This window comes from Leopardus geoffroyi, chromosome D3 (assembly GCF_018350155.1).
Source record: "Leopardus geoffroyi isolate Oge1 chromosome D3, O.geoffroyi_Oge1_pat1.0, whole genome shotgun sequence".
In the NCBI taxonomy this organism is placed as follows: domain Eukaryota; kingdom Metazoa; phylum Chordata; class Mammalia; order Carnivora; family Felidae; genus Leopardus; species Leopardus geoffroyi.
This window is the reverse complement of record NC_059339.1, coordinates 89,323,449-89,395,537: the sequence shown is the minus strand read 5'-3', so window position 1 is coordinate 89,395,537 and position 72,089 is coordinate 89,323,449. Positions and strand designations below refer to the sequence as shown.

Here is a 72,089-nt window from a genome sequence, read left to right as displayed (position 1 = left end):
GGTAGACCCAGATTGCTGAATGGCCCCAGCAAAGCTCAGGGGTCGAAGGCTGCAGGACCCCCACCTAAGAATCGTGGAGGAGATAACTTGCCTCAGAGTGTCTGTCAGCTCATTCACTAGTATGGTAACCCCTCACATTTTTATTTCGTTTTTTTTTTTTTTTTTTATTGTGATAAGAATACAACATGAGACCTACTCTTCATAAAGTTCAAAGTGTATGAGCAAGCATTGTTAAGCATCAGGCATCGCGTCCTACAGCCCACCTCTGGAACGTATTCACCTTCGTCTTGTCTCATGAGGCTTTACGCCTCTCGGTTAGCAACCTCCGGTTTCCGTCCCCCAGTCCCTGGTGACCACCAGTGCACTCTGTAATGCTCAGTGTCTGACTGTCTTCTGGCCTCACGTGAGTGGACATGTGCAGTACTTGTCCTTCTGTGCTTATGTCCCTGAGCAAAATGTCCTCTAAGGTCACCCATGCCATGGATGTAGCAGGATCCCCTTCTTCGTTAAGGCTGAATGATATTTCTGTATGTATTTACCTTATACTTTAAGGAAGTTGAACAGTATTTTAACAGTATTTAAGAAAAAGTTAAACAGTATTTTGTAAAAATTTTATTTTAGAGACACAGAGAGTGTGTGCACATGAGCAGGGTAGGAGCAGAGAGAGAGGGAAAGAGAGAGAGAGAGATTGAGAGAGAGAATCCCAAGTGGGTTCACACTGTCAGCACAGAGCCCAGTGCAGGGCTCGGACTCATGAACTGTGAGATCATGACCTGAGCCAAAGTCAAGAGTTGGACACTTAACCGAATGAGCCACCCAGGTGCCCCTAGACCGCATTTTAACACCAGTCCCGTCAGTTAGCCAAGTTTCACAAAATAATGATGCCAGAGGCTGATGGGCCCGGGTTCCAGGCCCCCTGGGCTCTCCCAGGGCCCAACCCTGTGGCTGTGGCTTGTCTCGGTGTCTGCCGGTGCCCACGGGGAGGGAGGCCCCGTAGCTCCTGTTCCAGAAGGCTCTGCTGGTGGTAGGGGGTGGTGATCACAATTTTAGTCCTTTTATCACAATTATACTCATCTCCACCCCCCAAAGGACAAGATTTAAACACAATACTTCTCAGAGAATCTGCTCTGTGAGGTCAGGATGTGGAAGGCCATCCGTGGGAGTGCTGCGTGGCGGGCAGAGAAAGCCCCTTGGGCGTGCCCCTCGTGTCCCTGAACGCCATCATCTTCCTCCCCACAAAATGGTTCTATGGGCCTGAAATGCAGCAAATTTGTCTCTTGGACTGATGTCAGATAAGTTAATCAGAATCGACCCCTTTCCCCTGACCTGCGGTAGGACATATCATCTACTCCATCACCTATCTTACTGAACCTACGCCTACTTACTATTCATTCCGGAGACCCCACCTCATCCGCTTCTCTCTTTGTTTGTTCTCCTGCGTGTTTGCAAAGCTGGAGATGAACTTCACTGAGATGGTCTGATCAGGTGTCCTTCTGTCCAGTCTCCAGTGTCTTCAGCCACGGAACAAATGGCATCGAGGGACCAAGAATCGGAGGAGTAAGAAATCCTCCCCCTGATTGTGTTCGGTGAGGTATGCCGTGTTCGCTGCAGCCTCCTCCTCTAAAAACCCTGTGCGCTGAGGGGCTTTCATGCTGGTGTGACAAATTGAGGCCCATGGAGCTTGAGGGGTGTTATTCTTCAGAAAGTTGTGGAGGGTAGGGGCACCTGGGTGGCTCAGTCGGTTGAGCGTCCGACTTCGGCTCAGGTCATGATCTCCTTGTTTGTGAGTTCGAGCCCCGCGTCCGGCTCTGTGCTGACAGCTCGGAGTCTGGAGCCTGCTTCGGATTCTGTGTCTCCCTCTCTCTCTGACCCTCTCCCGCTTGCACTGTGTCTCACTATCTCTCTCAAAAATAAACATTTGTAAAAAAAAGTTGTGGAGGGAAATTCTGGTGTGCAGGTGTCGACTGTTGTATCCGCGGTTTCAAAGAAATCACCATAAATCTTTACCCCTACCTGCTAAATACAGTAGAAACTTCGAATGTCTGCAAGTAAGCATTGAGTTTCTCTTCTTTTATCCTGGTTTAAAATTATAGGATTCTTTTCTATTGTTTCTTTGTTCTAACAGTGCCTATAATGTGTTCTGTCTCTCCACCCCAGCATTAAACATTGACTTTTAGGTGAACAGTGATGTGGGGGGTGGGGTGGGAGAGGGGCCCCTGGGAGGCTTCCTTTGTTATCATTCAGCTGCCGCTCTGTTCTTGGGATGGGAATGGGGGCGACTTCATGCAAACCCACCTCCCCTGTTATGAAACCGACCCAGTGTGTGTCTCTTGGGTGTCACCTGGCATATGAGGGACAGCTCATGAACAAGATGCAGGTCTTGGAAGGCATGTTTTCTAGAGCCCTGGAAGCCAGCCACCTGTCCGATGTAAACCTTCTCCACTGGCCGGTCCTCAGGACAGGGGCTGACCACGACAGACCCTGAGACACAGGGCTGGTCAGAATCACAGTGTGTTCTGGAAAAAATGGACCCCGAGAGTAGGCATTCAAACCCTCCTCCTAGAAAAGACGGAAAGGGCTAAAGGAAAAGCAAAACAGGCAAAGAACACATTGAGGCTTGAACCATGACCCTTCGTGCCCTGTCGCTAAGACGCACCAAGCCTAACACACAGATGCCCTTCAGAGAAGGCGGGGTGGGCCAGGCGACTGTAATGCTGATCCTGGCACATCCCCAGCAACGCAGCCACTCGCAAGGGCAGGCTGGGGCCTGTTCCCGCTCTACAGGAGCTCTTGCTTTATTGTCTGCTTTGTTTTCTCTTTTTTTTTTTTTTTTTGCCACTGTATGGGCCGTGGGGTGGCGGGTGGGAGGAGCGAGACCAGACCTGGTAGAACGTCATGCGGGCAGAGGGTTTTCTCTGATCAATTCCCTACTGATTTGGGCTCACCCCAACATGGAGGCATTCTTTCCTGACGAGGAGAACTGCCTGAATTCACACGGAAGGTTTGCACATGAGGACAGATCAGAGAGGCAGACAGCACTGCATCTGGGCTCCCTTGGCCTGGGGTGTGGAGCTGTGTGTACAAGCAGGCGTCCCAGATGGGCCCCTGTAAATGGGCATTCTTTAAGTATTTGCTCAGTAAGGGACAGCTATCCACTTTCCTGTGAGCACATTTGTGTTTCTCTTTTCATAGTTAAAAGAAGAGATTCCTTTATGTAGCAGAATATAAAGTTTTAATCTCATTAAAATTACCCTTAATTTATATATTTCCTGTCACTTATCACTGCATCATGCTGGTTTTTCACATGTATTAAAACTAGAGGCACCTTAGGTAGATGCAGTGACCAAGCGAATCAGGCCTTGTGTCTGGAGAAAAACTGACCAATGCAACTGTCATGGGTTTTTTTCTTCACCTTTTTTAAGGCAAAGGGATATAGTTGATATACAAAAAAAGTGTGCATATTTAGCATATGCTGTTTGATGCGTTTGTACATGTGCACGAACCATGAGACCATTGCCACAATCAAGGTAACAGACATGTCCTTCACCTCCAAAAGTTTCCTTACGTCCCTTTCTTTTTTGTGTGAAGACTCTGTTTTCTTATTAAGTTTTTTATTTTAATTCCAGTATAGTTAACAGAGTGTTACATTAGTTTCAGGTGTATACTATAGGGATTCAACAATTCCATATGTCACCCGGTGCTCATCACCACAAGTGCCCCCTTAATCCCCTTAACCTACCTCCCCCCTGCCCCCACCCACCTCCCCTCTGGTGACCATCAGTTTGTTCTCTATAGTTAGGAGTCTGTTTCTTGGTTTGTCTCTCTTTTTTTCCTCTTGGCTCGTTCGTTTCGTTTCTTAAATTCCAAGTATGAATGATATCATATGGTATTTGTCTTTCTCTGACTCACTTATTTTGCTTAGCATAGTACACTCTAGCTCCACCCAGGTTGTTGCAAATGGCAAGATTTCATTCTTTTTTTATGGCTGAGTGGTATTCCATTGTATATGTACACCACACCTTCTTTATCCATTCATCTATCCACGGACACCTGAGCTGTTGCCATAATTTGGCGATTGTAAATAATGCTGCAGTGTGCTAAGAACTCTTGATATGAGATTTACTCTGTTAAATTATTTTTAAATTTTTATTTTTTTAAAGTTTACTTATTTATTTTGAGAGAGACAGGGACAGTGTAAGCAAGGGAGGGGCAGAGAGAAGGAGAGAGAGAAAATTCCAAGCAAGCTCCGCACTGTCCGCACAGAGCCCGATGTGGGGCTCGAACTCACGAAATCACAAGATCATGACCTGAGCTGAAATTGAGTCAGATGCTCAGCCAGCTGAGCCCCCAGGTGCCCCTACTCTATTAAAAGTTTAAGTTCACAGTGCAGTATTGTTAACAGTAGGTGCTGTCTTGTGCACTATATCTCAAGAGGTTATTCATCTTCTGTAACTGAAGCTTTATAGTCTCCCTTCTAGCTTGTGTCTGATCTCAACTCCAGCAAAGTCAACTTTCTGTTTCCCTGCTTTCACCCCATGCTTTGTGTGAGCTGCCCCTGCCAGCTGCTTCTCTCTCCCTTCTTCCATGGCAGGAAGTCCTCTCCTCATCTGAAACATCATCTGACCGCAGCAGAGTCAGACTGCATTTCATCCTAAATACGGTGGCTGTTCCTCTCATCAGAGCTCTCTTTCCTCCTGCCTGTTCTTTCATCTTTCAGTCTAGAATGGGGTCAAGGGCAAAGCTTATGTCTTGTTCATCTTCACACTCCTCAGAGAGCATAACACTGAGCCTTACAGCTGGGAGCTGTTCCGTAAATCTGGGCTGTTATTACTGGGAGTACCAATGACATGGCTTACGATGTTTTTGTAGTGACTTACAATGTGAATGAGCAGAGCAAACACTTATGACCTCACTTATGGCTCTTTGCTACCAAAACTCAAAATTTTCATATTTTCTATAGATGGCAACATACTTAACGGAGTGGTTTTAATTAGTTGCAATCAATGCAATAGATGATGGTTCACTTGAATATATTAGCATGTCTCTACTGAAACTCTACACTTTTCTCCGATTGCATTTTTACTATAGAAGCATTTACCCCCATGGACTTTTGTAACCCGCAAGCTACAATCATCATCATATCATCACCCACCATTTCAAGGATCAGACACCATACTACAGTCATTTATAAGCATCTAGTTATTTTGTATTTTACTGTATCTTCCCATACTTTGCAAGGGAATGATGCACAAAAAACAGAACAAAACAAAACACCAGACTCTGGATTGAAATGCAAAATTAAGTGCAGTCTTATCTGTGGGTTTGAAAGGAGGAGAGAATGAAGACAACCTTAAGCAACTTATAATCCGTGGCCAATGATGAACATGTAAAGCAATGTGGACACTGTGGTCCTACACATAATTCCATGCAGTGAAAGCAGCTGGTTTTATAGAATATGTTCTGAGATATGTTGGCTTTATTTTAATTACGTGGGAGAAGCTTGAAGGAGAATAATGTTATAATTATGTATAAAGTTTGACCCCAGAATTTCCTTTCAAAAGAAGTGTGCACATTACAATTTCAGCAAACAATTGGCAAACCTTTAGTTGCTGTTTTTTCGGGATCAGAGGTAGGGCCGACCTTCAGGGACTGAGGCTGGAATGTTTCCAGGGCTCCAAGTCCCATCTCTCTTGACATTAGTACAGCGGCCTGAGCTGTGAGCGACTTAAAGGCTATGGAGCCTCCACAGTACATGTTCTCTTCAACCTGGGCAGAGCACGTGGGAGATGTGTCCCAGGGGACAAATGTGCATGTGGAGACTCAGGGCTGCAGCACGCAGGTTCCTAAATGGCTGTGGCCCCAGCTCTTTCACTTAACTAACCACAGTTTGTCTTTCTGTGGAACTCAGTAGACGGGTTTATTCACCTCCTCTGATAGCGGTAGCCAGCAACGGTAAGTGTGTACGAAAGTGGCAGGGACTTCCAAGTGCCCTCAGTGTGGCAGAAGCTGGGAAATGGTGGACCCTCAGGGAATTCTGCCCTGGTCTGAAAAACATTATGCAGAGTAAATAGCTGATCTCTTAATCAGTCAGGACGGGCCCCAGGCAAGGGCAGCACTCCCGATGGCTGCAGCCTTTTCTGGTACTGCTGTAGCTCACAATTCCCAACCCCGTGGGTCTCAGCACTTGGCAGAGTTTCCGCTGAGAAGAAGGGCCCCTTGCAATTCGTGGTCTCCGTGTCTGGCTTCCAGCAACGTGACCTGGGAGGGAACGTATCCGTCACCAACTCCCTACTTGCTAGAGGGCTGTCTGCAAGGCCCTTGAGTGACCTCAACGCTACCCCAGTTTCCAAAGGCTTTGGGGACTGGCGTTCCAAGTTGCACATGACATTGACTGTCCTCCGTACCTGGACTTGCAGGAGGAAAGAGGCAGGACACTCTGATAACAGGAGAAAAGTCCATGTTCCCCGGTTCTATAGAGTTCCTGGAATTAGAGGGCTACCTTAAGGCTTATTTAAAGAGCGAAGGAAAAACAGCAATTCACATTTGTGGTGTGACTTTGCACATGGTAAGTCACCTTGTCAAGGAGCCATTGCGGTCTTTGGGGTCAGTTTGTGTCAGTTTGTGTATTGTTGTTCCCGCTCGCAGATGGTAAAGTTGTAGCCCCAGGAGATTATGACTTGCCAAAGGCGAGTGTCCCCCCAAGCCTGGTTGGTAACAGGGAAATCAGAAAAGAAAACAGATCTCTGAGCTCTAAGGGTTAACTGTGCCCAACCCGGCTGGGCCCTGACTGGGCAGCAGGCTCCGCTGGAGGGGTGGGATGCCCAGGTCACAAGCAGAGCAAGAGAGGGATAGGCAAGGCGAGCTGGGGGAGTGGGGTAGCAGCAGACAGAGTCCTGGGGGGAGTTTGCCAGTGGCCTGGAAGCCCAAGGCCCACCAGAGCCGGGGGGAGTGTCCTCTGCCCCCAGGGATGATGCTGCTATGCTGTGTCCTACCTCTCAACCTGCTGCCTGACTCACACTGCTTCTCGTGACATACTTCTAAATCCATGAAATGATCATGTGTCATCGTCATGAACAATGAGTATTCTTCCCCTTGGGGGTTACTTATTTAGATTTTTAAATTCGAAATGTACAGATTCTATAACTTTGAATGACCTGAAGATAGATCTGAAGTTCTCTTAAGTGGCTTTTCATATGTAAAAAATGAATTTCAGAACTCCGATGATAATCTTGCTGCTCTAATCGAAAATGGCATTTGAATTTGGCAGGAGAAGAATACTGTTACCGCCTTATTTCTAAGGAAGATCCTCCGGAGATATGCTCACTTAAAAAATTCTCTATCAAAAAAAAATATTTCTCTATTTTCTTCAGATAGATAATTCTAAAGGAAGTCACACATACATTTGCAAATGTGACAAAACTTTTTTCCCTCAGGCAGGCACTCTAGCGAAGAAAAATCACTAGCCATATTCTTGGTGTGCCTGAGAGCAGGGTTTCACAGGGGTAAGGGGATGCGCCTTTCAGCAGGTGCTGAATTCAAGGAGGGGGCGGCTCAGAAGAGCAGGGTAGTGGAGGTCAAGTAGACTGCAGTGCTATTCAGTTTAACTGCTTTCTTTCATAGCCAGGAGAGTAAAACTCCATGCACGACTTTCCCCAGGCTACACGGCTGGCTTAGTCAGAACTGGGTTGGAATCCGGTGTCTTCCAGCCCAGTGCTTTTCCCCATATGATCCAATGCCCCCATAGATCCTGCCCTTTGGTCAGTATCTTAGAAGAAGACATTTCTAAAGCTCTGGTCACTACTCACGAATAGACACTGTGTATTTATTTATTTATTTGATGGCTCATAAGGGATGATGGAGTGAAACAGAACAATTGATTACATCACTATGTCCGTGTTTAGGATATTGGTACTGAATTTTTTTTTTTAAGTGTAGATGAAACTATATTTTGTTTTCATGCAAAACACTGTGAACTACTAAGACATTGGTCTACCTGTCGATTCAGCAAGTACTTACTGGATGCCTACCATGTGACCACACGTGTATGTCTGGTGACACACAGGTGACTCGGGCATCGTCTGAGTCCCTGTAGACCTTCTCACCTACCCGGCACAAGCGTGGCCATGCTAATGTTGTCTGTGATGTTTGCCTGGTTGTCTTTACAGGTAGACTTGTAGGGATTTTGGTTCATCCCTCTCTCTCTCTCTCTTTTTAAAGTTTATTCATTTATTTTGAAAGAGAGAAGAATGCACAAGTGGGGGAGGGGCGGAGAGAGAGAGAGGGAGAGAGAGAATCCCAAGCAGAGAATCTGACATGGGGCTCGAACTCAAGGACTGTGAGCTCATGACCTGAGGCGAAGTCGGACGCTTAACCGACGGAGCCACCCAGGCGCCCCGGGATTTTGGTTCACCTCTTAAATTGTGCACTACTTGCTGCCAGGCACGGCTGGGCTATCAGCAAATATTGTGGGCCTCACTACTAATTCGTCGTTTTATTTTATTTTTTTTCAACGTTTATTTATTTTTGGGACAGAGAGAGACAGAGCATGAACGGGGGAGGGGCAGAGAGAGAGGGAGACACAGAATCGGAAACAGGCTCCAGGCTCTGAGCCATCAGCCCAGAGCCCGACGCGGGGCTCGAACTCACGGACCGCGAGATCGTGACCTGTCTGAAGTCGGACGCCAAACCGACTGCGCCACCCAGGCGCCCCTTAATTCGTCGTTTTAAAAGGGAGCAGATGCACAGCAACAGCAGTGCTGAAACAGTGGTGCTAATTTCTTTAACATGCTTTGCGGCCATGCTTGTTCGTAGTCCTGGATGTTCACTTGGAGTCTGAGCTACAGCAGCTCCTTTTTGCACAAATGAGGGGATGGTTTTCCTCGGACTCTACACCCTCTCTGGTTCACCTGCCCACCGGCTGCTGCCCTCCTGGTGCGACAGGCCCGGGTGGCATTTCCCGCGATGGGAACCCCTGTGGCCCATTCTCTAGATGTGCATTGCCTCGGCAGTGCCGGGGGTGGAAGCAGTTAGTTCCAGCAGGGCATCCTCGACCTGCCTGCGTGTGATCAGCGCCTGACAGGGTCAGGGTCATAAAGTGGAAGGATCCGACTTCGTGCCGAGTCAGTGCACCAGCGTGTCAAGCATCTTGCTTGAGGGACGGGAGTCTGATGATTTTATTTCAGGGGCGAGTGGCATTTGAGCTGGTGAGCACCGCAGAGCCTTCTGGGGTGACACAGACCTTTCGGCAGTTCCCCTGGAGGCCCCCTGCCCCACTTTTAATTGTAAGCTATCTTTGTGTTCAGACTCGGTTCAATGTCAGTACACTGTCGGATGACATCTGGGCTCCTGGATGACAGTCCCGGTTCTGGGAACGAGCTATCTGAGCTCTTGGTGATGGGGGGACCCTGACCCCGACCACACCCCGGGCACAGGGAAAACCAAGCCCCTCTGGGCACTTTGGAGGGTGTGAGGGCCTGCCTGGCCGCCCCAGATGGCCTCAACTTGTGCGTGGTAATTCTCATTCACTCTCGGTGTGTAATGTCAGCAGGTGCCACGTCTGAGCCAATTTGCACCCAGTGAGGAGCAACCACAAAGCCCACACGTTTATTTCGACTCTGAACCCAGGTCACTCAGCACAAAATGAAGATTTTACTTGTGTGTACTGGGGAGGGAGTAGAGAAGAACATTCTTTTTCCCTCTTTGCAAAGTATTTAATATAAGCTTACGTCCACTCTCTTCTTATGCAAAGTAATTAAATTTCTCTACTTCTGCATCTATAGCTACACCAGGAAATGACAATAAAAGCATTATGAAGGTGAGAGCCCAAAATGATCTTTTAAATATGAATAAAAATAGGTGACAGAGATATAACATTAAGGTTCATAATTTCCAGGAAGGTTTTGTAAGAGATGTGAATGGTAACCAAGGATCTGGATTTCTCCAGATCGTCTGAATTTCATATAACATGTAGTACAACCATAGCGATGGATGACTCTGTGTATCTCATTGTTTTAGTCCGGAGACCTTTACGTGAAGGCAAATCACATGGCAGAAATGTGACTCCCCCATGGGGAAGACCATGTTAACACCTCGCCATGACTCTGGCTGGTCCTTCTCTGAGGTCACACACATAGGGGCCAGGAGGAGCCGTGGACTGGGGTTCAGCCTTCCAGAGCCATGCTGGGGAATGGTGATCCCACTGCCACATGGTCAGGGGAGTGGGCTGAATGGGCAGGCATGGTGCTTGTCACGAGAGTGTATGGACAGTCGGCCTCAAGGGCCACCCCGGCTTCTCAGTGGGTCTTTCTGCAAGGCCCCGTCCCCTTCCTCCTGCTACCACATGGCCCATGTGGGTGTGGAGTCCCCTGACCCTGCTGCCTGTCAGTGTGCCCTTCCTTTAGGCTCTGTTTCCATTTCTTAACCATTCTCTAGACTTTAATACATGTCCAATTGCCAATTCAATTCCTTTATTTCTTCATTAAGCATGAGGGGGTCCAATTGCCCTTTAAACTGACATGATATCTACTACTGACTTTTAAATACTCCTCTAACAAGACACCTTACTTACATACTATTTAATATTTATATAGGACGTTTTAAGAGAAAAGACACCTTGCCCAAGAGGAAACAGTTTTGCACACTGTTCATGCTCATTTCCTTCAGGAAAAGCGGGTTAGAGCTAGTTCTTTCATGTTTATTTATCTATTTTTAAGTGTTTGTTTATTTTTAAGAGACAGAGAGAGTGCAAGCCGGAGTGGGGCAGAGAAATAGGGAGAGAGAGAATCTCAAGCAGGATCTTTGCTGTCAGTGCAGAGCCTGACACGGGGCTCGAACTCATGAACTGTGAGATCATGACCTGAGCTGAAGTTGGATCCTTAATCGACTGAGCCACCCAGACGCCCCTCATTTTTATCAATAGTAGGGAAACGGAGGCAAGGGGAGTCGGTGACTCTGCTTTCTGTCTTGGAACCTGTTTGTTGAGTCACTGTCGACCCTCAGCTCAGCCTGGGCCTCTGTCTCATGCTCATGCCTCTGTCCCACCTTCAGAGTCTATGTGGCTGGACACCGTGTTCAGGCTACATGTAACTCGTCCTAGGAGCCAAATGCATCTTTGCCTTTCAGGGCAATGTCTTTATTCAGAAAAAAAAAAAAAAACAAAAAAAAAAACCTTCAGGAGAGTTTTTCTCCCAGTTAAATTCATAACAACAGATGAACTTTCCTGTGTTTGTATTCTTAAGAAACGTTCTGATCTAACATTTGATGTTGTCTTTTATTTGCTCACACAATCACATGGCCTGGAAAATACCGTGGAAAACCACAAGAAATGTGAGTCTCTGCAGTGTCCCCATTTCCGCTGGTGGCAGAGCGGGAGAGAGTTGGAACTACATGGGGGCCTCCTCAGATGTTCTGAGAACTAGAGCAGAAGTTTGAGAGAGGAAACTGGAAACAGTTCACGGCAGCAACCCTCCACTGTCCAGCTATTTGATTTGGGTCTGGGGTATGGAGGGTCTGCTCAGTGCATTGATTTGGTGGAACCACTCCAGTAACTCTACCTCTGGAAGGGTCTATGAGTCGGCATATGGTGGGAGCTTGGGGCAGTTCCATCCCTGTAGGGCTCAGTCCCTCTCAGCGGGTGACCCTGTCAACGGTGGACGTCCACCAGCCACCATCAGGCCTCAGTCAGTTTGGCCGGAGGCCTTTCACCAGTTCCTGGCTGCTGGCTGGCCATCACAGATTTCTCCCCATTGACGATGACCTTAAAGAATCCTTGAGCCCTGCTAATGGCAGGCTTTTGAGCAGCTAGTGTGACACCTTTCTTTTGTTTTCTGGGGACAGGTATGTTTTCCCTTGTATACCTCCCATGAACTTATATAGGTCAAAACTGTTTGCCAGGAAACAGGATAATTACCAGAAAGAGAGGCCCCGGAGAGGAAGTGGCATGTGTGATACACACACTTGTAATATATCACAGTGCTTTCACTTTCTGTTAATTGATTAATCAATCAGTCGATAGATCACATAGTACTGGAAAGGACTGCTTATGTACATTGTAAAATAATTTTAGAATATTATTTCAGAAACAGGTAGCATTAGAGATAATCATCACCACTGCAAAGTCCTATTAAAAACGGTGTATTTTGCCTGGGGAAGAACGGTCCTCAGAGTTTAAATGCTGTTAATTTCGTGTACTCCATTTAACACTGGTCTCAGATGATCTGAGACAAAAGGTTTCTGTGGTAAATTATATCTGGGAAGCATGCCAACTAGATTAGCTCCCAAAGACTCTGGTATATCTTAGTAATTAACAGGCTCTGAGAAAACTTACAGAGAGAAACCCATTTAACGCTATATAATTATATTCTAGTATTTTTCCTATTTTTGATCACAAGTACTTTTATTTATTAATACAACAGACCCCTATTTGAAGGCCTGTCAATTCTTCTGGACCTAGGGGTACAGCCGTGATAAGGTCTTTGCTTTCATACGCTTATGTTGTGGAACCTTTATTTTTAACCAAAATTTTCCTCCAAGTGATAGCAGTTCATAGGACGCATGCTCTATGCCACATATTTTGGGAAACACAACTTTATGTTGATGAGCTCCCAAGAAAAGTGTGCGTTTTCCAATTAGAATGCTCCCAGCCATAGTCTGAGATGCACAAAATTAGAATAGGAATCTTCTAGATAGTGAATGATGTGAGAATGGCTGGAAAAGTATAAAACATGATACCTGCCTCTCACTTTGTCAGCTCCTTTTTTTTTAATTTAATATAATTTAATGTCAAGTTGGCTAACATACAGTGTATACAGTGTACTCTTGGTTTCAGGAGTAGATTCCTGTGATTCGTCGCTTACATACAACACCCAGTGCTCCTCCCGACAAGTGCCTTCCTCAATGCCCATCACTCATTTTCCCCACTGCTGCCCCCACATCAAGCCTGTTTGTTCTCTGTATTTAAGAGTCTCTTATGGGTTTGCCTCCCTCTCCATTTGAAACTATTTTTTCTCCTTCCCTTTCCCCATGGTCTTCTGTTAAGTTTCTCAAGTTCTACACATGAGTGAAAACATATGCTGTCTTTCTCTGACTGACTTATTTCGCTTAGCATAATACCCTCCAGTTCCATCCACGTTGTTGCAAATGGCAGAATTTCATTCTTTCTCATTGCCAAGTAGTATTCCATTTTATATATAAACCACATCTTCTGATGAATGGATAAATAAGATGTGGTTTATCAGCTCCTTCTCTTTAAAATATAAAATTTATTGTCAAATTGGTTTCCATACAACACCCAGGGCTCATCCCAACAGGTGCCCTCCTCAATGCCCATCACCCAATTTCCCCTCCCTCCCACCCCCCATCAACTCTCAGTTTATTCTCAATTTTTAAGAGTCTTTTATTGTTTGGCTCCCTCCCTCTCTAACTGTTTTTTCTTTCCTTCCCCTCCCCCATGGTCTTCTGTTAACTTTCTCAGGATCCATTTAAGAGTGAAAGCATATGGTATCTGTCTTTCTCTGCCTGACTTATTTCACTTAGCATAACACTCTCCAGTTCCATCCACATTGCTATAAAAGGCCATATTTCATTCTTTCTCATTGCCACATAGTATTCCATGATGTCTATAAACCGCAATTTCTTTATCCATTCGTCAGTTGATGGACATTTAGGCTCTTTCCATAGTTTGACTATTGTTGAAAGTGCTGCTATAAACATTGGGGTACGAGTGCCCCTATGCATCAGCCCTCCTGTATCCCTTGGGTCAATTCCTAGCAGTGCTATTGCTGGGTCATAGGGTAGATCTATTTTTAATTTTTTGAGGAACCACCACACTGTTTTCCAGAGCAGCTTCACCAATTTGCATTCCCACCAACAGTGCAAGAGGGTTCCTGTTTCTCCACATCCTCTCCAACATCTATAGTCTCCTGATTTATTCATGTTAGCCACTCTGACTGGTGTGAGGTGATATCTCAGTGTGGTTTTGATTTGTATCTCCCTGATGAGGAGCAACGTTGAGCATCTTTTCATGTGCCTATTGGCCATCTGGATGTCTTCTTTAGAGAAGTGTCTATTCATGTTTTCTGCCCATTTCTTCACTGGCTTATTTGTTTTTCAGGTGTGGAGTTTGGTGAGTTCTTTATAGATTTTGGATACTAGCCCTTTGTCCGATATGTCATTTGCAAATATCTTTTCCCATTCCCTCAGCTGCCTTTTAGTTTTGTTGGTTGTTTCCTTTATAGTGCAGATATCAGCTCCTTTTTGTGCCACAGGGACATCAGCTTGTGAGGGCCTCACACTTGGCCCCAGGGCAACTTCAGGTCATGGTCCCTGTTGGTCTTCTAGGATCCTTAGGCAGATTTCCATTAGTCCAACTCCCACATTGGACCTCCACCGACAGCTAGGTGGTGAGTAGGCCTCAGTGTTCTGAAATGGTCCCTTTTGTCCCCTTACTTCTGTGGGTCTGGTTTGGCTTCACTGAAGTTTGCTGTCCACTGAGCTCCTGGTTATTAGAGAATTTCCTTTCTGTTCATAGGATGCAAGCTCTGTATTTATTTCCTGTTACCACTTCACTAGACACAAATGCACATATTCATTCGAGTACGTGACCACGTCCAAACCAGGTTTTAGAAATAAGTTTCCTATCACCGTTCAGTGGAATATCTTGGTTTATTATTTTTCTGTTTTCAAATGAGTTTTGCTTCTAGCTCATTCCTTTATCCCAATCATGTTGGTTTGCACAAAAAGCCACATTATGGCTGGGAGTTGTTGAGACAGGCTTGGACCACCCCATAACACCCCCACCCCCCCGCCTTCTGAGAAAGGCAAATGAGTGCTCATTGCTGTAGACAAACTTCACATGTTCTAGCTCCTGCAAACCCCTCAAGTTAACCCAATACAAATATCACTTCCACAGTTTCAGTCAAACCTCAAACACTGTGCCAGAAATTAATATGCTAGAGCTCCAGATGACCAGCGTTATGAAAAGCATTTATGCATTCTATGGACTGTGACTACATGTTTAATATCCAATTAAAGAGGGGCGCCTGGGTGGCGCAGTCGGTTAAGCGTCCGACTTCAGCCAGGTCACGATCTCGCGGTCCGTGAGTTCGAGCCCCGCGTCGGGCTCTGGGCTGATGGCTCGGAGCCTGGAGCCTGTTTCCGATTCTGTGTCTCCCTCTCTCTCTGCCCCTCCCCCGTTCATACTCTGTCTCTCTCTGTCCCAAAAATAAATAAATGTTGAAAAAAAAATTTAAAAAAAAATATCCAATTAAAGAATAGGGACTTTTGCTGGTGATGATAAGAGACAAAGAAAAGTAGTAATTACGCAGAGAGATACGGGTGACGCGTGATTACAAAGTACAAAATTAGACACTGACTGGAATTTTCATACCTCCACTAAATTGTTCCCAGAGTCAGACTTTGATTTTGGGATTCTATAATTACATAATCACAATTTACACTTGTCCATAAAAAGTGTACCTATAATATATGCAATGTTTCCAAGGCATATATATTTTTTTCAGGAACCACTTGGACATTCTGGTGGAAGAGTTGATTTAGTGTGTAATTAGGAATGAAGTTTCCAAATTAGACTGAGACCAGATTCTGCATCTGGGAAATAGAAATTAGGAATGGTGCCAGATCTTCCCCAGTGTCTTTGATTACCCTTCAAAATCCTGAAAGTTTCAGAATTAGCATCAGTAGACCTAAGAACAATGTCTGTTAAAGCGACAGATTGAATAATTGGCTGCCTTTTCCTCCAGGACACAGATTGTTCACACAACAGTGATCAATTTCCAGTTTCCCCCAGCACCCTTCAGGGCCCTGACTACCGCATACGGTGGGGTACCCTGGGGTAGGTGGAGATCGGGATGCGTTTCATAGTCTTAGGGATGATTTCTAACCTCATGATGCACTATAGCATGGAAGGAAGAGCTACTATGTCTGTATTCCGCTCAGCAGGTCGAATGTTTTTGACATTTATAGAGATGGGTATACTTTTCCATATCACAGCTTGCTTTATTTATTTATTTATTTTTAATGTTTATTTGAGAGAGAGAGAGAGAGAGAGAGAGAGAGAGAGACAGTGCATGAGTTGGGGAGGGGCAGAGAGAGAGAGGGAAACACAGAATCTGAAGCAGGCTCCAGGCTCTGAGCTGTCAGCACAAAGCCTAACATGGGGCTCAAACTCATGGACCGTTACATCATGACCTGAGCTGAAGTCCAACACTTAACTGACTGAGCCACCCAGGCGCCCCATATCTTTTAAAGACTCCTTTTAATTGTATCCACCCCCGCCCTGCACTATGCCAGCATACATTCCATAAAGGGGGTCCTTTTCGTGGTTTCCTTCAAGGTCCCATCTGAAGCTTTCACTCTCTTCCTTTGTGCTCTTGGCATTTTGTGAAACACACATTCAGTGAATTCTGTAGAGGTGTCTAGATTGTCATGGGCATCCCTGATACCTTAGCATCAAGCGTAGCACTCAAACATGCATATGTGTTCTCAGAATCTAGTATTCACAGGGCAGGTGAGGTGAATAAGAAAGTTCCGCCTATACAGCAGACAGCAGAAGGATAAAGGATTCCAACTCCCATGTGGTGAAGCTGTCTGAAGCCCAGTGGAGAGGCAGAACACAGAAGTTCTTATCTCCGAGTTTAAAAAGAACCAAAGTTGGAGAAGATGATAACTATCCTAAAGTTTCTATCCTATAGCTGTAGGGGTGGAGTCCCGAGGGAGCAGGTTAGGGGTTTGCTAATTTTGATGCCTTCTATATGTGTCCGGGTAGAGATCAGTTAGGTTCCTTAACACTTAAAAAAAAGTGCTTTGCATTTATTTTGGAGGTGTCAAGGAAGCAGGTGTGGGGGGTGGGGAGCTGAGGAGCATCTTGAAATGAAAGTGGTCCCTACTCTGTAGCCTGAAAAGCTAAATTTTGACAATCAGAAAGTCAGGGAGCAAAACCCCTGGGCCTGTAAGAGAAATAGAAAAAATACAAGAGAGAACTTACTTTATGCTAGACGTTATGGTAGATGCTTTGCAAACATTTTGCTATTTAATCCTTAAAACTGTATCCTTGGCCCAATTTATAGATGAGGAAATGGAAGACGTTTGGGATGAAGCACCTTTGCTCCATGCCACACAGGTCATGCTGAGAAGAGCTGGGGATTTGCTCCGGCTCCTCCGGCTGCACCAGGGTAATTTTCTGTACCAAAGCAGCTAAGCATAAGGATTCAATCTTTGAATATACTGTGAAATGATCGTCACAATAATTCTAGTTGCTGTCTGTCACCACACAGGGTTACCAAAAGTTTTTTCTTACAGTGAGAACTTTCAAGAACCGCTCTTCCAGCAACTTTCAAATATGCAATAGAACACTGTTGGCTGTAGTCACGTACGCTAAGTTATATCCCAGCACTTACTTATTTTATAACTGAAGGTTTGTTCTTTTTGACCATCTTCACCCATTTCACCTCCCCACTTCTATCTATCCTTGCCTCTGAGACCACCCATCTGTTTTCTGCTTATGAACTTTTTGAGGATAGAGATGGAATCTTTTGCTTCTTCGGGTCACCTCTCGTTTGCTCCGTAGTGCTTTGCACATAGAAAGTACAGTCAGTAGTTCCTGCTTTTATTTGGAAACCACACCCATAAGTCCAAAGATTGTACTTCCGCTTGGTCTTATAATAGCAAGACTGACTTTTTAGTGAAGAACGCTTTCTTTGATTCCAGCCCTTAGCACGTGGAGATTAATTCGCTGAGCCTTTCTCCTTGATCTAGGACGTGCCGACTGAGTCTCATGTTCCCGTGGTTCTCATCAAGGAACCCTGAATAGTTTTCAGGTCGGACAGAAAAACAAAACCAGCACGCCCACATTTGACTGTTGATTTTCACTTAATGTAAAGAGTTTTGGTCTCTTGAAACAACACACAATTGCTTGCCACTTATTTGAGGCACACTGTCTGTGACCTCGTCCTTTATGGAAACACCATGACATGGGTTTACAATCAGAGTTGGGCATATGGTGGATGTATTTCAGGAACCCTAAGAAGGGCACAATATTTCCCTACTCATTGTAGTCAATGAGTACCTATCTTTGACATGTTGCAAGTTTATTTATGGAGTCCAAATTATGAGAGTTAATCCTGTTTTGTCAAAGCCTTGTATGACATCCCTCTGATTAGGACTGTGCATGGTGATTTATTTTCAGCAACGGAACATGGCATGATGTGCCATCATTATTCAACATCTCATTTGAGCCCTGGCAGATCACTTGGAGCTATTCTGCATAGGCGAGTACTTAGCATAGTTAATGTGCTTCGCCAACAGTTGACATTCTGGTCAAAGATTTTGAACACAAAAACGTTTCTAACTTTTTCTTTCCCTTTTCCTTTGGTATTTGTTTGGTCTCCTGGGGTCAGTTTTATTCAGTGACAGAAAGAATATATATTTTCCTTTAGTGTTAGAAGTTCTACTTAATATATATTTTCCTTTAGTGTTAGAAGTTTTACTCAAGTGTGTCTTTAAAAATGGGGAAGATAAAGGGAAAGCATTTCATCTCCCTGGTGTTGCTTTCCTTTTGTTTCAGGCTGGTTTCCATGCACTGTTGGCAGGTGGCACGATGCACTATCAGCTCCAGGGAATGAGGGCTCACCACGTGAAACTGCCGTGTGCACACGTGTGACCTTGGGTCAGTCACTCAGCCTCTGTGGGTGTCCCAATTTGTGAAGTCAGGACAATGATACAATACCATTATTCTAATATTATCCAATAGATGGTTATATATGTAATGTTACCCACCAGAGATAGCTCACCATTAAAAAACATTTTTTTTGAAGTTTTTAAATTTATTTTGAGAGACAGAGAGAGCAAGTGGGAGTGGGGCAGAGAGAGGGAGAGAGAGAATCTCAAGTAAGCTCCACACTGATGGCTTTAGCTCACCAACAGTGAGATCATGATGGGAGCCAAAACCAGAGTCAGACGCTTCACCGACTGAGCCATCCAGGCGTCCTGACATTGGGCATCATTTTGAAATCTGAAAAGAACAATGCAAACATAAAAGTATCTGTTCCCATTTGCTTTACTTTCCATGTTCTGTGCCTTTTGAATGCTTTTGGGACTGAGTTTTAGCTTACTTCCTTTGGTCTTTGGGAAATCCCCGTGCTGGCCTCTTAAGACCATCTTGATGCGTCCGTAGCTTTGATCTACTGCAAATTCCTGCCTCTAAACCTTTGCTCTTGGGATCTCTGAATTCACATTTGCCCCTTTTCCTTCTCTAGCATCTCTTCGTCTTCCTGTTGCTTTTTCCCCACCGCAGACCATTGTCTGTTTCTTCTGTATCCCAACATTTTCTTCTTTCATCCACCTGTTTTTCCTTCTCTCAGCCTCTGTTTTGCAAGTACCAAAAATAGCTAAAATTCTAAGAGTAATTCATCCTCCTCCGTGGATGCATTTCATGCGTTTCCTGCTGCAGCTTTAGTGGCCCCAGTGGCCAAGCTCATCTGCTCACACAGCTTGACTTGTCCCTACTGGACTTCTAGCTACTGCCCAGGGTTGTCTCCGGAGCTCCCGACCGGACTACCCACCAACTTCCTGCACATCTCTGGGGACCACTTGCTGGCACCTCCAGCTACACACGCCCAAGCTGAGCTGTGTTTCTTCTTTTCCAAACCCTGCTCCCAAAGACCAAAACCTGAGGGGACCCCTCTCCTTCCCCATCTCCTAGAGGTATTTCATCAGCCACTCCTGGAGTATTTGTTCTTAGGTCTGTTGGTGGCCCTCCAGACACCCTGCCAGGACTCTGTTCAGACCTTCCCCATCTGATTCAGCGTGAACGTGTTTGTTGTGCATGCACTAGATGGCAAACACCTTGAGATGGAATATGTTACAAGTCTGCATTCTCAGTGACTTGCCTGTAGTTCCCAGCACGTGTTTTCAGAGCAAGAGGTTGGATATCCCGAGGCTGAGGCTTCCTCATTATTGAAATATACCTTTGGGAGAGGGTCTCTAGAGGTCTGCCCCATGGTGTTCACCTCAGAAGAACCAGTGAGGGTGTGAGCTCCTGGATCACATGGGTGTGGTGGCTGTCAAGGGACCCCTTTGACTAACTTTGTGTCTTATGAAATTTGGTTTGAGTATTCCTTGTGAGGAGACCACCTAGTTGTTGTTGTTTTCAATGCGTATTTATTTTTGAGAGACACAGACACAGACAGAGTGCGAGCAGGGGAGGGCAGAGAGAGAGAGAGAGAGGGAGACACAGAATCTGAAGCAGGTTCCAGGCTCTGAGCTGTCAGCACAAAGCCTGATGAGGGGCTTGAACCCACAAACCGTGAGATCATGACCTGAGCTGAAGTTGGACGCTTAACTGACTGAGCCCCCCCAGGAGCCCCAGGAGACTACCTAGTTGTTACCTAGCAGGGAGTACCTTGCAGAGGTCTTGTAGACTACAGAATGGTGCTTAATTCACCTAATTAGCTAAATGTGACACCACACACACACACACACACACACACACACACATGCTTTGCAGAAAGGAAAGGTTTAAGTTCCGGAACAGGTGGAGGGGTCATCGTCATGAGTGTCAACGAGTGTTCTCCACACTTCTCCTGGGCTTCGTAGAGTAAGAGTAGCTGCCGAGGGTTGGATTTGTCCTGTGGGGGGCACACCCTGGGGATGGGGAAGCCCTCTGGTGGCCAGGATGTGTGGTTGCATCCTGCCTCTCAGCCACTAGATGCTACTTTCCTGATCTGTTGAAGCTATGCTCTTATGGCTATCTCTGCAGGGTAAGTGTGCCTGTGTGTGTGTGTGTGTGTGTGTGTGTATAGCAAGCTGAACAGTATGCTTATGAACAGTTTCATAGCCCTTTGTGACCTGCAGGGCATTTATAGTTAGAATGTTACACATTGGTCCTATGGGCTGGGAGAGTTACCACCCCTTTATACAAAAGAGTGTGGAGTGAGTGAGATTATGATTTGCCCAAGGCCACATAGCTTCTAAGTGGGAAAGCTGGGGCTAGAAGTCATGTCTCCTGTTCTTAACTCTATTATTTTATTTTATTTTTGAGAGAGAGGGAGAGAGAGAGAGAGTGAGCAAGCTGGGGAAAAGGGCAGAGGGAGAAAGAGAGAGAGAAAGAATATTAAGTAGATTCCATGCTTAGCATGGAGCCCAACTCAGGGCTTGATCCCACGACCCTGGGATCATGACCTGAATCAAAATCAAGAGTCAGAGGCTCAACCACCTGAGCCACCTAGGTGCCCCTGGCTCTGAATCTAGTGTTGCCTGTCATGAAAGACCTATCAGTTGCACCCAAAGATTTTCTCAAGAATTACCTACCATTCCATGTCACGTAACCAGTGAGAGTCTGGGCTTCAAATGCTTTCCTCTAGTAGAAAAATGATCGTGTTCCAAAGTGGTCACACTGGGTGTTAAGTGGTTAGCTCTCCATTCAGCTACCCAAATGTGCCTCAGTGTTGGACAAGAGGGCTCTGTTAAAAAAAATTAGAAAAGTGAGCAAGTCAAGGACAGTGTGGGACAGTTCATTCTACCTCTGCCGGTGGTGCCACGGTGACATTTCCAGGGAGTCGGGGGTGGAAGTCTGACGTCTCATCCCTTCACGCCCCACCCCGTGCATTCTCCTCTTCCCTACCCTCTTTTTTCACCACTAACCCTTGTCATTTGCCAACCAGTGAATGAGTCAGGGGCATTGTCAAGTGAGCCTGCAGACAGAGGACTGTCCTTTATCCAGTGGAGAGTTACAAAGGGAGTAGAAGCCATGTTCCCTGGGGTGAGCAAGGTTTATGGTCCAGCTTTTCCTAATGTAAAGGGCAGCTTTTAGACTCAGGAGTGGATTTTGACATCAAATAGCACCAAGACTGCCTTTTTTCCTGGGATAATGTGTTTAGCTTCTGTCAGTAAATAGCAGGGATGTTCAAACAATATACTGGCAGCTGCTGAGCTGACCTACTGCATGTAAAGAATCAACTGAATAGAATTCACCAACATCAACCACGTACATAACACGATGGCATTGATGGATCTGATTTAGATGTACTCTCAACTCTATTTCCAACAAAATTGCAGTCCAGTTATGACATGATCTTTCTGTGTCCTTTTCCAGGCAATTAATGAATCCCCAAAAACTTCCTTAAAGTGTGTGATTGCTATCTGTCTGCTTTCAGCATAACCACAGTTTAGCCACTATCATGCATTCTGGTTTATCTTTGGTGTTATTAGCAGTTACAGCATGCCCTCTAAGTAAGGCTGCCTTATTCTAATGCTTGGGTGGGTAGCTTCTCTGCATTGCTATCTTTGATAGGAGACCATAGGAAGTTTCATCTATTTATGGGCATTTGCATAGCTGACATGAAGAAGATAGGCTGCAGTGAAAGATCAGATCTGATGGAGGTAGCGATTCTTAAAGGAAATAAGAGGAACATTCTTCCAAGGCTATCTGTAATCACCACTGCACCTGAAAAACCAGACTACATTTTCTGAACAGCATTAAATTCTGACAGCCGTAAAAGTCACACACATTTATTCTTGCTTCACATCAAGATTTAGTGGACAGGTTTACTTCAAGCATCATGTTGAGCTGATAAGGTAAGAGAGGGGGGAAAAGAAAAACATGCTCACTACTTTTACAGCTCTAAAGTTAATGGCTTAAAAAATGTGTGCACTTACTTTTTTTTTTTTTTTTTTTTTGCATGGCTCATGGAAAAAACAGTGCCTCAAGTTATACTAATGTTGTCATGGTGATTCTATGAAGGCTCTTTTCATCTTGTGGCTGTAGATTTACCCACAGGCACTGCTGAGGCATCCTGAGACCATTGTTCCAGCAGCTACAGGCCTTGGGGGACATGCACTTAAGGTATTTGTACACTGGCAGCATTGTCAGTCACCCCACAGTGGGCTCTCCCACCAGGGAATTTCACTCCAGAGTGGATACACTCAGGGCCTTAGCAAAAGGGAGTAGGAACGGAATAGAATACAAGGGTAGGCAGATGTAGATAGAGAAGAAAGAGAAAAGGATCAAATCCAAAGAGAAATTCTGAAGAAGCTGAAGGAGAACCTAAAAAGTCTACTAAAGGTGTTATTTCCTTGAAGAGCGAGGGTCTCCACCCATTCTACAATGAGTGATTTTGAGTGAAGGGCACGTGACAACACGTTTCCCTGGCCAGAACACTGGTTCTCTGTGACTTTGTGGCCTCCTTTGGTGTCATCGTCTATTAGAAAAAGCATGTGGCTACTGTATGGGCAGGAAAGCCAAGTGCTGCATCCCTGCCTGGTGGGCCACTGAAGGGTTGAAGTGGATCCCTGCATGTGGCATATAGAAGTACCATAGGAGGCTCCGGGGTCTTCTAGTGCCGGGGCTGTGCGAGGAGCTAAGGACATCTACTCGTTTTCCGGAATGTTCCTCATGGAAGTTCTTCTACCATCACTAGCATCAAGAGAAGTCCAGGACATTTGATTTTCTTCTTCTAGCAACTGTGACTTTCCACTTAATATTGGGTTAGAAGTCACATTAGGAATATTTTGGAATTATAGGAAATTTTAATGGTCATTAAGTATAAATTCTAACAGGAAAATGACAGACTACTTACTCCCAAATAAAGTGAGGACAGTGTTTATTTTCTACCAGCATAACCTGAAGGAGTACAAACCCCGTATGCTATTCTGAGAAACCTCGTCCCCTCACGCACCCCTGTACCCGTTCATCGTAGCGTTCAAAGCCGCTGTTCACGTTGACAGAAGTGGAACTTGAACGGTTCCCAAATCTCACAGTCTTGCAAGCTGAATCCAAATGCTTAAATGCAGATGACCCTCGGCCACGGGACCCAGGTGACGGGGGCAGGAAGGGCTTTTATTTTGTAGACTCCTATAAACAAGCTGCTTATAAAAAGGTGGAAAAGAGTTGTGGTCCTGTCAGTGCTTTCGACGAAAGACCTGCGGCAGTTGGGAGAATCAAGTGAAGCCGAATTTAATGTTCCCATTAAAGTGTTTGAAATTTTTATTCATGTAAGAAAAATGCCTTTGCTTAAAGATAGTTCGAGGCAATAAACAACAATATGGAGAAAACTTTGAATTTAAAGCAGGTTTTAAAGAGACTACTTTCCACAGGCAAGTTTTCCAGCATCTTGGAAGAACCCCCAAGAGCTCAATTTAAAATTTGCAAAAGTGTACTGGGTTTCAAGTTCCTGAATTCAGCCAGTGGGGAAAGATGATCTTGAGGGAGGAGATGTAAGCATGGAATAATAGCCATCCTGTGGTGTGACTGAAATCTCTCCAGTGACACGGGCACTCAGTCTTGTCTAAAGACCCTAGACGCAATGTAGACATCTGGGAGAGTATGAGGGGCAGCCTGGAAAGTGTGGGTGGGAAGAGGCAATGAAGAATCTAGGGGAAAGCAGAAACCAGACAGACACGGAGGCGCAGCGGTACCTGGGACTCTAAGACACGGCCCCTGGAATGTAGACTGTGCAGAGAAGCCCATGAGTACAACTAGAATGATGGAGTCAAGGCAGGAGAGAAGGCAACAAAAGGAAAAAAAATACTTTGTACTGATGTAATAGTGAAGGCTCTCAACTAAAGGATGACCCTTTCCAACATCCTGGGGCACACGAGGAGCTGTCCAGCAAGACCATATGCACTAGGGACTCTCAACAAGTCAATGGTATAAATGTAAGACATATTTTTGGCAATTCAACTTTACAAAAGTAAGACATTTGTGCTATGCTTTAGCTTACTTCTCAAGAACTAGTTGGAGAAGAGATCAGCCCTGCCAGGAGAACCCAATGGTGATTCCACCTAGTTGGAACAACAACAACAACAACAACAACAACAACAACAAACCTAAGCATTATTCATTACCTTCGAATGCAAGCAGTGACCCTAGGAGATACTGTACCCTGATTGCAGAAAGGAAAGAAACAAGAGTCTTCAAAAGTAATTGAAAACTTGGGAGTTTTGGAACCGAAATGCCAATTTAAATCATGACAAGGGAAGATGTGGTTAGCAACTGTCAGTAGCATTTTATTTAGAGGACAAGATTGCAACTAATATAGGCAATAGTGAGAAAAAAAAAAGCTCAAGAAGTCATCTGAATGTGATTGATAACCAAGAAGTATTTCAGTGATGGAGAGTAAATGGCATTGTCTGCAATAAAAAGTGAATCAGATATAATCTTGGTGATTAGGAACACTATCTTTGAGTAAATTATCCCAAATCATGACTTACAGAGCCCAAGTAGATAATTCTCTATTTCTGATGAGTTTACGAGAAATTGCATGGCTGTTTGGGGACATCTTTGGTAGTAGGTTGCAATAGTGTTAGGAAATCGTGAACAGCTCAGAGACACAAAGGACATTCATAATGATATGTTTAAAGGAAGATAAGTAAAATATTAAAAACCACTACCTCCACTACTGTTGAAATTCATTTCTGAGAGGCTGCTCACAAACTCTTAGCTGCTGATTCCAAAGCCCCTTTTCGGTCCACATTCTGCCCAGCTTGAGAGGTGTTGGGAATTACTGCCTATCAAGTGCAGGCATCCGCCAGTGTTCTACCACTGATGTCTCCTCATTCTCCTTGGTGTTTGATGCCCTGTGAAAACCTTTTCTTTCAACTTTATGTCTCCATAACTCTCCAGAGAGCTGCACTTGTAGTTCTGACCTCCATGCTAAGATTTGATCACATGTTCAATCGCTCATTAACATGTACTTGTGGAGGGCCTAAGACTCCAGAGAAAGTACTCAGCAGAGAGATGTTGTATGTGGAGTACAGCAAGGAGTTGGTAAAGCAAGGAGGTGTGGGAGGGACAGACATCTGAAGACCTGGAGGCCCCAGACTGGCACGCTGCACGTGGAGAGGTATGCCTAGAGCATGGGGTGGGGGTGGGAGGGTGCACAGGTCGAGGAAGGTAGGCATGAACTCAGAAAGGGCCCTGGTTGCCATTGTAAGGAACGGGGGTTTTGTTATGAAGCTTACCAGGAGTTATTGAGGGATTCTAATGACAGCTATGATGGGTTCAGTTTTGCCTTTTAGAAGCATCGCTTTGGTGGCAGAGAGGAGAATGGCTTGAAAAGGGTCATATTGGAAGCCAGAGGACCAGTTAGTTAGACAGCCACGACAGGCCCCCGGTGAGAGGTGTGGGAAGCCTAAGATAAGGTGCTGGCAGTGTGGGTCCAAGGGCGTATTCAGGAGAGTGGACTGGAAGAGACCTATAATCAGTCAGATGTGGGAGGTGGAGCGTCCGGAGTGACCATCAGGATTCTGACTGGGGAATTTGAGAAGATGGTTGACACTTCTCATCAAAAGAAGGAAAATGTAAAGGAAGTGGACTCTGAGGAAAAGATGAGAACCAGAGACCGCTCTCCATCTCTCCCGTTCTCTCTCTGGTGTGACATCTCAGAAGGGATTGTATAACAAATAGTAGAAATTCAGTATATGAAAGATCACCGTTGGAACATAATTCTTACCTTTGAGCCAAAAGAATAATTATATAAACATAAGTTTCCTCTGTCTTCTCTCTCATGTATGCACAGGTGTGTGAGAATACACACACATGCACACACGCTCTTGCTTAGGAAGAAGAATCAGATTCAGTTATACTTTCAATGACATGCCCTTGAGAAAAGTCGTTTTTTTCATGGATTTTCCATACACCATCTGGGATGCCCACACACTTCCTCGAGTGTGGAGATGCTCTATGTGGCATTGGCACTTTTTTAGGGTGAATAATTTTGTAGGTCTGCTGTTTACATCAGTGGTTTTGCTGTCCTAGTCTCAAAGAACTTTGGGTACAGAATGTCTTTTCAAGTTCCTGTTCTTAAAAGGCTTGACATCAGTCCTTCCTGGAAGGGGAGCCTTCAAAACAGGGAGTTCAGCTGAAATTATTTTAGCTGGCTAAGTTTTTTTTTTTTTTTTTGTATTTTGGTAAACTTCCATGAACACATTTGGATTCCCACAAACTCATACATTTATGTCTTCACAGTTCTATATTTTAACAAGGTCTACAATGACTTACTATCCTCTTCATTGAGTTATTTTTATTGTCAGTCACTTCTTAGACATGTCATGGTTCCAGACATGTCACACTCCTGATGGCTAGCCCTGCCCCAGTTTGTAGGTACCTCTTACTTGCCTCATGTGCTGTGGCTTCCACAACCGGGTGGTGCGCAGGGTGCGGCTGGCCAACTGAGGCCAGACTGGACCCCCTTACATCCTGGCCATGGAGCTCTGATGTAAGTTTGTGTGTTGACTCATCTTGAGCACAAAGATGACTAGAACTGCAGAGTCTTTGCATAGATGTGGCTTTTTAGTCAAATCTTCCGCATCCAGATGAATTTTGATTCCAGGAACTAAACTTTACACTTGTCTGTAGACTTGGTGTGTGGCTCTAGCCTGTGGTTTATAAAGACAGCGTGATGTAAAATATGAGGCACAATAATAAATACAACTAAACTTATAACTTACTAGATTAAATTATACCCAATATTTAGCATATTATGTATTAAACATTATACATTAAATTGAATATATTAGATACTTATAATAAATATAAAATAATAATAATAGTAAGAGTCAAGACTAAAGTAAGACACATTCCACTACACATATGCATGTGTGTGTATGTGTGTGTGTGTGTGTGTGTGTGTGTGATATGCATTTGTGTGCATGTGCATATATTTGGCAGTAGGCAGGGTTTGGCGAGAAGGGGGACTGAGACGTTTTGCTCTGGGTAAGGAGAGTGGAAAAGCTACTGAGCTACTGATCTGAGCTACTGACCTTGCTGGGCCATGTGGTGCTGCTTAGAGCTCAACCTTGTGGCCCTGGGTAACTGTGAGCAGTGAGGGAGGTGGAGAATGGAAGGGGCAGGGGGGAAGGAGGAACTTGGAAAGGGTCAGTGAGGGGTAGGGGAGCCCAAAACAAAGACAAAGGTTTTGCAGAAGGTGCAGCGTCTGGTTCAGACTCAACCCCAGATTCATCCTGGGACGTCCCACAAGTCACTTAACCGCTGACTGCCATGTCCCTCCCTGGTAGAATTGGGACACTAGAGTGTGGCTGCAAGACTGAAAGATGCCCTGTGCAGACTGCCAAACACTCAGCAGGTTCCCACTGCAATATGGCGGCCAAGAGCCAAGAGAGCCAGTACTCTGGAGCTCTGGAGCTCTTGGAGTGGTGGGTGTGAGGACCACTTACCAGCTGCATGACTTTGGGAAGCAGTTAACCTCTGTATACGTCATTTGCTCATCTGTAGAATGGAGTGACCAGAGTGCTTCCATTGCTGTGTTTTGAGGAGGCTAAAACAGTGAGACAGTGCCTGAAGAGTGCCTTGTCAAATGCCACGTACAACCTCAATGTGGGAAAAATGTTATAGCTATTGCTAATAAGTGATGGCGATCCGAGATTTTCTCATGTCCAATAATATTGTTTCTGACCTTTCCCAGGGCCACAGGATGTTTTTAACATGTAGAAAGTTCTTCAACTGTTTGTTTTCAATTTTCTTTTTTGGTCCACTTGAACACAGACATGCCTGTAGAAGATGTTTAACTTGCAACTTGCACCCAACACATCAGTCCAAAAAGGCAACTTGCAGCGCAAAGACTCAATCATTCCACTGGCCACATCCCTAAAAATCTTTTTGCAGAAAACCCTGCAAATAAATCCAAGTGTATCGTGAGTCAGAAAATTGAGTTATGTCGGTAGCCTGTGCCACCTTCCGTTGTATTCTGAAGGGGAAGGGGCTTTGTGAGGTGGACCCAGAGTTCTCCCGGAGACACTCATTCACTGGACCCATCTGCGCAGAGGCCCCTTGTGTCTCCCATGGAGATGAAATGCTGTCGAGAGCCATAATTCCAGCCAGCACGAAATAGCGGCCAGTGCCCGCTGCAGACCTGAGGGAACCCTCATTGCTCACTCTGGTTATGTGGCTCTACACCAGGGCCACATTGGGGAGGTATTTTCACATCGCATACGATCCTGCTGCTGCGGTCTCAGAGGCTTGAGACTGCTGTGTGTTCAGCTTTTGTGATTTTCTCTTGTTGCAATAGTTTAATTCTGAAGCTCAGCCATGGGTGTTTGGGAACAGGCTTCACATTTTGTGTGTCAGTATCTTTGCCAGGCTACCAAAGTGCTCTCAAGCTACGCAATGTCAGAAGCCTGATTGTATTGGAGGTAGCAGGCTGGGGGACTGGGATTGGTTGTTGAATCACAGTGGGAGAGGGATCTGGTTCAAGGCCTGAGACTTCATTGTTCACTCATCCAATACTTGTGTGCCTTGTCTGTTACACATTGGGTGACAAACTCTATGAGGGATACGATAATAAATACGACCTTCTTCCTTCCCTCAAGGTGCTTACATTCTGGTGAGCCAGAGGGACAGATAGATCAAAAGCGATGGTGGAGTTAAGTTCAGGTGCTGTGGGTCCTTTGCCAGCCTAATGGGGACTGCGTCCTCAGAGGAGATTTGGGGCTGAGGTTAGTTGGGTATGAGAGCCGCTGGGGAGAGGAGAGTGGGGAGGGAGCCCTGACAGAGCAAATAGTGTGTTTGCCAGCCTGGGGCGGCGGGCGGGGGTGGGGAGGAAGAGAGCATCCTGAATCAGGCTGAATTGTTAGCATTCAGTGTGTTTGTCTGAGCATAGATTTCACATGGTGGGGGTTGGTGAGGTACAGGCCTGGAGAGAGAGGAAGGATCTTATCGCGGCTTTTGAAAGTGAGACAAGAGTGTTATTTTGTAGGGTGATGCGGATACGTTGAAGGGTTTTAATCAGGGATAAAATAATCAGACATTTGCAAGGCCCCCTTCCAGAATTCACTCAAGAGACCAAATTACAGATCTGAAGATTGCTTGATGAGTAGAAAATTAGAGCAAAGGAGAAGATGATGTGAAGAAACGTCCCCAACCAAGGAGGCTGGCTGGAGGGTTTGTGTCTCTGTTGTCAGTCGTGGGATGTTCTGTCCAAAGAACTGATGCAGTCAGGCAAAACCCTTCCAGCTGTTGACAGCAGCCTCCTTTCTGGATAATTCCTGCCTCCAGGGCCTGTGCCATTATTGCATCACTGTGCTCTGTTCCCAAGATTAGTGCTTACCTCACACCCATCTCTTGTTAGATTGGCATTTTCCCAATGAGCTGTCAGGCTCCAGTCATTAGCAATATACCCAGATTTTGGTTTTTTTCCAGCGGGTTATCATAAGAATGATGGCAAGCTCATGTTGTCTCACTTGGGGGACAGACGCTGTTCGTGGCCAGCAGCTCCTAGTGCACCAGAGATTAGCCCCTGTAGATTAGCAATACGGACAAAAACATAATGAACGCATGCACGCATGCATGAATGAATGAACGAATGAACGAGACCTGATTGGATGAGAAGTGGCATGGTGGGGGTGAAACACTGGAAAAGTAAAGTAGAGGCATTTAGGTTTGATTTCTCCTCTTCCATTTGCTGTGTGACTTTGGGTGGATGATGAGATTTACTGGGGCTTTAGTTTTCTTGTGTAAAATATAGTTAATGGGGCAGTCCTCATACAGCTGCTGATAAGACTGGATGAGTTAATGTCTTGGAAAATACTTTGTGAAGTGTTACTTTATCATATAAAAATAAAGCCTATATTAAAGTGCTCACATTTTTACAAAAAAAAAAAAAAATTACCAGCCCTTTTTTATTTTAATCCTCAAAAGAATCCTTTTTTATTCACAAGAAAACTAAGAGGAAGGTGAGCTGCCCTGCTCATGGCCCAGGAGCTGTGCAAATAGACACAGAAGGTCTCCTAGGTCTGTGCTCTCACTGCGACACCCTTCAGCTTCTTAATGCAAACCAAAGGCTCATTTAAGTGGCTTCCACCACTAAATCAAGAACTCTGTGTACTTTTCTCCCTTGGAATTGGAAGTGCAGACACTTAATTATAACTTTTGATTGCTTGAAATTATAGGGCTATAGAGTTACTGGCACATGTTTCTGAGGAAAATCATACTCCAAACCCCGCGATAATCATCTCTGGTTTTTCATATTCAAGATGGACGCAGGGAATTTGGCACCATTAGTCATAAACTCGCAGTGTTTCCTGGGATGACTTGAAGCCAACTCTTACAGACATAGGCAGGGGTTGTATGTACGTATGTCCACGATTGACTGAAAGCTCCATGAAGGTACACCTGTGATGTCCTGTTCATCGCTGTCTTCCACAACCTAGCACAAAAAATCAATCCTTGATGGATGAATGAATGAATGAATGAATGAGCTACATTACCCTTTGCTATATCCCTTCTATTGAGAGTGTGCTTGCCTAGAGATTACCCTTTTATTTTATGATAGACACGCTACACTCTATTAATTTGCTAGTGTTACCATAACAAAATTCCACAAACCAGTGGCTCAGACAACTGAAATTTATTGTCTCAGTTCTGGAGGTGGGAAGTCCAAGATTAAGGTGTCAGTAGGGATGATTCCTTCTGAAGCTGTGAAGAAGAACACATTCCATGCCTCTCTCCTAACTTCTTTCTGGTGGTTTACTGGCATTCCTTTCTGTTAGAAGCATCACTCGTATCTTCTCTGCCTTCATCTTCATGGGAGATTTCTCCCTCTATGTATGTCTATGTCCAGATTCCCATTCTTTTTTCTTCTTTTTTTTCAGATTCCCCTACTTATGAGGACATCAGTTGTATTGGAGTAGAACCTACCCTGATGATTTCCTTTTAACTTGATTACATCTGCAAAGATCCTATAGCCAAATAAGGTCCCATGATGAGGTACTGGGGGTACCTTTTTCCAGTGGGGGAGCAATTCAACCTATAACAAACATCATGTTTTCTTGTTATTTTTATTTTGTTTTCTATAATTTTGTGCGTCCTGGCAATGGATATTAAGTATGTCATTGGTAAATCGCCCCCCCCACCCCAAAATTGACAAGATAGGGAAAGACTAAAGAAGATTGATAAAAGGTTCAATAACATTATCCTCATCTCTATTCATAGGGTAAACAAAACAGACCTAACTTGGGATATGGGGTGGGGTCTTACCACAGTCTGTGACAGCTTTCTGCTGATGTGGCCTGTTCCTTGGGCTTCTGTTATTCAAATCAGCCTGTAATACTGATCCCAGTCCAGATGACCACCTGGGCTTCACCCCAGTTAGTTACCAGTAGGCATATCTAGAAGATCCATCCCTCTTTTTTCTCCCCCCCCCGCCCCTTTGGTAGAGATGGTTCTAGAAAGAATGCAGAGCCCCATGCTATTTTTATTTTGAAATAGAAAATAAGATATTTCGCTATACCTGCTAGGTTTTTCTCTCTCATTAGAGTGAAACAGATCACTGCCTTGTGGAACAAGTGTTCTCTCATAAATGGCAGACATAAGTTCAATGGTATCAGATCAATACCAATTTCATATTTAGGCCTGGCGATTATTCCCTGGCAAGGCAGATGGGGCAGGGCATTCTGTCTGCTGCTAGAATTGTTAGCACATGTCTTACATGGGAGGCCAGAGGGCCGAATGCTTCCCTAGACAGCATCTTTAGGGTGCCGGGCTGATGTCTCTGTCAAAATAGAAAATACTAAGATCGCACCCATGAGAAGGGATTCTTTATGCACGGATTTTTTTCACTTGTAGATTTTCAGTCTGAAACCCTAACCCATGAAGAGGGAGAAGCTAAAATAACTAGAGGCAGCAAGCCAACTCGGGAGAGGTGATTAGACTCTGGGTGTCTTGTCCAATGAGCATTAGTGGGGCTGTCCCCAAGGCTGCTTTGAGGAAAAGGCTCTGGGTGCAGTGCAAGATTAACTGGGGATTGAGGGAAGAGGAATGTGCAGGAATTAAGGGCTACATTTTTACCAAATCACATTTCCACCTGACATTTCTGCAAAGTTCTTCTATATAAATGGCTTTGGATTTTTTCAACAGAGGTTTGAGATAACAATACTCGAAATGAGTAATTTTTTTGTTTTTAGGCATGTGGATAGAAATTAGCTCTTTCTTTCAGTCTGGCATGGGCGAGCTCTGCTCCTGGCTATGAAATAGTTACCAGGCAGGACTGGGTTTTTGAGAGAGAGTCATACGGGGCCTGGGGTGTGTTGAGAAATAGCAGACTCCTGGGGGATTGTTGGCTGATGGAGGGTCGCCTGGGAAGCCTGCTTCCAGCTCTCAGGGGAGGCTTCCACTGATTTATTACAAGGAATGGCTCGTGTGATTATGGAGGCTGAGAAGTTCCACAATATGTCATCTGCAAGCCAGAGACCCGGGGAAGCTGGTGCTATAAGTCCTAGACTAAGGACAGGAGAAGAACAATGTCCAGCTCAAGAAGTCAGGCAGAGAGAGCAAATTCTTCCTTCCTCTGTTCTTGTTCTATTCAGGCCCTCTGCATATTGGAGGATGCCCACCTTCACTGTGGAGGGCAATCTTCTTTACTTGGATTATGAATTCAAATGTCAATCTCATCTGGAAACACCCTCACAGACACATCCAGAAGTCATGTTTAACCAAATATCTGGCACACTATGATCCAGTCAGTTGACCCCAAATTAACATCACACCGTAGTAGAGGGGTGCTCTGCTGATGACAAGTCAACTTTGCTGGCCCGTTGTCCACAACTGCCCCTCGCCCTCTGACCCCAATAGCAGTCTTAAGACTATTTAGTTATACAAAGACTCAAAAAATGCACCATACCTTGCTTGTCACATTTGCTTCCAGTCAGAATTCCCAGTTCCCCCCAAATTCCCATTTATAATTTAGTTGATCTAAAAATAAACCATTACAGCAAGAATTAGTCATACATACTAGGGTATGAATGGTTATCTTAATTTTCTTGATAATATTTGCTATATATTATGGTCAAGAGAATGGACTCAAGAGGGGTCAGGCTGCCCAGATTTGAAGCTTGGGTTTTGCACTTACTACTTGTGAGACATTCGACAAGTTATTTATCTTCTCTCTGTCTCAATTTCCTCATCTGTGGACTTCTCCGATGATATTTGCTTGGAGATACTTTCGAGAAAGGGTCTTTGTCAATGACATCTCACCCATTCCTATGCCTCGTGCCCAAAGCTGCCTTCCTAGAAGAATGTGTGTATTCTATTAACCTTAAGCACATTGAGTGTGTCTACCTTGTGCCAGATTATGTTTCTTCTTCATATCTTACACCTATCGTTTGACATCTCTACTCTCTAAATGGGAAAATCTCAGCTCACAGAAGGCTAGTGCTTTGGGGAATGTTAGAGCTGGTTTGCAGCAGCCCTGGGGTCCAAATCCTGGCGCTAGAATTCCAGATCCAATATCCTACCCCTTGCCCCACCACCAGTCGTCCACATGTAAGAGATGGCTTAGTGCTGAGACACTGACAAGTGTTGTGATGGCCCAGGACAGAGGGAGGAACCTGCACGCCGATGGGTGCCACTCTGGTTCCATGTTTTGGGGTAGCTAGCTCTTCAGTCTTTATGAACCTCAGTTTCCTCAGATTTGTCAGCCATGCTACTAATCTCCTCTAAAAGTATACGTTTTAAGAAAGCAGTACCAGCGGAAAGTTTGTACTAAAACTTTGTACTAGCATCAGTGAATTGCCATATAAGTACCTGGGTTGTTATAGACATTCCCCCGCGAGCCTCTTGGAGATTTTCCCCTTTCTTCTTCAGCATCTTTTGGCATCTTCCCTACGCCCACCATGCACTGACATTGTGATGAGCTTTGAGACATTTCGGATGAGGCCTTTGTATATGAAATTAAATGTCAACCTGCTTGAGTTGCCTCCGAATTTCCCCGGGAGACCTGTGCTGGCATTTAATTTCTGATTAATATTATCCTCTCTGAAACTTTTAAAGCCCAATATGCTTTTCTTAAAAGTGGCTTTTTTTTTTTTTTCATTTTAAAAGATACCTGGGAAGTTCATGCTCAAGAACTTACTATACGACCTGGATCCATGCACTCTTGAAGAGCCCCAGGTGCTGCGTGCAAGCATGCTGTGTCCATTTCTGCACTTGGTCTGGTGCACTGATGTCAGCCAATCGAATGTCTGGTAGTGCTCATGACCCTCCCCTTTATGTGCTATTAGAGAACCAGTGTCATTTGCTTGCTTGAAGCTCTGGAAAGCTGGAAGCATTTCCTAAGGTTGAGGCGTGTGACCTCTAATCAACATGCGGGAGAAAGCCGCGTGTTCTAACACACGGTTTGTGGCTGACCATCTGTTCAGAGAGGAGGATGCCTGTGATCTGCAGACTTCGCCTTTCAAAACTTAGTTTCAGAGGGAAGATCTAAGGAGAATTAATGGTAAAAAAAAAAAAAGGCGTGTAAGGGATCATATTAATCAGTTTGCAGTCACTCAAACTTCAAAAAAATTTCCTTTGAAAACAACTAATTTGCACAGCCTCTCGGCCTGTAATGATTCTCTATGAGTTATCGGCACGGATTTCACATCAGAAGCTGTATGCTGCAAAATAGAAGACCTTTAAACCTCTGTTCAGTTGGCTCTCGCGCACAGAGACTAATTTTCCTCTCCCTTTACCTCCATCCTGCCTCTTTGAAGAAATTGTTGCAAGGAGGGATTTTCTGCATGACCTGTTTCAGGGTCACTTTATGAAGACAACTTTCCCCAAAGCCCTTCCCCAGCACTATTTCAGGAACACTTCTTTCCCAGCCAGTGTGTTGTCAAGGTCACGTGCCTGACTCTTGTGCAGCTGCAACCAGTTCTCCCGGATTCGCCCAAGGTGGGAGCAAGTCTTTACAGGAACACAGAGCACAGGGCCAGGGAGGGGACAGCAGGGTACTGCCTGGCCTTGAGCCGGTGTGGCGGGGGCATTGAAGGAGACAGCTCCCAAGACACGGTAACTGGCATTCTGGTTCATGCCCTTGGACCTACTGTCAGGACCGGGTGTGCGGAAGGGGTTTTAGATACACAGACCATTTGTTCTAATTTAATTCCTATTTTAAACATTTCAGTTGACCTAAAGGGACTCTTAAAAGTTGATTTGGTGAAACTTGGCTTGCCCGAAACTGTAGAAGAATCTTAACAGGATCATCATTCCATGGCCTCAAGATGCTGACTCACTGAGATTATGACCAGATTAAAAACAGCAAAAACAAAAACCAAGGAGGACTAAGTCTTTTGTGCCATATTTAATCTTTGCAAAGGGGGGAAAATGCCTTCAAATCATGATATTCAAAAGCATGGCCTGGTTGACACAGTTTGCATCAGGGGAAAACAACGTGGGTTGTACGAGTCTGGGATGTATTATGGTGAAGGCCTTTCGGAGCAAGGCCCCCCGGACTCCACGAGGGTCTGCACTGGTTCTGGGGTTCCGGGCTCCGGAAATGATGAAGAGCAGCTTCTGATTTCACAACTGGATCTTTGCTTCCCCTCCCTTCCCGTTCATATCCTATATCGCAAGTTTATTTATAAAATACCTCACAGTGGAGTAATTCAAAGATTGGTGGATCTCAAGTGGCTAAGCTGGAACTGGTTATCAGAGGAAAAACACATACAGATGTTCATCTGCTGGACTCGCCCTGTTTCATCCACCTGTTTGATCTCAGGGGAGCTGCAACGCCATTTATTTCAGCCAGTAGGGGACAGATCCTAAAGATACTGAAACTGTTTTCTATTGAGGATAAACTCTGCACCGTGTTATGGATCCTCACCGTTTCTTCTTGATAGTTGAGAAAACGAGGCCCGGAGTTGAGAAGTGATTGTCAGGAGGTTACTCAGCTAGCTAAGAATTTTAGCCAGAACAAAGAGCCCTATCTTATATTCCTCCACTGACCCCTTCTTCCTCCCCTACCGACTTCCTTCTTGAGCTATACTTGCTGATGCTTCCAAAGTAGAAATCCTTGCAACACCATCTCTTCACTGCATTTCCTCATTGCTCAAGATTTTTACAGATTCAAGATGTTCTTTGAAAAGAGAACTTTCCTGAAGTAAGCAAGAATTCCAGTAATGCCCCAAGGCAGACTTTTTTTTTTTCTTCCTTTTTGGCTTCAGCTTACCCCTGACTCATGTCTCTTGATAACTGAGTTCTTCTATAACAAGAACTTTAATGATTTTCGTCACTGGCTCTTCAACCGTTCTTTGGCCTGATTTGTTCTGTTTTCTTGGGTGGTTGGCCATGAAACTGGAACCTTGAGAAGGAGGAGGCAAGCTCTGCCGTTCACACTCTTCTCAGCCAGAGCTGATGGTGGCCCACGGATGTTGTAGCTTAAGATGGTTTTCTTGGATAGTACCTTATGTAGAATTTGTAGCAATTTTAGAATTTCTGAGCAAACCATTGAAAATGATTTCCTCCCTTTGTGGCTTTCAAGAGCTGGTCTCAGCAGTAAGGTGACAGACTCCATTGACAACTCAGTAGCCTTTGGAAAGGAATGCTCTGGATGATGACAGGTGCTTCCAGGGGTTTTCTGCACCTGACCTTAAAGGAAACAGTGGGAGGTGAGTGATGGGAGATGAAAATATATGATGTTTTTATGCATGCAGCTGGTGCTCGGAGTTTCTCTCACCATAAACATAGAGACTCCCCACGTGTGCCCATGTAAGGTGACATTCAGGATAGGTAGTGATGAGTGTGACAGAGGCACTGGGCACTCAGAGTGGACCGTTACAGGCGGTGCTCTTGGAGAGGGGGCCTGGAGCTCTCCATACCCTTCCTCACCCAGGAATTGTTTCTTTAGTCTGGGAATCATGGGAAGGTCCAGCAGGTTCTTTTTTTTTTTTTTTTTTTTTTTTTTCAACATTTATTTATTTTTGGGACAGAGAGAGACAGAGCATGAACGGGGGAGGGGCAGAGAGAGAGGGAGACACAGAATCGGAAACAGGCTCCAGGCTCTGAGCCATCAGCCCAGAGCCCGACGCGGGGCTCGAACTCACGGACCGCGAGATCGTGACCTGGCTGAAGTCGGACGCTTAACCGACTGCGCCACCCAGGCGCCCCATGTCCAGCAGGTTCTAAAGAGGGGCTGGACCACCCAGGGGCGGGGGCGGTGGCTATTTACTAATGAAAAAGGAAACTTTTTTATTTTAAGTTTATTTATTTATTTTGAGAGAGAGAGAGAGAGAACAAGCGGGGGAGGGGCAGAGAGAGAGAATCCTAAGCAGGCTCTGTACTGTCGGCACAGATCCTGATGCAGGGCTCGAACTCACCAACCATGAGATCATGACCTGAGCCAAAATCAAGAGTTAGATTACCCACCTGGGCCCCCCTGAAACAGTGGTATTTGACAATCAATTCCATCATACCCAGTGGAGTACCGGGAGCAGCTTACACCAACTGGTTGTTACCTTCTCGGGAATTTTGTGAGCTGGTTTTTAAACATAGCAATTGGGGCGCCTGGGTGGCGCAGTCGGTTGAGCGTCCGACTTCAGCCAGGTCACGATCTCGCGGTCCGTGTCCGTGAGTTCGAGCCCCGCGTCGGGCTCTGGGCTGATGGCTCAGAGCCTGGAGCCTGTTTCCGATTCTGTGTCTCCCTCTCTCTCTGCCCCTCCCCCATTCATGCTCTGTCTCTCTCTGTCCCAAAAATAAATAAAACGTTGAAAAAAAAAATAAACATAGCAATTATCACACATTAAATAATGTAAACTTGTATTTAAAACAAGCACAAGTGATAAATACCCCAAACTCTACACTCATTTATTTAATACCTTTTACTTTTATCTGTGCTTGCGAGGTTATTCACATCTCTTATGTCTGGATTGTGGAAATGCTGAGTAATGGTTTACCACTGCATTCTCTCCCAACTCCGTGTTAAGTGTTGCATTTTCATCCTGAAATTGGCTGGCTATAAACCAAGCTTTCCTCCCAGTCTGTTGACTGTCAAACTGGTTGTTTCTGGCTGGGTATCTGCCCTACTCCTTCTCTGGATTTCTGTTGTGTTGAGCGTTCAGTACTCACCAGGACTTACCAAGGGACCCGGCTGCCAAAGTCACTAAGAAGATAGAAGCCATGAACTAGATCTTACACAGAGGGTGAGCCCTAATCACTAAATATGGGGGCTTTTTCTCCAGAGTCACCACCCCCACACAGTTGGTTACTCTGTCTTTCTAAAGCTGTCTCCTCCACTGACTTGCTGGCCACCAGATTTCACCAATTCTTCTAACTCTATGTCAACTCTTTCTCCATCCATAATCTTTGTCCTAAAATGTGGTGTTCTTCAAGTTGCTGCTCTGGTCCCTCTTGCTGGGTCCCAGGTAGCTCTACTCGAGACTCATACAAATGTCCCTGGTGGACCAAACTACTCAACATCACCAGCACCACATCTGTTACATCTATCTTATCCAAAAATATAGGCTTTGCTTTTGATTTGTCTGTAGTTATTAATGAAAGACCAATTTCCCCAGTCTCTCAGTTTCAAAACCCTTAGTCATGTTTAAGTCTTTATGACATAGTTTTTGTATTTTTGACTTATTTCTCTTCTAGAGTATAGGCTTTCAGGTGGGGTCACTGTTGATTGTTCCCATTACGCCTTCTACATAATGCCAGCCTTAAAAAATACCAAGTATAGTTTGTTAAAGTGTACAGTTCATTTAGAAAGTGATAATATTTTATTTAAATGTCCTATAATGTGGGGCAAACTAATACCGCTTTATTTCAAGGGAACAAGGTGGGGCCTAAATCCTGATGGTTGTGTGAACAGAAGCCACTGGAAGGTTACTTGAAAGGGGACATCTTGTTTATTTGCCTTTGGCTAATGGGGATGAGAAAAGGTATTTGTGTGGTGTCTGTGCCAGAGAAGATAGAGAAGCTGTTTCTCTGGCCGTTCATTGTGACATCTGTTTCCTCACAAAGGGAGTCTCGGCAGGAGATGGGGAGAGGCTCTCTGCCTTCTGAGTGCCTCAGCCTGTAAATGTGGTTTTTTTTTTTTTTAACTTTTTTTTGGTGTTTATTTATATTTGAGAGAGCCTGAGACAGAGTATGAGTGGGGGAGGGGCACAGAGGGATCCGAAGCAGGCTCCAGGCTCTGAGCTGCCAGCACAGAAGCCAACACGGGGCACGAACTCATGAACTGTGAGATCATGACCTGAGCCGAAGTCGGATGTTTAACCGACTGAGCCACCCAGGAGCCCCAGCCTGTAAATGTTTTAACCAGTGGTCCCTCCTAAGGCTCCTGCTCACATCCCAGTTCCTGGGAGGCCAGGGGAGGGGTGGGGTGAGTCCTTTCCGCACATTTCTTAGACTCCTCCATAGCCTCATACGTCCCCAGGGCTGAGTGCTTCCGATGAGGTGCAGAGAATCCACATTATGGTTTCAGAATAAATGGGATTTTCCTTTTATCATTTCCCTTTTCCTTCTAACCTATATTTTAGGTATCCGTGTTTATACAAATTCAATTTTAGCATGCAGTGCTTTGAAGATGAGGTTATTTCGATATTCATGAACTTGTGAGATTATTCAAAGAAAGCAGCATATAAATGGTGGCTATTTGAGTGAGTGAACACGAAGGTACATGTGAGGGTCAGAGGGAAAGATAGAGGGAAACTGTGAGATTTGATTAATAAGTGTAGAAATGCAGGGGAAAAAAGCACTTTCTGAAAAGAGGAAAACAAACCCCATCATCAAGGTATTTCAGTCAGGATTCTTATAGGAATTGAGCAGACCACAATGTGGTAGGATTTGGATAAACAAACACATTTTCAAAAAATGTTCATGCATGTGTTTACTGTAACCACACTAGACATTTTATCACATGGTAGGATATTTACAATTTCAATAATATCCACCATTTACCAGTTAGGCGTTGACCACATATTTGCCAGGAACTCTTATCTATAATTCATATATAATAGATACCATTTCAACTCGGTCCTTCTGAGGACTTTGTAAATTGTCATCCTGACTCACATTTGGCGTCCCGGAGACTGAGAATGGGTAGGGCCATCGAGACTTGGCCACGTGATGCAGTCGTGAGCAGAGAGCGGGGACACTAGCGTGTCCAGCTAGTGGGGACACACTCCAGCTCACTCCCAGTTGTGGTGGGAGGTCTTCTGCAAACGCTTTGCCTTAATATGTTAAGTGGGTTCTAAGATGAATATGTGGAGATTTGCTGGGGAAAGAACAAGCAAATATTTTCTATTTGTAGTCTTAGAAACTTACAATCTGATTTTTTAAAAAAAAGACATTTTTCACGCATTTCGCAAAATAAATTGGAAGTTATGATTCCTATTTAAAACATCCCCGAGAAGTGTCAATGACCATTTTAAAAGAGGTGTTTGGGGTCTGGGCTTTTGTTTGGAGAAGAAGGCGTACATTAAGCACCAATGTATGTATATATTCAACACACTTACATCGAAAGCTATGTTTGTGATCCTCAGAAGCTCCCTCTTCAATCTTACAAGAATATGTAATTTTCACCAAGTGTCTTCGATGCAACACAACCCATTTGTCAGTCTCATGCCCTTGAGGAAGCTGTAGCTGATCCCTGGTTATCGACTGTCTCTCCTCTCTCTCTGTCTCTCTCTTGTCTGTCTGGGGGAAGAAGAAGCTGTATAGACCCTTGCATGGATGGAGAGCCCCACAGACACCTGGGAGAGCCCAGAGCAGACCAGAGAGAGGCTGACTCCCAGCATTCCTGGCTCTACCCGGTGTTTCCTTTTATTTATTCAGCATTGCTAAGTCGATCAGCATACGGCTTGGTTCTTTAATGACTCCAGGCATTTCTCTGAGCACCACAATAATCATTGGCCAATTCACGTTTTTCATTCCCACTCAAGCTTCTGCAGGCAGTGACATGTCACTGCCTCTGCCCACTGAGAGCTTTCCATGGGGTGCGGCTGACCCCCCGCTGGGATCCTGCCCACATCTCACTTGCCTCCCACACCTGGGGCATACCATCCATGGCCACTGCTGCCTCCAGGGGGGACTTGGCAGAGCCTTCTTTGAGGGCAAAGGACAAATACAAATTAGAAAGAAGAGGCTTAAATCTCCCAGTTGAAAATAAGGGAAAAAACTTCTGTCCCCCTCCTTTTTGTTTTAGATCAGTTACCTGAGAAAACATGCTATTGTAAATTCTTTCCCCTCTCTAAAGTGTATAGAAATCCTTTCGCAGAGTAGATGGGTCTCTGGTGAGCTCTAGGACCCAAGGGCCTTTCTCAAGGGCCAGGAAGCCACCTCTGAAACACAATCATCTGGGAAGAAGCACCCCCATCTCCCACTTCCCGTGGGGGGCTAGAAGTCTGACTCCTGTGGGAGCTTGCTCCAAGTTGCAAAGCTACCTCGTGTCCTAAAGGTATGAGAAGTTTGTTTTTCCTCTGAATAGAGCTATGCAGCTCACACAGATGGGCACCCCCAGGACCAGGGGACTCTAGGATGAACTCTACATTGACAAATGGTGCCATCAAGGCGTCTCCTGGAGGACTAGTTATCGCTTCACCTTGATAACGTGTATGTGATGTCTTGTATCTGCTTGGCTATGTTCGGGGTGAGATTTCCTTCTGTCTTTCCAATCTCTTAGCAGACTGACTGCGATGCATGCCACATTCTGGTTTAGAGCTTACTCAGTAATAAAAGTGTTTTCTTTCCTTTCTACCTTTGCGGAGAGGGCTTCTGGGTTGGAAGGAGATTTTGCTTTTATTTACATTTCCCCCAACAAGGGATAGGGGAGCATCTGGGAGAGTCCTTGTCTTACTGGCAGAGAGAAGCCGGACTCCTGTGGAGTCTTAAAAGGGGTCTGTGGACACCTCTCTTCCCTGCCCGTATCTGGCACAGGGTCAGTGCACCACGCTTCACCCTCCTGCCTTATCACCCTGAGTCATCGGGGGACAAAGTGCAATCACCCTCCACTCACCCCCTGAACCTTCTTTCTGGGACCCTCTCTGAGACAGATGGCCCGTGCCTACACCCCACATTTCCTGGGGAGGAATCCTCTCCCTATGCTTTCTTCAGCTATCTCCCCCATTTTCCAGGCTCCAAGGGCCTGTGAGTGAATGGCTATCAAGTGAATTGTCCCCCCTCAAATTCCTACGTTGAAATCCTAACCCCGAGGACCTGAGAATGTGCCTGTTTGGAGAGCGGTCTTTAAAGTGGTAACTGAAGTAAAATGAGGTCGTGCAGGGGAGGAAAAAGTCTTCCTTCTACCCTTCTTGGATATGTGGCCGGTCTAAGAATGAAGCTGACATAAAATTGATAAGCAGGAGGAAAAAACCAATCAGTTTAATTACATACGTATGCATGGGAATTTCACAAAAATATGAGACTCAGTGAGGCATGCAGCCAGATGATTGAGATCTATGCCACCCTGAGCTACAGAAAGGACAGAGGTTTGGAGTTTCAGTGGGGAGCGGGTGGCGGGAGACAAATTATGGGAAAGGGAGGGAGGAGATTATGGTAGAGTTTACTTTGTTATGCAGATGACAGTCTCTCAGGTAACAAAATTATCTCTGGGAGTAGTCCTCTTTCTGGAACTGTACTTTGACTAATGGAACTTTCCTTTACAAAAGGGGAGATACGTATTTTAAGCGGTTGGGGGGGAGGTAAAGAACTTTTTCTGTGTCTGCTGGTTTCCCATCACTTTAACTCAAAGTGGCACCTTCTGAACCCCTTCAGCCCTAATCCAACGTGACTGGTGTCCTTGTCAGGGGAGAAGGACACACACCAGGGGAAGGTCCCGTGAAGACACAGAAAGAACATGAACCACCTGTGAGCCCACAAGAGAGGCCTCACAAGAAGACAGATGCCTTGATGCTGGGCTTCCAGTCTCCAGAAGTGTGGCAAAACAGGTGGGTGTGGTTTAAGCTGCTCGGTCTGTGGCATTTTGTTACCGCAGTGCTAGCAAACTGATACTATGACCCAGGAGCCTTTCCGCATGTGTCCCCTGGTCATCTTACTGTTTTCCCGACATGGACAGGGAGTCACAGGAGGCCTCAGAAACTTCGGCTGTAATAACACAAAAAACATCAATGCGGTCATTTCCTACACGTATTGATCGAAAAAGTCTCCCGACGCCCTCTCTTCTGTTTAATCAAGGCGGGTACACAAACGTTTTAGCAGCTGAGGAAAGCTCTCCCTCCATCCCGTCCCGTAGTGGGCCCACGGGTGCCTCTCATGATAATACCAGAGACTACTGAAACAGGTTATTTTCTTAGTGCCCTTTTGCTTGTAGTCTGTGTGCTTTTGAGACAGGAAATCTATTCCGAGTTTGAGTGTGTTTTTGACGCCACGATCCTTCCGTGTTAGGAACTGAGCTATGGAAGATATTTTACATGTGATTTTACCCGGAATTTACTTTTGGTTCATCCTCAGTGTGTCGGTTTTGGGGCCGATTCCAGACACCTGTTTACAACAGCTCCCCAGGGCGTGCGCCCAGGTGGATGGCAGGGACCCTGCCTCGAGTGGGCAAGAGAGTGACGATCTTGGTGCACCAGATAGAAAATGCAACTGAGTGACATTTGATTTGTGGCTTGTGGACAAGCTCACTCCAGGCAGGAATAAAGCATTTGATTAAACTGCCATTTACGGAATCATTAGTTTCCTGCTGTGCACGCTTGATTGCTTGTGTGCTTAAAGCCTGCATCTCATTTGTGATTCACTGTGTCAGGAGTTTTGAGTGGAACGCAGCCTGTTGCTTCCTTCATGCAGCTTGAGTTTCTTGAACTGCCCCGTTTTGTTATGCTGGGAGACAATGGTGAACACGTTGGCTGTGGAATCACAGCAGTGGTAGTCATGTCATTAGATTAGAAACCAGGACAATTGTCCAGTCATCACGCTTTGTAGAGGTAGCACGAGCCCTGGTGGTTATGGAATACATAATACTTGGATGGCATTTTATTAATTAGCATTTTCCCCTGCTTGCCTGGGATGACGGTTCGTGAGTTCTAAGTGAATGTGAGCACAGACAACAAAGAACTGCCTCAGTGTCCCAGTTACCATGCCAACTATCTTCTATTCACTTTCTGATGACATTCTTGATTGATTCTTTAGGGAACTCTGGGTACCACACGAGCTTAAGGCTGTCTTTCTTCTTGCTATCTTGACAACAACATTTCTCTTCTCTCCAAGGAAAGTATGAGCGCATCTTCATGGTGGGTATTATTTCCACCTGAGTTTTGTAACTTTTGTTAGGAAATACTTATCAAAATTAAACAAATGATGCCATTCTTACATGGATAAAGATTTCTCTCTGGCGGTATTGGGGCTTTGCCTGAAGGGAGCAACCAGAGCTGCAATAGCCTATGTGATCCGCTAGGTGGAGCCGCTGGAGAAAGTATTTGCATTCAGCGTTTGAAATGATGGAAGAAATAAATAATGAGACTCTTGATGGGTCTGTGGATAAAGCGATGACTGTTTGCCTTTTTTGACAACGGTGGTAGAGATCTCTGGAATAAAATATCAGCTTGACAGCTTCTTATCTATCCAGCACAAAATTAATTACGTTTCTAGTTAAGCACATTAAGAGAAAATAGACTTTTGATTCAAATTTAGGCATGCATCTTATTTTATTTCATTTGTTTTACCTCATTTTATTGATTTTTTATTTACAGCAGTTCCTACTTTTCTGAAGGCAAAAAACAGGGGAAAGAAAATGAAAGAATAATCCTCTGTTGTCTTCATTTGTATGTATGAATGCAGCCTTCCCCGTGAGGTCTCTATCCTGTTTGGCTTTAAGCCTTCTCAGGCAAGATATTACCTCCCTGGTAATGGAAGCGATGAACAGCTTGGGCATATGTGAGGCTCAATACATATTCAATGCATAGCATTGTTCTCCCATTTAACAAACATCTTTATTGAAAGACAACACACGGGCTCTTTGGGGCCACGTAGAACAAACACACCCTGAGATTAAACCATGGACCACTCTCCATGTGCCCTGCTCTCATGCCCCACTCTTACCTACAAAAATGTTTCATTTTGTTTGGGACTAGTTCTGCTTAGAGCTTATCCAATCTAAGCTTTGATTCAGGTATTTAGCCAATTGCTATTGGTATTAGAATATGTTTGTGAACTTTGATTTTACATTTTAGTGATGCAGACTCTTTTATTAGCTAGAGGAGAGGCGCTCCTTCTCTAGTGAGCTCAACCGCTATTATGGGTAGATGTGAATAGTTATGACCTCTCTGGAGAGCAACGTGGAACATACAGTGGCATTTAAAGGGCACATATCCTTTGACCCAGCCATTCCAGGGCTTGGGATACAACCGATGCATGCTTGCACCAAAAGTCAAAGGCACGTGTGAAGATTTTTTTATTGCAGCCTTGTTCTTAAGAACAAAAGTCTGGAAACAACCTAAACATCTACCACTAAGGGATTGATTGAATGAATGAGGGTATGTCCATACAAGGGAATGCAGTGTAGTTATTCAGACAGATTAATTACACTGACTTACTGAAATGTCACCCATATATTGACATCTCTTCAAACAACATCCAGGAACAATTAAGTGAAAAAAAATGCAGAATGGCATTTGTGACATGTTACCACTTGTATAAAAAGTAAGGAACCATAGGGACACCTGGGTGGCTCAGTCAGTTAAGCATCCGACTGTGGCCCAGGTCATGATCTCACGGTTTGCGGGTTCAAGCCCTGCATCGGGCTCTGTGCTCACAGCGTGGAGCGGGAGGCTGCTTTGGATTCTGTGTCTCCCTCTCTCTCTGCACCTCCCCCACTCGTGCTATATCTCTGCTGTCTCTCAACAATAAATTAGTGTTAAAAAAAATTTAAAAAGTAAGGAGCCATTAATTATGTAGCTACAGGTTTGTGTGGATGCTTAGATGGCATAGAAAAATCTGGAAAAATGAGCAAGAAAGTGACAGCTGTTATCATCAGGAAAGGGAGCCAAGGGGAAGGGGGGGCATGTTGTTTCTCTATATTGTTCGTCTTCTGTGTATATCCTGCAAAGTACATTATGTGAAACAAAGTGGGTTCACTCCCTAAATGAAGCATCAGCGTCTGGGGCATCGTCGGGTGGTTCGGGGGTGTTGGTGACCCCTGCGTCCCTGGACCTGGCTGGGGCCTCAGGGTGGACTCTGAGCCGGCTAACACTGAGGAACAGGGGGAGGCCTTGGCTCTCTGTGCTCTGGGGCCGAGGCCCTGCTTCGCCTCCAGGTTCGGGCTTGTGCACCGGCCTTTCCCTCTGCCCCCACTTGGCCTCCATGCAGGGTGACAGCTGCTAGGTCGCCACAGGACAGAAGCCTAATGGGCCCGGGAAGTAGCTTTCCAGCTCTCTGAGGCTCGCTTCTTGGAACAGGCTGAGAGAGCGACATGATGGATGCCTCGACCGCCACCTCCCTGGGAGGACGCATCGCTAACTTCATTGCTTATTGACTCAAGGCCCTGCTGCAATATGGTGTGAGGGACGCGGGGATTTGCTGACTCTTCCAAGGTTACGGGGATTGTCACTGAAATGCATGTGATGCTCTGAGCCGCCTTCCGACTTTACGCCTCAAGTTTGTGCTCTTCCTTCTTTACATTTAACGCTGAGTTAGACTCTGGAAAGTTATGGCTTTGCAAACCCGGAGCTCTTAATGCCAGGAGGGCACAGCGCTGGGCGACACGAATGTTCTAATTAGACCATTAGCTCCATAATGACCGCATTAAGAAAGAAGGGAGGGGGTGGAACCCACACAGCGTTCTAACTCTACAGCAATTGCTGCAAGCTTTTTTTCGAATTACCGCTGCCCTCATTTTTTTCAGACCTGCAGCTTGGATGCGGTGCCTGTCAGAGGTGCTGCTGGCCATGTGAGCAATTTGCAGCGAGCAGGTTCGAGCTGGTGGCGCTCCGGTGGGCCAGGTCGGCTGGTCCGTTGCCTTGACCGGCCCAGGCTGCCGCGGGCTAGCTTCTGGTTGCTGTGGTACGGACCCTGCCCTTCCCGAGAGGGCTGTTCACCAGATCTGTGGGGGAGTGGGGACCGCGTGTCACTTAACGGCCGGGGCTACAGTGATGCCTTTTTGTGGAGTGGACAGAACCAAAGATCCCAGCCTTGTCAAGGACTGGTCCTTTTAACGAATTACACGTCAAGGCTAACGAGTCCGCTACAACCTTGACTGTATCTTTCCACGTGAGATGCATAGGATCGGCCATTCAGCATACTTTCTCTTGGAGGCACATTTCTTTGTTTTTCCTTCATTAAATAAATAAAGCCAAGCTACCTATCTTTAGGTAATGTATTTTCACTTTCCCCCCACCCTGCTGTGACTCTATTAAGACTAGCTGTTTTAGCCAACCTACACTGGCTGGCACCCGGCTCTCCCAGGGGGTGAGGAAGGGGTACAGGGCCGCAGGGGGGCTGGGCCAGGCCAATCTCCACGGTGTCCTCGATGTTTGACAATATTCGGATTAAATGAGCTGTGGAGAATGTGCCAGAGGGAGACTGTATTGCTTGTAGAGTGTCAGGGCGGGACTCGTTGGAGTTCAGTAACTGCAGGATTCCTTAACAACTCTGGGATTTTATGGTGAGGCGGCTGACTATTTCAAATGTTTGTTTAGCAATTTCCTGAAGTAGAAGTTGGTTGAATAAAACAAACCGAAACATCAGCCTTCACTGGCTTTCACTGGCTTCGCTGGCTGCCTGTCTCCAAATAGCTCTACTGTGTTCCTGATCACAGAGGGAGCGAGGGCTTGGGTGGGGGCCACTGCTTTTCCTCACCTGACTTCTCCTAACGTCACGTCGGTTTGTCTCCTTATCCCTGCAGCTCTAGAGTTGTAACCTTCAGATGGAGATTCCCGGGGCTTCCTTGTAAAGCTGTGAGGGAATCAAGAGACCAATCACAATCCTCAAGTTCCCGTTTCTCAGGAGACCAGAGGAAGAGGGGCCTTGATGTTCTCTGCACATTCTTCTGTAAGCTTCTCATTTTGCCTCAGCGGAGGGCATTTTCTCATCCGCTCTGTCGGTCCTGTTCTTTTCTTGAAATGTCATGGGGGGTGATCTAATGTCCTTGTTGGACTCAGCTTCCTTTCTCTTTCTCAGCTGATGATGAGTGACCTTAAGTTCTCTTCCACCATTTCTCTGCTTGTCTGCCATAGCGGCACGTGGGCAGAATGTCTGAGTCTAACTTTTTGCAATTAGGTTGTGTTTTATGGAGTTCGAGTATGGAGACCGGGAATCAGAGGTAAACACCTTCCTTGCTGCCTCCATCAGGGGTGACCCTCTTCCCCTGACTAGAAGATCCTCCTGCTAAGAGAGACACGAGGACATTAGGTGATTCCACCGGGTCCCTTCATTTACTGTTCCACAGGATGCACTTCCTTTACCCTGGATATGGGATATTTCCCCTCTTATTGTTTTGTGATACGTGTTACTTTTAGAACTGGCTGAAATACCTAAACTCTGTGCCAACTCTTTCAGTAGATGTTACTTTTCATTGGGAGAGTCATTCTGTTAGACCCAGTGACCTCTAAGTTGGGTATCGTATCGAAAATTACAGAACACCCAGTTAAATTTGAATTTCAGATAAACAACACATAGCATGATTTTCCCCTTGAAATTTATCTGGCAATCCTACCTCTACAGCTACTACCCAAACACACTCTGTCTGAGAATTCTTCTCTAAGAATACCTTGACAGTGAGGATTCCCTTTTCTCTCTGCGTCAAGAACATCCCCAAGAAGGCTCATCTCTACTCTTCATTTTGAATTATAGAGGAAGAAGCCCTCTACCTTGTTGAAATTCTTGTGATTTGCACACATTCCTACCCAGTTGATGTTGGTGACTGCATTAAATATATTCCTGAAAAATGTACACTAAATTATTAGAGCAAACGAGAAGGGCGGGTGCATTTGTGTTTTGAAACCACTATCGAAGTTAAGAGCAACGTTCTCAGGTTGCCCGATTTGGTATAATAACAGGCATCTCTTTGCCTCTGCAGCTCATTTGCAGTGAATGTCTTTTGTGATGAATTAAATGGATTCAGCCCGCTTCAGCATTTAAATAATCACAGCTGTTGTTTATTGCTTCGCATTCTAAAAGCAATAGAAGTGCTTGCTTAAATAGCCCTTTATGCCAAAACACTCAGAAGTGTAGGATGCTTGTAGATGGCAAAGGGGCATGGTTATTTTCCTGGCAAATGGAACCTTTTCTGGAATAGTGACAGAACATCTGTATTTACCAAAGAACCTCAATCCTCTTATCAGAGCTTGGGAAGTAAGATTCCCCCCACGCCCAAGGTGGCTACTCTTTTGTAGTGGAAACAGGAGGAAACTTGAAAACAAGGGAGGGTGGTGGGTGGGGTCTGAAGCTACCATGGCTTTTATATGAATTGCAAATCATACTCTGAAGGCAGAGGCACTGTGGGCCTGGGACTCTGAACATAAAAGTGGAACGTCCGACACCCCAATATTATGCTGCTTATACTCACTTTTCCACTTAATAGGGTGTGGTTTGTGTTTTGTTTTTCTTCCCCTTTGCTCTTGAGTTTCCCTTCTTTTATGTGTAGTGTTTTGCATATAGTAAGTTCTGAGCACTTCCTGGCTTTTTTTCTTTTTTTTTTTCTTTTTGCATATTCTCAGGTGGTAAAAACACTAATTAAAAGACTCTCTTGAAGACCAGGAGAGGCCAGCTAATTAGCCATCAAGAATTCTCATCAGTCTTTGACAAATGGTGTTGGGAAAACTGGATGTCCCTATGCAAAAGAATGAAATTCTTCTCCCCCTTTTCGTACACTGTTCACAAAACTCAACTCACTATGGATTAAATATTTAAATGTAAGACCTGAATCTATAAAACTCCTAAGGTAAACATAGGAGCAAAGCTTTACGACATTGGTCTAGGCAATGATTAAGGTTCTTTAATCTATCACCAAAACGACAGGCAACAAAAGCAAAACTAGGTTTAAATAGGCCAGTGGGGCTACATCAAACTAAAAAGTTGCTACTTGGAAAAGGGAAGAGCAGAGTAAAAAGCGATCAAAAGAAAGGGAGATTTTTTTTTTTTTTTACAAGCCGTATGTATCTGATAATAGGTGAATATCCAACAATTCAATAGTAGAAAGAACCCCCAAATAACCTGATTTAAAAATGGGCAAGGGACTTGAATAGACATTTCTTCAAAGAAGACACACAAGTGGCCGGCATGTGTATGAAAGGATGGTCCCATATCAGCAGGAATCGTCAGAATTGTGAGGAAATGCAAATCAACATCACAACGAGAGATGGTCTCACACAAATGAGGATGGCTACGTTAAAAAACAATAAAAGAGGGGCGCCTGGGTGGCTCAGTCGGTTAAGCGTCCAACTTCGGCTCAGGTCACGATCTCACACTCCGTGAGTTCGAGCCCCGCGTCAGGCTCTGGGCTGATGGCTCGGAGCCTGGAGCCTGCTTCCAGTTCTGTGTCTCTCTCTCTGCCCCTCCCCCGTTCATGCTCTGTCTCTCTCTGTCTCAAAAATAAATAAACGTTAAAAAAAAATTTTTAAAAAAAAAACAATAAAAGAGAACAAGTGTTAGAATGTACTGTTTAAACCCTTGTACACTGTTGGGTTTAAGCAGTGTAAGCTAGTGTTGAAAAATAGTGAAGTCACTAAGGAAAACAATGTGGAGGTTCTCAAAGAATTATGCTAGCACTGCCCTACTGTTCAGAGCCCCACATGCAGGTATTCAAAAGAATTGAAATCAGGATTGCAAAGAGATACTAGCGCTCGCCTGTCCATTGCAGCAATGTTCGCTATCGCTAAGACGTGGAAACAGCCTGAATATCCGTGGACAGAGGAGTAGATAGAGAGAATGGGGTACATGCATACAATGGGATATTACTCAGCATTAAACAAGGGAATCCTGCCACCTGCAACAACGTGGCTGAATCTTGAGGACATTATGCCGAGTGACGTAAGCCAGTCGCAGAAGGACAGGTACTGCCCAGTTCCACTTACGTGAGGTGTCTAAAATAGTCGAACTCCCAGAAACAGAGGGGAGGCTGGTGGTTACTAGGGGCGAGGGGACAGGAGACGAGGGAACTGCCATCCAGTGGGTACAGAGTTTCCGTCACACAAGGTGAATGAGCTCTACAGGTCCGTTGTACGATACCACCCAGGGTTAACAGGGCTGGAGAGTGCACTGAATTTGTCAAGAGAGTGGAGCTTACATTAAGTGTCACACACACACACACACACACACACACACACACACTTCTTACCTCGAGTCTTTTTTTTTTAAACTCCCAATCTTCTTCCTTTTTTAAAAATTTAAATTCAAGTTAGTTAACATCTAGTGTATTCTTGGCTTCAGGAGTAGAACCCAGCGATTCAATTTTATACTGTAAATTACCTCCCCTTGGACCTTACCTCCAGAGTGCAAAAGGAGCCTTTTAGCTAATGACAAACTGAGTTGCTATATATGGATGTTATAATTTGAGGTTTTCCTAAGATTTGACAGTCTGTTGATACACATAAAGTCAAATAATGCTGACTAATAATTGTACTGGCCCCTCTCCTCCAGGCTCACTTGAACCAAGGTAACTTGGACCCCTGAAAATTTTTCTCTCCCTGCTCACAGCAAAAGCATTTCAGTCTCCAAAGTCAATCTTATGTGTGGTTATTGGCCCTGGGACTGCTGACTCAGTCTCATAGTACACAAGAGCCTGATGTATCAAATCCTATTGCCCTAATTAATTTATAATGAAGACTGTAATTGCCGTAAGGACAAGAAAATCACATTCTCTCTAGCGCATTCTCCTGCTGAAGCTGAGTCATGTGGAGGCCAGATTATATTCGGACAGTGAGCGTGGTGAGCATGGAACTGAGAGCAAGGAGAGCCTGTCACATGACTCAAGTATTCATGGCACGTGAGGGTCATCTGCTGCTGCATCCCAGTCCACAAATAGATGCCTTCCGCTATGAGAACTGGAGTGCCAGAACTGGTACTGAGAATCGATTACTCACTTTTTTTCTTTGTGGCTTTCTTATTTCTAAGCCTCTATACTTCTAGATCAGACACAGCTTGTGTCTCACATCCTCTCTGTTTATCTTCTACTCCATTCGTATTGCTGGGAACCACTTCGCACGATGTGACCTCACGAAATTTCCCATGGTTTCGTGACCTCCTCTTTCTGTTCCAGAGCTTCTCTGAGGCTGAAGTGTGGGGCTCAGGTGTAAAGCTGGCAGTGTGAGGGGTTCACACCTGGACTCAGGTGCAAGCCCAACAGGATAAAGGGTTCACACCTATTGGGTCACCATTGACAAAGGAGCTCTGATGGATAAACCTTCCTCTTTTCTGAACAGTTCTTTATACACTGAGGCACTTTATACATCATTCCTCAGGGGGGCCCAGCAGAATCGAGCTCATGTCCACAATGGTGAACAGCTGAAAAACATACCTGTGTGTTAGTTTTCTTTCCCTGTTTCGTTCTTCTCAGCCCCCACTTCTGTTTCTGAGATCACGTGGCACCAGACAGTACCTGTACTGGGGTATGTCTCTGGCTCTGCTTTCAGGAAAAGATGGGGGGATGGTAGTTTGGGGGATGGTGTTCTAGAAACGGACCATGCCCTGGGGGGACTGAGTAACCGGGGTGTGAGAGCCCGGGGTGTGAGAGCCCTGGGTGTGTAGATGTGTCCCAGTGATTCACGCTGCACCAGCAGTGATTTGGAATAAGTTTCAGCTAAGAGAGAATTATGGTCATGAGAGCTTTCTTGCTTGTGATTCAGCATCCTTCCAGGGACGTGAGGGCAGGTCCCATGGTGCTGCTGGAGTGCACCCTTGAAGCTGAGACACATAATGCCCTACAGAAATGAGCTAGAGATCCCCAAATGCCTTGGCATGGTATCGAGAAGGGATCAGAAGGAAAGCTCAAGGTGGAAGAGATGTGGGGATATATTTATTACGTGAGAGCAGAAAACCTGTCACCAGAATTATGTTCCTTGGAGAGGCTCAGAGGACGCACCCTTTAATAAAGCACTACGGGAACCCTGGTGAGAGGGACAAACACCAGTGCCTTTAAGAATCCTGGAATACCATTGGCGCACCTGGGTGGCTCGGTTGGTTAAGCGTCTGACTTTGGCCCAGGGCATGATCTCATGGTTCATGAGCTCGAGTCCTGCATCAGGCTCTGCACTGATGGTGCAGAGTCTGCTTGGGATTCTCTCTCTCTCTTTTCATCCTCTCTGCCCCTCCCCACTTGCCTTCTCTCTCTCTCTCAAAATAAATAAATAAGCTTAAAAAAGAAAATGAATCCTGGACTACCACGAGGAGACACTAATGCCCTGCGGTGGGAGATGGGTTCCATGCAGAGGCAGTGGCCCAGCCACCTCGATGAGGTTTCAGGTGCCAGTTGTTTGGAGCACGCTGTCTTATCCTCTTTCAGATAAATGGCAAGTGATTGCATTCACCTTCCCTACTCGTAAGAAGGAGGCATATTGCTGGGTAAGACTCTCTGGCGTTTGGAAGCAGAGTGTAGTTCAACCCATTTATCAGGTGACTCAAACGCTTTCAGTTTTGAAAGATTCCCAGAGCAAAATTGAGCTTTGCAGCAGGTCTAGCTGCAGAGCAAACAGCTCTGTTGATCAGAGTGTATGACTCAGCAAGTCGGATGGGTAGAGAAGTATCCGTGGTGGACAACGGTGCTCATTAGAGGTGTAGTAACCCCCACATACAAGAGTCAGTATAGACCCCTTGGGATCCGGAGCAAGAACATACCTTCTGCAGCAAGGAACTACTCCCCACTTGAAAGGCACTGCGTTGCTGGCCCGAAGGCATGGCTGGAGGTGTCTTTGGGGAGCTGGGTCTTATCCGACTCACCCAGCCAGTGGGCCAGGCAGGTGTAGCATCAAATCTTACACTGAAACTGTCTCTTTGGAGATCACTCTCGAGCAGGTCTAGAGGTCCTATCAGCTACATGAACAGGCCTGTGCACCTGTGCACCTGTGTCACACTAACACCTCGGCTTACAGCTGTGGCCTTGGAGGTTTGCTGTGACCACTAACAGGAGAAGAAAGACCCGGGCCTGGTTCCTGGACAGTGGGCTCCATATCACGGTGCTAGAAGAGAATGGAGTTCAGCCACACTGCGGCCTCACTCAGGGGCAGCATGGGAGCTCGATCAGCCACTTTGGATGGAGTGGACACGTTCCAGGTACTGGTATGTTTGCAGACTTCTGGCCTGTGTCAGATGGCTTGGCTATTGCCCAGGGACCCAAAGGAAGATGACGGGATGCACGTAAATTTAGGAAGAGGGCGTCAGTGGTCTCATGGCAGTGGGAACATACATGAGCACCTTGTGGAATGCTAAGTAATGGCACCGGCCACAAAGGTGACTGCTCTGTGGGTGTCAGCCAGCCTCTGTCCTTAGCCCCAGTGCCTTAGGCCGGGCCGTGAAGAGAGTTGATTAAGGTGTTGGGCGTGAAGGCCAAGTACAAGCTGTCGGCATGTCTCCCACGCCATGGCAGATTTAGATAACACCACCATTGCTGCCCAACTTGTCATCAGCAAAGTGACATGGTGGCTTGTGTGGGGGCCAGCCACTTGGGGGCAGGTGCTGCTCAGTGGACCAGCTTTGCCCCAGGTGGGATAATCACGCTTACCCTGCCAGGAGAATGGAAGGGTGTCCCGGAGGCGGGGGAAAGTCCAGTTCTGTGGCAGAGCCTTTAGGATTGCAGTTGGGTCAAGGGGGGCTATGGACAGTAGGCCCATGGGAGCCACTGCTCCGACTGGATCTCTTTGTCCAGCCTCCGCTACAAAGACCTGACAGGCGGTGGTGGTAGCAGATGTGATGGCAGAAGTGACTCACTTTACTCAGCACTCTGTGTGCCTCCCAACCGTCCGTGGGATCAAGTGCTCCTGTTATGCCCATTTGCTGAGGAGGATGTGGAGGCAGAGAGTCGTTAGGTAACTTGCCCATGTTTATTGACACACCTGGAGAGACTGGATTGGAATCCAACGTCGGCCTCCCGGCCGGGACTCTCGACTGCCTTCTGGTGTTGGTTCGCTCTGTGAGGTGTGTGTGGTCCCCGAGCCCTGCTGGTGGAATTCTACAGCTCCAGTTCTTGCTGTGGATACACCACACTCTGTCCATGCACTGCTTGACTGTTCTAGAACCCAGATTCGGCGAAACTTCTAGGTCCTGCGAATCACTCTGTAGACTGGTTTCCAATCTCTGTTATTGGCAGGTGCAGGCTGGTGTGTGCTTCCAAGGGAACTTTCAAGTAATGAACAGATATTTTTAGGTAAGGTTCTATATTTCAGACCTTTCACTAATTAATATTGGCCTTTCAGTTAACCCAAATCAGCAAGGGTTCGTACGTATTGATTTGCACTTATTTTTGGTTTTCTCCTGTGAGTGTTCTCACGTGTTACCTTTTTCATTTGTCTATTGTGTCCCCAAGGACATCTCAAGTTCAGAAAAGCTTAATTTGATGGAAATATTCCTTCTCTATTAGTGATGACTTTCTTGTAAGCGTCAACTATTTCCTGATCTGTTTGGAATCTCTCCTCCCTCTGGGCCCTGTGCCCAGTAAAGTACTCCAAGTAAACACTTGATAGGCACCGGTGGCCCACAGTGCCACAGCAGCCACGCTTACCACTGCCTTCAAGAACTTCTTTATTGATCCATGCTTCTCCTATTACTGATCTGAATATTTCCTAACCTGCCTTCTTTTAAAAAGAAGGTATCTTAAGAAAAAGACAGCATGGGGCACCTGGATGGCTCAGTTGGTTGAGCTTCAGACTTTGGCTCGGGTCATGATCTCACAGTTCATGGGTTCAAGCCCTGTGCCAGGCTTTGTGCTGACAGCTCAGAGCCTGGAGCCTGCTTCGGATTCTGTGCCTTCCTCTCTCTCTGTCCCTCTCCCACTTGCACTCTGTCTCTCTCTGTCTCTCAAAAATAAATAAATGTTTTTAAATAAAAAAGCAATTGGCATCTATTTCATGTTGATAAAAGGACTTTACTGTAGCTGCTTTCTCTTCTGTTTTGGAAACAAAGACAGAATGACTTTTATTCTTTTTTAAGTTTATTTATTTATTTTGAAAGAGACAGAGACAGCATGAGAAAGGGAGGGGCAGAGAGAGAGAGAGAGAGAGAGAGAGAGAGAATCCCAAGCAGGCTCCACTCTGTCAATACAGAGCCCAACATGGGGCTTGAACTCATGGAACCGTGAGATTATGACCTGAGCTGAAACCAAGAGTCAGACTCTTAACTGACTGAGTCACCCAGGAACCCCAGAATGACTCTTTTTTAATGCTCCACTTCCAGTCTGGCAGACAAAAGTATTGCTTAGGATAAGCTGCTTTGGGGCTGGGGTTGATCCTACTATGTTCATGCCCCTGCAGCATGGTGCCAGGAGAGACAGACAGAGACAGAGGGACAGAGGGGGGCAGAGAGATAGAGACAGACACAGAAAGGGGGGAGAGAGAGAGATAAGGGAGGGAGAGATAGAGAAACAGAGAGACAGAGAGAGAGAGACAAGGAGACAGGGAGGGAGAAAGAAGAGAAGAGAAAAGAGGACAAAAGAATAGAAGAGAAGAGAAAGAGAAGGGAAGGGCAGGAAAGGACACCATTGCTGGGAGCAGCATGCAGAAGGTCTGCATGAAACCATCCCTGTTCCTCCTCCTGCCTCATCTGTCCTCGTCCTTGCTGCTCTGGGGCTCAGCTGCCCTTGTCCCCAGAAGCACCATGTCCAAGGCTATAGTGACAGCTGGGTCAGAGACAGGAATTACAGAGGACAGAAGTAAAATAATTGATAAAATGGTGGGTAACAAGTGTGTGCACTAAATTCACCTGATTGACTTAATTTATGAGTTTTGAGAAAAATTTAAAAGCTGTTTATTAGTTTGCTGGGGCTGCCGTGACAAATGATCACAAACTGAGTGGCTTAAGACAACAGAAATGTATTCTCTCACAGCTCTGGGGGCTGCGGACGGAAATTAAAGTGCCAGCTGGTTTGCTTCCTTCTGGAGAACCTGTTTCAGGTGTCTCTTAGCTTCTGGGGTTGCTGGCCACCCTTGGCCTTCTCTGTCTCGTAGACCCTCCACCCAATCTGTCTCTGTCTTCACATGGCCTTCTCTCTCTGTGTCTCTGTGCTGAGCTGCTCCCTGAAGGAGGAAACAGTCATTGCATTGGGGCCCACCCTCACCTACTAGGACTGCATTGTAACTTGATCATATCTATGAAGATCCTTTTTCAAACAAAATCACATTCACAGGTTCCCTGGGTTTGAACTTGGACATATCATTTTTGGAGGCAGAATTCAATCCACCATAGATGCTTATGAAGAAAAGTGTCAATTGGGAATGAAATAATAAATTAAAATAGCAGTTTTTAAATATTTTAAAATGTTTTTTTTTTAAATTTATATTTTAGAGAGAGGGAGAGAGGGATAGAGACAGAGTGCCAACAGAGCAGGGGCAGAGAGAGAGGGGAAGACACAGAATCTGAAGAATGATCCAGGCTCTGAACTGTTGGCACAGAGCCCAAAGTGGGGCTTGAACCCACGAACCATGAGATCATGACCTGAACCAAAGTCAGACGCCTAACTGAGCCACCCAGGCACCCCAAAATCGCAGTTTTTAAATGTATCCCTTTCCTCCCATGGAAAAAGAAACAAAAGAGGTACCATGAGTCCTACCAAAAGAAAGCTCCTGTGTGGAGTCTGTCGGATCCTAGTTTTACTCTCTGTGTCCTTGATGACCGCTACCCCCAAGGTAAGGCCTGTGATGGGGAAATGAAGTACCTTGCAAGGACAGTGGCAGTCATTCAGTGGGATTCCTGGACCCTCCTGTCCCCTCTTCTCCCAGCACGTGTGTCCCAGGAGGTGAGTTCTGCTTCGGTCCCGGAGGCTTTCCCACTACCATGGTAGTGCTCTTCCTTTGTGGCCATGCTGTGTGCCCATTTAGTGTGTCCTCTTCTTACCATTGCTGCTGCCTCAGCCATTGGAGAGAAATCTTCCCGCAAGAAGAAGGACCTCAGATACCCCCGATGATGTCAATACTCCACATGGCTCCTCCTTCTCCGGCTCACTCCAGGGAAAAACGCTGTGCCTCCAGCTTGTCCCTGGAAGGGCTTGAACTACACATCTGGCACCATGACTGTTCCAGCTCTTGTCTGACTTCCAACCCGCCAATCTCTGAGGCTGACATGCAGGCAATTGCTTCTCCCCAGGATCTACTGTGAATAAAGGGGCAAGTTTTGAATGGCCCAGCTCTTCCTTCTGGTTCCCCCCAGCTGTTCACTGAGTTAGTTTTCCTGGTCCTACAAAGGAGCCTGGCACCGTCAGGTATATGGCATCCCCTGCCCCGACTGGGAGCCTGGGACGAGTTCCCCAGAGCTGTGTGCAAAGCAGGTGTGTGAGGTGTGCAAGGGGTGTGTGTGTGAGACAGACTCAGACCCATGCCTTCCTAACGAGGAACTGCCGTCCACAAGTGGGGCTGTGTCTTCTGTCTCGCCCTTCCCCACTGTCTTTGCCAGGCCACCGTCCCCCTCTAGTTCAGAGGCCTAATTCTCGTGCTCAGAACCCTAGTTTTGAATCCAAAGCTCCCTTTACTGTTCTTTGCAGCTTTCTACTAAATGTGGCATTCATGGAAATCTTTCCTCTAACCCAAGGGGACATTGCAGACCAGACCCCTATCATGACATTTGTCACTCTTCCAATAGCTACAAAGGTAAAGCAATCTCATTATATACATTATCTTGGATACAGAAAATGCTGAGAACCTCACTGGAATAGGTCTTGCCCAGATCGGAACAGGGCTGTGAATTTATTGCAGACACATTTCCAGTGGCTTCCCTGCCATGTTTTACCTTCGCCAAGTTTTATTCTTACATTAGTTAGTCAGGAAATGACTGTTTCCAAGAAACTCTGACAACATCCTGAGAAAGAATGACTGAGTCAGAGTTTTGCATAATCAGGAATCCTGAGGAATGTGGAAGCCCATGGACAGGATGCAGCAAAAACACAATTTGCTAAGTGGCTGTGCCTGGGTTTGAGGAAAGTACAACTTTCAAAATGCTTCTCATAATTTGAAAATAGGATGGGAAAGATAGGCTTTTGACTTTGGACTACAAATAGCTTTCTTTCAAGGATCACTGTGGCTGGTGGTCATCGGGACCTCTTCCCTTTGGTGGGGTCCCAACCCCAACTTAGGCACATTTGACCACTAGTGTCCAAGGAACAACAGATAAGTGCCATTCTGGATTAATTTTTGATGCATCTGTCCAAAGTAAAAAATTAACCTGAAGCTGCTTCCCAGTGTTGCCAAATTTGCTGCTTTTAGGAGATTTGACATAGCTACTTGAACGAGGAGGGATTCTTAGAAGTTCTTCAACCTTTAGGCAGAATGCTTTGAGTGTTTAATGACAACCTCTAGAAAATTCTGAGGGCCAAAGCTGATGGCAAATGTGGCCTGAGCTCGTTTCTCAAACTCTTCCCTGACTACATGGGTAGCCATCTGGAACAAGTGTGGGAACACAGAAGAAATCCTTGGCCTTATAGAGCCCACCCTTGGCTTTCCTGCTCCAACACGCCTCCCTGTACAGATGGAGATTATTTCATTAGAGCAAAATGCCAGAATAGTAACATTCTTTTTCTTTCCCATGTTCTGTGATACGATCTTTTATCTCTTTGCTGAATTAAACCTTCAGTTCTGAGTGTGTCTTTGGAAAGCCTGCTCTCCTAGTAGGCTCTCACATGTTCAAAGGTAGGTAAGTAGGTGAGGAAGGAGGAGTTGTACAGGGTGAGGGCCCAGCTGATGTGCATAATCTCCCAAAGACCTAGGAGACCTCAGGCATGTTAGAAGGTCTAAGGAAACCTTTTTGTTCTTTGGCCAGCATCAATCAAATTATAGTTGGAGTGATTTTCCAGCATCTTGCACAAACTGGGAGCTAATTTTGAAACATTTCCATCTTTTAATTTCTTCTTGCCCACCTCCTGTCCCAAAGGGGTAAAAATGCTGGCATGGTCAGAGACTAAGAGCAAGCTGAAGGCTAGGGCTGCAGATATGGGGCAGAGACCAAGTAAGGGAAGGGGAAGCTGCAGGAGAAAGCCAGTCAGGAGTGCACAGCCAACAGGGCTGCAGACTGTAGCCATGGGGAGGGACAGAAATCAAGTCCAAGTGGCATCAGAGGAGATTCGGTTTAGTGGGAGGCAGTGAGCAGTGTGGTGGCTGAGCCTGGCAGTAGGGTCAGAGCAATGCTTCTGGGGTAGAGGAAAATCTTCCTGAAGTGTGGAAGTCCCTTGTTACAGTGGGTCCGGTCAGGGCATTCCTTGAATTAAGGGAAAAGAATAAATGGAACTCACAAGATGAGGACGTGGGAATGAGTCCGAAAATCAGACTCCAGCCTACTGACTAGGGTTTCAGAGACACATAAACAGACCATGTGCGTGGAGGACAAAGGGGCCCCCAAGTGACTTCCATGTACGACACAGTTCAGGGATGCAGAGCCATTGTTCTCAGCTGTGGTCAGGTCCAAAGTCTGCTGGCTGGTGGGTACAGGGCTTGTGCTGTCCCCTGAGATGCTGTGGGGTTGGGGAGAGACTGTGCAGAGTTGATGGTAAACATGACCTGTAGAGGAGCTGGTGTGGACCCAGGAGCTGAGCTTCACACATCCACTTCTTGCCTTCTAGAAACCTGCCCTAGTAACAGTAGCTGTGCACCCTTTGTGCCGCTCCTCTGCCCGAGGTGGACAGTGCTCATTGGTCACAGCAGCACAGCAGAGTGGTTAAGGGCATGTGTTCTGGAGTTAGGCCTGTGTCTTCAACAGCTTCTCCTCTAACAATACATGGGTAAGTTACCTCATAAAACGAAGAGTCCTCATCTGCAAATATTACCCATCTCAAAAGTTTTTAGGAAGAGTGAATGAAATAATTGTATAAAATATTTAGCACAGGACCTGGCCCATTATTTGCTCTTAATAAACAGAATCCCTGACAATGAAATATTTATGAAATTATGTGTGAAGTCATTAATAATAAAATCATTACTAACATTCTTCGTATTTCCTACTGCTGAGTGAAGAATTGGCTTTACCCAAAGGGATGTCTGGCCTTTGTCCCTGGCTCCTGGGAGGTAACCTCTAAATCCGTGGAATTATCCCAGGGATTGGCACCTCTTCGTGATTTGTGGTGGGCTGCTTGACCAGATCTGATAGCTCATGCTAAGATGACTCAGGGTGAGGAGCTGGCCAAACCAGAAAGATCAACCATGTGATGTGAGGGGTGGCACTTTGGACAGCCACATGGGACATGGTTCAATCAGTCATGCCTGTGTAATGAAACCCCAACACAGACTATGGACACCCGAGGTGTTAATGCTCTGTCTGCATATTTCCGTAGATAGACACTGAGAAGGTGTCCCGGAGGGCATGGAACCTTCCTATTCCCTGATTCCACCCTATGTGTCTTAGTCCATTTGGGCTGCTGTGACAAAACTACCACAAACTGGGTGGCTCGTAACAACATAAATTCATTTCTCACAGTTCTGGAGGCTGGGAAATCCAAGATCATGACTCTGGCAGATATGGTATGTAGGGAGAGCTTCTGGACCATGGATGTTCCACATGTCCTTACATGGTGGAAAGGGTGAGGGAACTCTCTGGGGCCTCTTTATAAAAGCACTAATCCCATTCATGAGAGTGCCACCCTCATGATCTTATCACCTCCCCAAAGCCCTCCTCCTAATATCGTCTCACTAGGGGTTAAGTGTTATACGAATTTGGGAGACACAGACATTCAGTCTATAGTAGTGTCTCTTCCTTTGGCAGGCACTGATTGTTATCCCTTTGCTATAGAAAGCCCCTGTGATTGTAGCATGGTGTTTTTCCTGAGTTCTGTGAGTCATTCTAGCAAATTTTCAAATCTGAGAGAGTCCATGGGCATCCGTGAATTTGTAGCTAGGTGATCTGAAGGGAGGGTGTCCATGGACATCTGAGTACCGGTGGCTGGTGTCAGAAGTCTTGGACAGACCTGGCAGCCTGGAGCACAATGCTCCTAACCTGGACTTTCATTCCAGGTACGTGCTGGTCTCACAGCCTCAGAGTCCTGCTTAACACAAGGCTCTGGGCAGCCGTTACATCATTTGAATTGCATTTGAGAAGTCTGTTTGCAGTCCTTGTCCTCTTCTAACATTCCTGTGCTTAAAGTCCTTCTAGAAATGCCCACCTCCTATTAAATTACCCGCTGCAATTATTCACATATTCTAAAACCACATCATCACACTTGTGTGCAGTTGCAAACTTCCGGTTCCTTCGTGTACTTTCTGGAAACCCCATATTCCTTGTACAATCCTATGAAGCATATACTACCTTGTACAGATAGGACGTGCAATGACATTGAATTGACTGCATAACTATTGACTCAACTTTTGTGAAGTGCAAGGCGTTGCTAAATGGTCATATGGCCAAGCCATAAACATACAAGGGACAACAGTTCATTCTATGTCTCCGAGAACCGAGTTATCTCACCCCTGCCCAGAGAGAACTTGCTTTCGTTGTGTCACTCTTGGCTCTCAATTAAGCCCATCCCTTTCTACAGAGTGAGTGCAGGGTATCCTCCATGGAAGAGAGGGGCACCTTTTATTCAGAGCACCTCCTACATTTACTTCCAGCCTCCCCATACTCTCTTGGTATGTGCTTCGTTCTAGATGGTGGGCAGTGAAGTCTTTAATTACTGGCATGCAGCCTTCAAGCTCTCTCCTGTCATGCAGTTGAGGGGTCCGTGTGCTAGAGATGGCGTAGTTCCCAGATGGTGAAGCCACTGGTGTCCTGTGTCCCTGAGTATTTGTGGAGCAGTGATCCCACCCACACTTTTTGGACATGTAATGTTAATGAGAAATTCATCTTTGTTTTCCTCTTTAGTTTTGGTTTATTTGTTTTGTTTCCACGGAATGACCTAATGTTATCTTGATCAATGGACAGACTCACAGTTCATGGTAGTGTGTCCAACCACACTGCAGCTACTAGCTGTGACTTGAAAGTAAAAGAAAACAGAGATTAGCATTTGTCCTGAGTGGTGGTAAAACCAATAATAAAGGAAAGAAGAGGCAAAATTCATATATTTTTGTTATGCTTCTGTTATTTCATCTTTAAATTGGAGAAAAAGCTGTTTAAAATACTAGTTTTGCAATATATACTTGGGAAGCTAGATGTGGTATAAAGCCAGGTTTCTCAAACCTGGCTTTATTGATATTTGGGATGGGTAATTCTTTGTCATAGAGGCTGTTGTTATACACCGTCAGTGTTTAACAGCATCCCTGGTCTCTACCCACCAGATGACGATAGCATCACTCACTACCCCCTCTGAGTTGACAATCACAGATGTCTTCAGACATTGCCAGTGGCCCCTGCTATGCAATGTCATCCTCTGGTTGAGAACCACTGGCACAGAAGAAAGAAACTCTGGCTTAGAATGGGAGGGCTTCTTAAGTTTATTTCTGCCACTCACTAGCTCCCTGATCCTGGGTAACCGAGGCCATGGAGGCTCCAGTCCTCATCTATAAAACTGAAATAATAACCACTATTCAGAGCATTCAGAAATTCATGTACACAACACGTTCACTTTTTAAGCTGTAAGGCACTGTGCATATGGAAGTTAAACTCCTCAGGTTGCCATTTATTTTCTATGTTGTGCACAAAAAATGCTTTTAACATAAGAATGTGTACTTCGTGATTTTCTTATCCTCATGATTGAGGGATGCTTCATAGATCATCTTGGGCTGTCAGGTTCGTGTGGGATACCTTCCTGCTTGACTTTCAACCCCTCCCTTTTGATGCCTGTGCCTGTCTTCATATTTCTCCCACCTGCTGGATCTTGTCTTTGGTACCCAGAATACCTTGAAGGTTTTCTACCCTTCACTCATCTGAACCTTTCTTGCTCAATCTAAAGGAACATGTTTCCCATCCTGCAAAAGCATCAAACCTCATTCCCTTCAGGTTTGGCTCCCGGCCACTGAAAGTGCTAGATAGTAATGTGATGAACAGGTTGAAAGCTAAGACGGCGAGGTTGATTGGCTTCTACATCTCTCGAGCATCATCTCTCCACAGTTCCATTCCATTTACCCTTACCAACGTTACAATTGCTTTGTGTCCTTGTCAGTACTTGGCGTTACCATTCTCTTCAGTTTCGGCAATTCTGGTAGGTCTGTGTTGGTATTTCATTTTGGTTTTAAGAAGGCATTCTCAGAGGTGTGTTCCTTGACCTAAAGAAAAGAGTAATCCCTCATTACAGGATATGTTGAGAGACTATAGCATTGTGGACTTTCAGGAGACAGGAGGACACATTTTTTGTGAACTTGCTACGTGTTAAACACAACATGAGACATTCCACCCAAATGATTACATTTACTGCTTCCAACTGTTCTATACATGAAGCTTCACTTTTCCCCCTTTATGGATTAAAAAAACAGACTTTGGAAATATTTAATAATTTACCCCAAATCTCATATTTATGAAGGTTTGGCTCACGGCATATCATGCAGATGACTGCAGGTTCCTTGTCACATTGGCACTGATATGGGGAATTGCCTGTTTTTATCGCAGAGAGAGAATAAAATCCTGCATGTGGAGAGAGGAGAAGTTCAGGGCATTTCGAAGCCATGTTGGGCTTTGTGTGGGAAAGGCAGGAATTGGACCTGGCTGTCAATGTGCTCGGGGCACTTCTGGGCACACCTGTCCACGTTCCTTTGCAAAAACGCACACTCTGATCGGGTAGGCAGTCATGCTTTCTGGCTTGCTCTTTAAATGCTTTAATATCCCTTACCTCCTGGTCCCCAAAGCCCCGAGAAGAGATATGGCAGATCCTATCTTCATGTTTGGATTGAGCAGCTGGTACTGGGAATATTTTAGTGATCGTTCAAGGTCACAGAGTAGACAGAGACAGAGCAAGAATCAAGTTCAGGACTCTGTGTAAAAAAGGTCATGATGTGATCCCACATGACCTGTTTTCTCAAGGGTCCTCTGTGGCATGCTTAGGTCCGATCATCTCATAGTTGTCCTATTTTGTTGATCTGACGTTGGATTCAGGAGGGACACAGTGAGTGCAGCAGCACCCATGGTAACAGTTCCTACAGCCAACATCCTCTGACTGCTTCCTCTGTGAGGGACTTTGGCCACACACATGCTCATGGTAGCCCCTCGGGTCTGTCTCCAGATGAGAAGACAGAGCCACGCAGAGGGTCAGGCATCTTGCCTAAGGACTGAGCTGGAAACTCAGGCATGTGAGGCACATGAAACACCACGTGCGTTACGCAGCCTTCTGTGAGTATGAAATGTGGTTTTACAGATGGGTCTTCAGGGATCACGAGCGTGGGGCTGGGTGGTGTGATTTCAGGCCCTGGGCTGATGGAGACTCCGTGATGAAGCCTTGCCTGCCAGCTTTCACGCGCTTTCCTTTTAACTTCTAACTGAACCAGATAAAGCAGCCACATCCTCTACTTCCTCTCCTCTCTGCTCTTCCCACTTCCTTCTCCTCTTCTTAGTTTTTGGATGGAAACAGCATTATGGTTCATGCACCTTTCTGTAGTGCAGATAAATCAGCTGGCCCTACCCAGAAAGCACTGCTCCACTGTGAGCCCGACTGTTCCTTTTGTTACAAATGAAACATTTTGAACATACTCTGGGTTATTGATGCCCATGTACCCAGTGCTGAGATTTTTAACACATGTGAATATTCTGCAGTATTTGCCCTACAACTTTTAAATTAAGAAATGAGATGTTTCAGGTTAGGTTGAGAGTATACCATCCACCCCAGATCAACTTCATAAAACAAAACTTCTGATTTCCCACCAAATATGTTCATGCCTTAGACCCCTCCCTGTCAGTAAAAGTGTTCACATTCCCCCACTTGCTTAGCATGAAGGATCTTTCCCTGACTCCCGTCTTTCCTTCATGCCACACCCCTGCAGTGCATCAATTGATCCAAGATTTCTCCCAAATCCACAATCTCACTGTATCATCATCTCCCTCCCAGGCTTTGGTGATCATCTTCCAGATGGCCCCCCTGTTGCCCCCCATCTTCTAAGTCAGTATGTCACACCACAACCCAGTGATTCCTAAAGAGCAAATTATATCCAGTCACTGCCAGCTGTGGACTGAACATTTGTGTCCCTAAATTTCCTGTTAAAACCTAATCCCCAGAGCGAGGTAGTAGGAGGAGGGGCCTTTGGGAAAGGCCTGGGCAGAGCCCAGGCGTGAGGCCAGGCTCGAGGCCAGGCTTCGAGCCCAAGCTCGAAGGCACGAGAGCAGAGCCTTCACGAATGGGATTAGGGCCCTAATGAGAGAACCCATGGAGCTCCCTAGCTCCTCCCCCCAGGTGAGGACACATCGAGAAGATGGCCATCTGGAAAGTGGGTTCTCACCAGACACTGAATCTGCTGGCACCTTGATCTTGGACTTCCGGCCTCCAGAACTGTGAGAAATAAATGTCTGTTGTTTATAAGACGCCGAGTCTGTGGTATTCTATTATAGTAGCCTGAACGGACTGAGACACTCCTCATATCGTATTCAGAAATGATCCACATTTGTCATGGTGGCTACCAGGGGCCAACACCATCTGGGCTATTGGTCTGTCTGGCCTCTTGCCTCCCTCCAGCTCTGGCCTGTCTGCTGCTCCTTGAGCACGTCAAGCTCATTCCTCCTCTGGGCTCTTCTTTCTGGAGAGCTTGTTCCCCAGATCTTCACTGGCTCCTTCCCTTCCTTCCCTCAGATCCCCACTCAAGGGCATGTCCTCTGGGAGATATTCCCACACAGATTCCCTGCATCAGTACACTGCATTCTCTCCTTCTGCTCCATTTTTCCCATTGTGTTTATAAACAACTGAGATCATTACATATTCATTGGTTTGTCTCTCTCACATCCCTGGACTCGGAATATAAACTTCGTAAATTTGTCTTGTTCTTCACAGCATCCCTCATACCTATGTGTCTGGCACATAGTAAATCCTTAATACGCACTTATTGAATGGGTGACCAGATCTCATTAGCTTGCTTTCCTCCAAAAGTGGCTACTATTTTTAAGTTGATTGGTTTTAAGCCTACTTCCACATTGCTATATTTATCACATATTTATATACCCATGTAGATTTCGTGTAAACCTGAGTGCAAAATTTTCACACAAATGACATCATATTGTACATATTGCTTTGCAACTTGACTTTTCTTTTCTGATCCCAGAATGTCTTTAGGATTAATCCATGTTGACCCTTATAGGTTTAGTACCTAACTGTTGTGTAGTGTTCCACTGAATGAATAAATGGTTTATTTATCCATCCCCCTACTGAGGTATAGTTAAGTTGTGTTTATTTTGGAGGGAGGGGTCTCTCATGCGCATGGGTGAGAGTTCCTCTAGATAAGACCCATAGAAGTAGAACCATTGGACCAGAGGTTAAGGGCAACTGCAATGTTGCTGGATCTATCAAGTGGCCAAAACTGTTGGTATCATTTTATAAAGTATAATTCCATTTCCCACATCCTAATCAACATTTCTAGTTATCATATTTAAAAATTTTACATATCTGACAGGTGTCTTATGTATCTCATTTTCATCTTGCATTTCCCACATTATTACACTTGTGTCTTTCTCCTCCCCATATGCTTATTGGTCATTCAAGTTTCTTCCCTTCTAGGTTCCTTGTTCATATTTGTGCCTGTTTTGCTCTTGGGTTGTTTGTCCCTTATTGGCTTGAAGGGGCTGTTTATGAATGCTCTATAAAAATACTTGGTGGTTTATTCGCATTGCAAATATCATCTCACAATCTGTGGGTTTCTTTTCAATTTATTTATAGTGTCTTTTTTTCTGTATGTGTCTCAAATTTAATGCAGTATTGTCCTTCATGTTTGACTTGTCTCTATATATTTTAAAGAAATCCTTCCTAGCTCTTACGTTATAAAAATGTTCTCCTATATTTTCTTCTAAACTCTGAAGTTTGCTTTCTTTTCTTATCTTTTCAGTATGGTATGAGATAGGGATCTAATTTATTTTTGTTTTTATTATTTTTTTAAATGTTTTTTAAAAATGTTTATTTTTGAGAGAGAGAGCAGGGAAGGGGCAGAGAGAGAGGGAGACACAGAATCCAAAGCAGGGTCCAGGCTCTGAGCTGTTAGCACAGAGCCTGACGCAGGGCTTGAACTCACGAACCATGATATCATGACCTGAGCCAAAGTCAGACGCTTAACCAAGTGAGCCACCCAGGCGCCCCATAATTTCTTTTGATTTTTAACACATGTAGCCATGTGAGCCAGCACCATTTAAATAATTTAACTTAGTTTTCTGAATAGGTAACACATTCTTTTGGTTTGAAGACCAGAATAGTGTTACAAAACACATACTGAGTGATTTTTTTCCTAGCTTTACCCCACGCATCTTCTCCTCCCCATCCTGCATTGTTCTGGGTTTCTCCATGCAAATAAAACAAATAGGAAAAGATATTCTTATTTTCCCTTTCTTAAATACGAATGACATGTTTCCATATCAGGCTTAAACCTAGCTTTTCTCAGTTAGCCATTTTTCCTAGAGCCCCTTCCATGTGAGTGAGCAGGGAGGGTTTTATCTCTCTTCCATCTGAGTAGGGTCTGTTGTGTGGAGCTCTCAGAGTGTGCTTCACCAGTGACCTATGGATGGACATTGGGACATCCCCAGACCTTTTCTAGTTATTGCCGACGGAGCATCAGTGAATGACATTATACATACATCCTTTCACATGTGGTAAATTCCCTGAAGTGGGATGTCTGGGTGAAAGGGTGCCCGCACGTGCATCTGTAATTGTGATAGATGTTGCCAATCAGCCTTCGTAGCCACTGGGTTCCTCTGTCTGCTGGCAGAATACGTGACAGCATCTCTTTCCTCACAGCTCGTCAACAAGAGGTCATCAGACTTGTAAACTGTTGACAGACAAGAAAGGGAATCAAGGAGATTCTTGACATTTTCCTCCTTTCATTGTCCATTTTAGATTTTTAAACCTCAAGTTATAATGAACATTAAGTACACAAATCTAAACTCTACAGTTATATGACATTTTACATTTTACTCATGTACCCTCCACTCAGGTAAAATACAGGTATTTTCCACTTCTCTAGAAGGTTCTTTTACTCTGTCCCAGTCATTGCACCCCACCGATAGCAATCACTATTCAGATTGTTATTGTCACATTAATTTCCCCTTATTTTGAATTTTATGTCATTGGAATCATAGAATATATTCTCTTCTGTGTAAGATTTCTTTTCCTCATCTTATGTTTGTGAGATACATCCTTATTATTTTTTTAAAAGTTTATTTATTTTGAGAGAGAGAGAGAGAGCGAGCAGGGGAGGTGCAGAGAAAGGGGGAGAGGGAGAGAATCCCAAGCAGGCTCTGCACTGCCAGTGTGGAGCCCGATGCGGGGCTCGATGCAGGGTTTGAACTCATGAACCGTGAGATCATGACCTGAGCCGATGTTTGATGCTTAACTGACCGAGCCACCCAGGTGCCCCTAGATACATCCATATTCTTATAGGTATCAGTAGTTTATTTATTTTCCTTGTTGTGTGGTATTTCATTGTATGAATATACCACAGCTTATTTATTCTATGTTGGTGGATATTTTGATTGTTTACAGTTTGGAATATTTAGAATATAGCTGCCATCAACATTTTTGTGTATGTCTTTTGGTGCACGGTAGTGTTTATGTTGATGAGTATAAACTCTCTATCTTTATCTCTATCTCTATCTCTCTTTATATATAATCTATATCTATATCTACAGATATCTATATATTTATCTATGTGTAATGTATATCTATATCTACATATCTATATCTATATCTATATCTATATCTATATCTATATCTATATCTGTATCTATATCATCTATCTGTATTTATATCTAAAGATTTGGCCGGTTAGAGGTACTGCAAATTTTACATAACTGTTGTCAAGAACCCTGAGGTCTGAGGTTTTATCCTTGTTGGAAGCCAACACATTGGCCTGCCAAGTTTCATCCACAGAACTACTGGATCAGCAATGAAGGCAATTTATTAGAGTGAGCATGTCTGATGAAGGGCTGTTACCCAAAGTATAGAAAGGACTCTTAAAACTCAACAATGAGAAAACAAACAATCTGATTAAAAAACCCACCAGAGACCTTAGCAAACACCTCACCAAAGAAGATACACAAATGGCGAATAAACATATGAAAAGATGCTTCACCACAATTGTCAGGGAAATGAAAATTACAACAACAATGAGCTATCACAACACACCAATCAGAATGCGCCAAATCCTGGGGCGCCTGGGTGGCGCAGTCGGTTAAGCGTCCGACTTCAGCCAGGTCACGATCTCGCGGTCCGTGAGTTCGAGCCCCACGTCGGGCTCTGTGCTGATGGCTCAGAGCCTGGAGCCTGTTTCCGATTCTGTGTCTCCCTCTCTCTCTGTCCCTCCCCCGTTCATGCTCTGTCTCTCTCTGTCCCAAAAATAAAAAATAAACGTTGAAAAAAAAAAAAATTTAAAAAAAAAAAAAAAAAAAAAAAAAAAAAGAATGCGCCAAATCCAGAGCAGTGGCAACATAACATTCTGCTGAGGTTGTGGAGAAGCAGGAACTCTCATTTACTGCCAATGGGAATGCAAAATGGAAGACAGTTTGATGATTATTATAAAACTAAGCCTACTCTTGCCATACCGTCCAGCAATGGCACCCCTTGGTATTTCTCCAAAGGAGTTGAAGAGAGTTATGTCCAGATAAAAGCCTGCATATGGATGTTTACAGCAGCTTTATTTATAATTGCCAAAACTTGGAAGCAGCCGAGATATCCTTCAGTAGGTGACTGGACAAATAAACTGTATCTACAGATATTGGAATATTATTTAGCACTAAAAGGAAATGAACTATCAACCCAGGAAAAGTCATGGAGGAAACTTAAGTGCATGTCACTTAGTGAAGGAAGCCAACCTGAGATGGCTGCGTACGGTATGGTCCAACTGTGGGACATTATGGGAAAAGCCAAACTATGGAGACAATAAAAAAATGAAGGTTGCTAGGATGAATAGGTGGAGCATGGGGGGATTTCTAGTGACGTGAAACTGCTCTGTCTTGACACCATCACGATGGGCACACGTCATTGTACGTTTGTCCAGACCTGTAGAATGTACACCATCAAGAGTGAACCCTACGGTAGACTATAGACCATAAGCTTTGGGTGATTGTGATGTATCAGCGCAAGTTCACCAGCTGCGAGAAGTGTACCCCTCCAGTGGGGGCTGTTGATCATGTGGGAGCGGAGGGTGTATGGGAAAATCTCTGTACCTTTGATGGATCTTAGTGTTTTCTATTA

General features: G+C 45.2%; 1 long non-coding RNA gene across 1 annotated transcript; it reads left to right on the top strand.

Annotated features, from left to right (window-relative positions):
• Positions 1-35,151: 35,151 nt before the first annotated feature.
• LOC123587722 lies at positions 35,152-68,062 on the top strand. Its single transcript, XR_006707477.1, has 5 exons — positions 35,152-37,392; positions 43,496-43,668; positions 54,760-54,940; positions 55,974-56,030; positions 58,729-68,062. It is a non-coding gene; the product is annotated as an uncharacterized LOC123587722 (long non-coding RNA).
• The last annotated feature ends 4,027 nt before the right edge of the window (positions 68,063-72,089 follow it).